Source organism: Polypterus senegalus, chromosome 13 (assembly GCF_016835505.1).
Source record: "Polypterus senegalus isolate Bchr_013 chromosome 13, ASM1683550v1, whole genome shotgun sequence".
NCBI lineage: Eukaryota > Metazoa > Chordata > Cladistia > Polypteriformes > Polypteridae > Polypterus > Polypterus senegalus.
In genome coordinates, this window is record NC_053166.1 from 27169969 (window position 1) to 27242057 (window position 72089).

The following is a 72089-nucleotide window of genomic DNA, read 5'->3' on the forward strand; positions in this document are numbered from 1 at the left end:
GTCTTCTTTCGTTTATGAGCTTGCCAAGGAAGCAGCTTTCTCATAGCTTCTGCACTGTTTTAAAAACGAACGACATATAAGAAAGTGCTTTTTCCTTGCTTCACCAACGAAGCAACCTTTTTATTTAATTCACGGGTTCTCTTCTATTTTATTGTTCATTTGTTACAATCGTTACAGTTATTGTGTAGGTTTTATTTAATCCACGGGTTCTCTTCTGTGTGTCACTGCGGTGTCTTCTTTCGTTTACGACCTTCGCCAAGGAAGCAGAAACTTACAACCACCGAAACTTTGTAACGGCACAAGACTTCAGGTCACATCTCTATAAAACAACCTAATTGAAGCAACTATATTTACTGGCAGTGCCTCAGTGACACAGTTTTTATTTCTCCCATCCCCGTTATACCATCTAATCTCCCATTTTAATTCAAACGTGTTCAATTTCCAGTAAGGCTCTGCTTCGCAATGACAATTAATAAGTCTCAGGGACAAACACTACAAAAGGTTGGCATTTATTTGAGGCGGATTGCTTTTCACATGGCCAACTGTATGTTGCATGCTCAAGAGTGAGCTCAGCACACAGCTTAGTCATATTACAACCAGAGGGCCGAACTGACAACGTGGTATACAGAGAGATCCTTAACAATTAATTTTTGACATATTTTCGTTCACTCTAAAAATGTTTACTTTTTTATTAATAATAATATTCAGACAGTATTTCACCGCTGCGAAGCGCGGGTATTTTGCTATATTAAATATTGTTGTTGGCTGTTCATTAATTGACCACCACTCATGAGGGAAAAATTTAACAAGACTACAACACACTTAGTTAAAGTCTGGATAGTTTAGTAGAGCAAAGATTAGATAGATAGATAGATAGATAGATAGATAGATAGATAGATAGATCCTGGAGAGGTAATTCATTATTCCACAACTAATTCATAAATGACACATAAAAAGTCATCTTTAAATATTAAACAGACCATGAAGCGTCTTCTGGGTACTGAAGTCCAGCTGTGTTGAAAGCAGAAGTAGAAGCTGTGATGGTCGCTGTTTGCAGTAGTTGTGTATGCTGGTGATATTTAAGCTCCATGTTTATGGCATAAATTGTCATCTAGAAGGAAAGTCAAGAATGAAAAAAGGGTCACTTTGCATATTTTTACAAATAAACACACCTTAGCCCTTTTTAAAATTATTAAATTTCTTTTTATAGGGCGGCATGGTGGAGCAGTGGGTAGCGCTGCTGCCCCACAGTTAGGAGACCCAGGTTCGCTTCCCGGGTCCTCCCTGCATGGAGTTTGCATGTTCTCCCCGTGTCTGCATGGGTTTCCTCCAGGTACTCCGGTTTTCTCCCACAGTCCAAAGACATGCAGGTCAGGTGCATTGACGATTCTTAATTGTCCCTGGTGTGTGTGCCCTGCGGTGGGCTGGCACCCTGCCTGGGGTTTGTTTTCTGCCTTGCACTCTTTGTTGGCTGGGATTGGCTCCAGCAGAAGACCCTGTGACCCTGTAGTTGGGATGTAGCGAGTCGGATGATGGATGCTTTATTAGTCAACATAAACTACTTTTGTTGCACAACATTTATTGATGAATATCAGACCTCACCCTTCTTCTTCATTTGCGTCTGCATTTGGCTTACTTGGGACTATTTGACAATTCCTGAAATTTATCTTCTTTAATGTTACACTTATCCTTGGTTTAACAAAGACTGCCATGGTGCCATCTAGAGATGGTTGGCTTTCTGCAAATGTCTCAAATACACCGACTGGACATTTGTAGATTTCTTAAATTGGGATGGTTTGTTGGATTATCTGCAGGTCTAAACCCTCAGCTCATTTTACATTTCAAACTTGTAGACCATTTGGGGTATACATACTGCACAGACTTATTTCTGCTTTCACTGCCTTTGAAAAGAATTCAATTGGGGAGAATTTTTGGAGTGACTCAGTTCTGAAAAGATGGACTGATAAAACGATAGTGGTGTCCTGTGTCTATTTTCTTGGATGTGCCTGTCTTTGCAAAATATATTTGTAGCCTTACTTTTAAGACTGGGTGTCGGACACTTTTAAGAACATAGTTAAACTTGTGATGTTTCTGGTTTGCTTCATCTGTACAAGTACAAAGCTTTTGTTTTTGTATGATGATTGACTGGTCATCAGGCTTTCGGGACAGTTTTGAACCTGTAGCTGTGGTGGTCTTTGAGAAATTGACGAGAGTATAATTCAAAGAAATGAGGGCCACACATCAGGTTCAAAATCAGGTTCACACATTCACGTTAAAAGTTAACATTATACAAAGTTATTGTCTGTTTTACCTGCATTTTTATCACTCTTTAATTTATTAATTTTTTTAATTGTTTTTTTATCAGTATGCTGCTGCTGGAGTATGTGAATTTCCCCTTGGGATTAATAAAGTATCTATCTATCTATCTATCTATCTATCTATCTATCTATGTGGATGTTTAGGGTTGTGCAAAACTCAATGGACAAGTGTAAAAGGTGATTTGTGCTATACAGTTGCTAGGCTAGATTTTTAGATTTATGAAAGCGTTCTGACTAATACATTAATCTGGGATTTAATACACTGTTTACTATTATTATCTATTTTATGTAGTTTAATGTCCAACACTAGGACTTGCGGGAAATTACTAGTTGGTCTAAACTACTGTTCTTGTAGTCAGAAGTCATGCTGCTTTTTAAGAAAACAATCACAAAGAAATCAGTGAAAAGAACAACTATATCTTAAGATACCACGTGTCTCAGAAAAGTAATGTCATTTTCTAACCCGTTGAATCCAGAGCTGGGGGCAGGTGCCTAACCCAGCATACATCGGGCACAAGGCAGAAAAAATACTCTGGACAGGGCACCAGCCCATCTCAGGGTGAACACACTCACACCACACCACAGCACGCTCCACCTAATCTGCATGCCTGTGGGAGGAAACCAGAGCACCTGGAGAAAACCCATGCAGATATGGGGAAAACATGCAAACCCTACACAGGGAGTACACCCAGGATGCGAACCCTGATCTCCTTACTGCAAGGAGAACTTCAATACTTGATTTTATCAATTTTCATATTTTTAAATAGTTGCTTACAACTGTATGTTCGACCAAATAATGATGCCATGTGTACATCAAATTTGTAATGTCTCAGAAACAAATCCTGAGTCGTGTACAGTCTGTACTGAAGACACCAAGCAAAAATATCATCTACATGTCTTCTGGAGCATTGTCTGAATTAAAAGGTAATTTCCTTTAAGAAATATTGAAATTCACGACAAAGGATGGCAAACCTGATCTGCATATTTGGTGAAGTCCACAATTCTGTCTGAACCCTGTACCTTAAAATTGGGAAAATAGAGACACCTGTTACTTATTAGGAGCAAAATGACACAAATGAAGTACAATCAAGTGAAAATTCAAAAACAACAGAATCTGGGACTGAACCAGCTGAAATAACAGAGAACACAGAGGAACCAGCAGTGATTAAAAAGTCTGGTAGAATAAATTAGGGACTCATGGAGCAAATGTAAAAGCTTGTAAGATTTTGTAATCATATTCAAATTAACAATAGAAGCAATTAAAGAAAGAGTTAAAGAAAGATATTACTTTTAGAAATTTATAGTTATGAGGTTGTGGGATGTGTAAAGAATTTCTTGTGAAAACAGTTTTTCCTGACAAGAGGGATGTGTCATATGGGCTGTGCATGATTTGCATATGACGTAGTGCGTGTTTATATACAGTATGTAGATATAATGGAGAGTTGCATCAGCAGATGGAAGTTTATGTCGTGTGTTCTCAATATTGTAGAGAATAGAACTTGTTGAATAAAGAGTTAAATAGATATTGAGGCCTTGTAGAAAATAATAACACCACAGGTAGGTTTTGCTTTACTCAGATTATTGTAAAGTTTGAAGAAAACCATAAATTTACAGCAATGTACCAAATTTGAAATGATTGTCTCCCTTTTCTGACTTGATCATAAAGGTTTCTAAAAAAACACACAAGGGCACCTTCGGGATCCCACTGCTGGGGCCTTATTTAAAAAACACTGGAAAGTGCAAACATTAAAAAAAAAAACAAAACATATTTATAAAAACTGGTTTCTGCGCCATTTACTGCTTATACATAACAATCGTCCTGAAAATATGTGTACGTGAGTGAGCCTCAATCACTGCCCTGAAACTTCCATATATGGAGCATGCTAATCAGCCTCATACATATGCAATCATGATGTTGTGAACTTCATTGGCTGGTACAGCAGCCCCTCCCTCATGACTACAACGAATTTCGACAAAGCATTATTTGCAGCAAATTTGCTGAGCTCGTGTTAATAATGTTGATAATTCTGCCGGTTTAGAAAAACTTTTTTTTCCCATCACCCCATAATGGGTCAGGATATATAATGCTGATTATTTGCATTGCAGACTTTGTTGGACTTTTGAGCTACCTTGATAGTAAAAGTGCAGTGGGCCACTAGTGGAATGTTAGAGGCCAAAACGGCGGTCCATTAGCAGCTGCTGCCATTGGTCTGCTAAAATTGTGCACATTGGCTTTTCGGCGGCCCACTAGCGACTAGTGGCAGCAGCTGGTGGCTGACAGTCGGTTCTCGGGCAGAAGGACAGCATTTGCCAACAGAAACCCATCCTTTAGTCACTATATGCCTTTTCAGTTTATCTTAATATTAAATATTGTTATTGGCAGACCATTGATTGACCACCACTCATGAGGGAAAAATTTAGTTAAAGTCTCAATATTTTTAGTAGAGCAAAGATTATGCAACAATACTAATAACAACAACAATGATAATAATGACAATACTGCTAATAATATTGTAGCGACCCGGCAGTCAGCGCTGCCGGAGTGATGCATTGTGGGAAGGGTGTACGTTCACTGATTGTTTTAATGTTTTCCCTGTTGTATTTATTATTTATTAACTTGTAAATAATTGTTGTGTTTGTGTTCAATTAGTTGGGTGGGTTTGGGTCATCGCCGTCCGGGGTTATTTATTTTGTAAAAAGTACCGGTTATGTGAAATGTGTCTTCGTGTATGACCTTGACCATGGCATTGCAATAATGGAGCTTTGTTTACTGGCTATCTGTGAATAAAGAGATACAACAGGACAGAGCTGTTATTCATTGCTAAGATTTCATCTAAGCAATTAATGCCGAGACACTCGGAGTCGTGCGGTGTATGGGACACGAGTGCTCGTTACTTAAGAAGCTGGGTACAGCTGCGTGCTGCCGAGACGCTCGTAGTCGTGCGGTGTATGGGACACGAGCACTCGTACTTAAAGAGCTGGGTACAGCTGCGTGCCTAATGCTGGCAATCCGCTAGCCGACAGCTTGGGAGAGGTGCATGGCAGAGATCGGCTTCAAAAACTTCAAGACTCGACCCCAGGTCGCTACATTGGTGTCAGAAGTGGGAGACCAGGCTGTTTAGAAGACGCCGTCATGGAACAGAGTCTTGAAGAATTGGAGCGTGCCATCGTAGAGAACAGCGTTACGATGGAGCGCCTGATCAGCGGAGCTGGGCGGAGAAAAGCGGCAGACCGGCCTGATGGTACCAGTATTCCCCGGACAGTGTTGCGATCTTCTGAGCACGGCCGTCGGCGGCCGCAGCGATACCCCAGGTTACCAGTCGGACGGTCCGCTTCTCACGGTCACCTGCTAAGCTGCCGCGATACAGCGGATTGACTCCTTTAGAACCATACCTCGCACAAGTGGATCTGGCCGCGATACACAATGAGTGGAACCGCGAGGAAGCTGCGACACACTTGGCCCTTGCCTTGGAGGGTCCCGCACTTCAGGTACTCATTGATCTGTCATCGAAAGAATGTCGTGATCTTCAGGCTCTCACCGCTGCTCTCACCCGTCGCTTTGGACAAAGAACTTCAGCAGAATGCAGCAGAGACAAGCTGAATAGCCGACGTCGGCATTAAGATGAGAGTATAGGAGCCTTTGCCGCCGACGTCAGGGTATATACACGAAAAGGTTACCCTACTTTCTCGACAGCAGTGAGGGAAGAACTCGGACTTCATGCTTTCCTGCGGGGCCTCACACCAGCACGTCTTCGCCAGCATATCTGTCTATCGTCACCCCGAGATTTGAGCGAGGCACTAAAAGAGGCTGAGCGGGTTGAAGACGTACTACAGGCTGAGTCACCGACAAGACGAACGCCACGCCCGAGTCGACTAACAAAAGCCGTTGAACGAAGGGCGGAAGGGGACCTGTCTGAGGTAGTGGAGGTCAGCCGCGCCCAATCAACATCCACCCCCCGACAGAGACAACGAGTGGACTGCTGTTTTCTATGCGGAGAGCCAGGGCACTTTGCCAGGGATTGCCCTGCCCCAAGTCCGTTGCCTCGTACAGCATCACCGCAGGGAAACGACATCAGGGTGAGGCCGTGAGGGGCCCTCGCTCCGTTTTCAGCACCCTCAACAAAGACTGCTTCAAAGTTGGGCGCTGGATTTTCCACTGGACTATACCTGGACTGCACTATTGATGGACAGCCATGCAGTGCCTTAGTGGACACGGGGTCCACTATTTGTTTGCTGAGAAAAGGAGTGTTGCCAGAAACAGCTAGTCTTCTTCCGAGGGCTGGACCCCCACAAATAGCGAACTACGCGGTTACGGGTGAGCGGACAGTAATGCCGGAAAGAAACTGTTATCTGTGTTGGTAGGGACGAGCCAGACCAACCACGAATTCTGGCTTGCGGACATTAAAGACCAGTGCATTATTGGGTTGGACTTGTTGGCCCACTGGGGAGCATGTGTTGATGTGTCTAGGGCCGTCCTCTGCCTAGGTAATGAGACTGTGCGCCCAATCGGGCTGGAACCGTCCTGGAAGGGCTGCTGGCTTGGATTTGCCTGGATACCACGGTTCACCGGCTCCCGACCGTTGTTCGGAAGATGCAGAGACTCAAGGGGATCCTCAGGAGAATGTTGCAGCTCAGACCAGTGCTTCCCAACGGTTTTCCTCACGCGACCACCCATCAGCTGAGACAGTTGCCGCTGTAGAGGAATTGGGCCGTCGAAGTGGGGAACATCTGAACGCGCCACAGCAGGAGCAACTTCAACAACTATTGAGAGACTTGTGGACATTTTTGCGGCTCGAGGGGAGGACTGTACTAGAACGAATTTAGTGAAAAACCACATAGACACTGGCCATGCCGCTCCCATTCGTTTGCGCCCCCACCGATTGCCTCTTGCGAAGCGTCAAGCTGCCGAGGAAATGATTTGTGAGATGGCAGCCAACGAAGTTATTGAGCCTTCGGACAGCCCCTGGGCTGCACCAATGGTCATGGTACGGAAGAAAACGGGGGGTTGGCGCCCTGTGTGGACTTTCGGAGGTTAAACGAAGTCACTCGAAAAGACTCATACCCACTGCCACGCATCGATGATGCATTGGATTATGTGGCTGGATCCTGTTGGTTCAGCACCTTGGACTTGCGCAGTGGGTATTGGCAAGTGGAACTGGCACCAGAGGACCGACACAAAACCGCATTCACCATAGGGCAAGGGCTGTGGCAATTCAAGGTGATGCCGTTTGGACTGTGTAACGCACCGGCCACCTTTGAAAGACTGATGGAGCGGGTCCTAAAAGACATTCCCCGAACCCGATGTGTGGTCTATCTGGACGATTTGTTAATCCATGCCAGAGACTTTGATCAGGCTGTCCACAATTTAAGGGAAGTTTTGACAGCCATTCGTAGCGCCGGGTTGCGGTTGAACCCGCAAATGTAACCTCCTCTCCCGACAGACTCAGTTTCTGGGACATGTGGTTAGCGAGAGTGGAGTGGCTACCGACCCAGAAGGTGACTGCCGTGAGCAACTGGCCCCCACCAGCCAACATCACCGAGCTGCGGAGCTTTCTGGGCTTAGCCTCATACTACCGGAGATTCGTGAGAAACTTTGCAACTATTGCTAGCCCCTTGCACCAGCTGACTAGTAAAGGCCAACAGTTCGGGTGGACGGAGGACTACGCCGCTGCCTTTCAACAACTAAAAGCTGCTCTTACCAGTGCACCTATCCTGGCTTACCCTGACCCCAACCAACCCTTTATTTTGGACACTGACGCTAGTAATGTGGGGATTGGCGCAGTACTCTCTCAGAGGGGGAAGAACGGAGAGAGAGTGGTGGCCTACTATAGCTGCAGCCTCAGTCGACCGGAGAAAAATTACTGCGTTACCCGGCGGGAGCTATTGGCAGTGGTTCTGGCAGTACGACACTTCAAGCCTTACCTTTTGGGCACTAAGTTTACGATCCGAACTGACCATGCTAGCCTTACGTGGCTGTTAAATTTCCGGCAACCTGAGGGCCAGGTAGCAAGGTGGATAGAGATACTTCAAGAGTATGATTTCGAGGTGCAACACCGACCAGGACGGCAGCATGCAAATGCTGATGCCCTCTCCAGGCGAACATGCGTTCTCGACGACTGTCGATATTGCAGCCGGCAAGAAGAAAGGGGTATGGGACCATCATCAGCAGCAGCCGGTCTAGAGGACACTGATGGAGCAGGGGGACCATTCACCATCGACCAGATACGACAACTACAAACAGACGACCAAGTGCTGGAGAAGGTAAGGGGTTGGCTGGAGACCCAGGAATGCCCCGATTGGCAAACCGTATCTTCCCAGGGGCTGGAACTCAAGTTGTTACATTCGCAGTGGGGCAGCCTGGAGTTGCATGATGGTGTGATCTACAGAAGATGGCAGGCACCAAGGGGAGGTACTGACCGTTTGCAACTTCTGGTTCCCCAGGCTTTACGTACAACGGTCCTCCATTGGGTCCATGGAGCAGCTGGATCTGGGCACTTTGGAAATGCAAAGACAGTGCGTCGGCTGCGGCAGCGATTCTATTGGCCCGGATGTCGACAAGATGCGGAGATGCACGTCCACTGCTGTGACGTTTGACGGCGCAGAAAGGGCCTGGCCAACGCTCACGCGCCACTAAAACAGTATCTTGTCGGGGCTCCCATGGAGAGGATTGGGGTAGATGTGCTGGGTCCTTTCCCTACCACAGAGGCCGGAAATCGTTTTGTTTTAGTGGCGATGGACTACTTTACTAAATGGCCGGAGGCATATGCCATTCCAGATCAAAGTGCCTCCACAGCCGCTCAAAAATTGCTGGACGAAATGTTCACTCGATTCGGGGTGCCGAATGAACTGCACAGCGATCAAGGGCAGAACTTCGAAAGCCGGTTGTTTAAAGAGGTGTGTCAGCGGCTGGGGGTGAAGAAGACCCGAACCACTCCCCTTCACCCTCAAAGCGATGGACTGGTCGAACGGTTTAACCGCACCCTGGCCGCCCAACTTGCCATCCTCACTAGTCAACACCAGAGAGACTGGGACCAACATTTGCCTCTGGTCTTGTGGGCGTATAGGACGGCCGTTCAGGAATCGAGTCAATGCACACCGGCGGGGCTGATGTTCGAAAGAGAGATGCGCACGCCGGTGGACTTGGTGTTTGGCTCGCCCCCTGAGCCTGAGCTTGTTGGCGGTCACGAAACGGACTATCTCCGACGTTTAAAAGAGCGGCTGAACACCGTGCATCAACTGGCCAGGGAGGCCCTAGCGGGAGCTGGAGCCCGTCAGAAACGGGCATATGACATTCGGGCTCATGGTCCGACTTTCAAGCAAGGGGACAAAGTGTGGGTCTTTTGCCCACAAAGGAAACGGGGGTTGTCCCCAAAACTGACACACCATTGGCAGGGACCGGGAGAAATTCTGGACACAATTTCGGAAGTTGTTTTTCGAGTCCGAATGCCTGGACGGGGCAGACAGGTGGTGCTACATAAAGATTGTTTAGCACCATACCACCCATTGGCCCCAGCCCCAGAAGGAATTGGAACTCAAAGTGGCTCTCCAACCTCCACACTCGGTGTCGAGACAGACATTGAAAGTCTCCGGACTGAACCTGACACGAGTAGTGGAGAGTCAAGCAGGCCAAAGCGTGTTCGTCGCCGGCCGGGATATTTAATTGACTTTGAGTGTAATGACTAGGGTTGTGAGGACACTAAACCCTCTTGGGAGGGGGCTATGTAGCGACCCGGCAGTCAGCGCTGCCGGAGTGATGCATTGTGGGAAGGGTGTACGTTCACTGATTGTTTTAATGTTTTTCCTGTTGTATTTATTAATTTATTAACTTGTAAATAATTGTTGTGTTTGTGTTCAATTAGTTGGGTGGGTTTGGGTCATCGCCGTCCGGGGTTATTTATTTTGTAAAAGTACCGGTTATGTGAAATGTGTCTTCGTGTATGACCTTGACCATGGCATTGCAATAATGGAGCTTTGTTTACTGGCTATCTGTGAATAAAGAGATACAACAGGACAGAGCTGTTATTCATTGCTAAGATTTCATCTAAGCAATTAATGCCGAGACACTCGGAGTCGTGCGGTGTATGGGACACAAGTGCTCGTTACTTAAGAAGCTGGGTACAGCTGCATGCTGCCGAGACGCTCGTAGTCGTGCGGTGTATGGGACACGAGCGCTCGTACTTAAAGAGCTGGGTACAGCTGCGTGCCTAATGCTGGCAATCCGCTAGCCAAAAGCTTGGGAGAGGTGCATGGCAGAGATCGGCTTCAAAAACTTCAAGACTCGACCCCAGGTCGCTACAATATATTGTACACTTTTATCTACATTTTATTTCTACAAGCTTCTCCTTTCACATGCAACAGCACCTGTACAAAGAAAGCAAAAGGAAAAAAAAAAAAGATTATTAAAGTGGCATAGTAAAAGACCAAGGACCAAATAAAGCAGCGTTTATTGTAACCCGACATTTGCGTGATAGACATATGAATTTACTAGTTTAAAGCATATATAATAATGTTTATTTTAGAAGTCAATATTATGAGACGCGGCATGCCAACAGCACGGCACGCAGATAGTCCTTAAGATCACCCCAGCATATGTGGGAAGAATTGCAGCAAGGGCGTCCCACTCTCTTGGCCTCCTTGCATTTGTCGAAAACCAGTTAGTGGGTTTGTCGGCACTCATTTGTCCCTCGCGGTTTTGTCAGGGCACATATGTCTATCGCGCTTTTGTCGGTGAACCGTGTTTATTATAAATACAATTAAAGCTTACATTGCAAATGTTTTTCTACATTCATTCTTTGCAATTTTCAACCCCCCATTTCTGTCAGAGGCTCCTTTCAGAAACCGAGTCACCTCTCTCTTCCCTTTCCACTCTAAATTAGCTTCCTTTGTGGTGGGATTTTTCCTGATTGCCCCCTGCCATCACACAGACATTTGCTATCTACCTCAGTGTATTAAGGAGCACCATTAAAATAATAAATAATACATTGACTCTGGCATCCAGAAGGATTGATGCTTGTTTGTGGCTGTAAAAACCTCCATGCTGTGGACAATGCTTTCCAGGTTGAGGTCCTTGAAAGAGATTTTCTCTGCCACAACTGTCCAGTTACACAACTGGGCAACGGAATTCGTCATTAGGCAGGGAATCATTTGCCTCACTGATTCTTTGACTGTCCTGCCTTCTTTAAATGACAGATATTGCGTCTGTTGGAAAACAGCATATATTAGCATAATATTAACATGGATATCTTAGAACAGCTGTTGAAATACCCAAAATTGTACGGTACAATCTATGATAAATGTATTGCGAAATTACCAGTTTCTTTCAAAGCTCTTGGTCCTAATTCTGAAGTGTTTTTCTATGTGAAATGATAAGATAACCCTTGCAGTAAAGGTGAAATGCCGAAGACAAAGCCTATGACTTCCTAAAGAAAAATACCCCACTTACTTTGAAACGGACAGAGAGAGTGGACCTTTGTCACCCTGGTCAAAAGTAACTGGCTTTACAATGCAAGTACCTTCAATTTAACAAGAGTCCATAAATAAGGCAGTTTAATTTTATTTTAAAACAGGAAGGAAATCTAAAAAATAAAAATAAAAAAAATGTTCTTACAAAGAATTTCAGAGTTGGTGTTCAAAACTGTGAATAAAAAAATGTGCAGAAATAATATATGACAAAAAATCTGCAGGAACCTAAAGCCACATTCAGCAATAAAAATGTAAAAATGTACTGTAGTTAAAAAAAAATGTTAGACAATTTTCACCAGAGGGAAGACATCTACTGAAGCTTGGGGGGTGGGAATGGTGTTATTAATAATAGTAAATGTACAGAATAAAGTGCCGTTCATGTGCAACCTGCTTGCGACACATTGCCGCTCTCTGGTGTCATGAGAAAAGACAAACAGATTCATTAACCGATAAACATATTCAAAGCATTTCAAATATTTTTGAATAAAAAGTGCAGGATAAAATTCTAAGAGCAGCGATAAAAAAAACACAACTGTTAATAAAAAGTAATGAGTGGATTCACCTCAAGTGAGCAGCAACAACAGCATTTATTTATACAGCACGTTTTCATACAAATGATGTCGCTCAAAGTGCTTTACAGGATGAAGAAAGAGAAAAAAAGACAAAATATAAAATATAAAAGTAGTCAATACTAATTAACATAGAATAAAATTAAGGTCTGATGGCCAGTGAGGACAGAAAAAAAACTCCAGATGGCTGAATAAAATCTGCAGGGTTTCACAGGCCACCAGACCACCCAGCCCCCTCTAGGAATTCTACCTAACATCAATGAGCTCAATCAGTCCTCATGGTATTCAGGGTTCACATGGAAGAACTTGATAATGATGGTCATGTGGACTTTTGGCCTTTAATCCATCAATGTAGGGACATCACGGTGCTTTGATAGGGTGGTGGAGGCGCAGATCACCACCACAATAAACCGGAGAAAGTAGGGGTTAGTACGGATTTCGGAGCCACCATGAATCAGTTATTTCTCAACCGGCTATATCCTAACACAGGGTCATGGGGGTCTGCTGGAGCCAATCCCAGCCAGAACAGGGCGCAAGACAGGAACAAATCCCAGGCAGGGCACCAGCCCACCGCAGGACACACACACACACCAAGCACACACTAGGGACAATTTACGATCGCCAATGCACCTAACCTGCATGTCTTTGGACTGTGAAACCGGAGCACCCAGAGGAAACCAATGCAGACACGGGGAGAACATGCAAACTCCACGCAGGGAGGACCCAGGAAGCGAACCCAGGTCTCCTTACTTCGGGAACAATGTGATTGCTAAACGTGACCGAGCATGGAAAACAGACATGACAACAATGATGCGACAAGTCAGATGTGCAATTCTCATTTCATTCAATATCTTTTGAGTTAAAAACAAGTTTTTATTCTCACCTTACGTATTAATGTGAATAGTATTTGTCAAGAAAAGCTGCAAATTCCTCCCTTAACATCATTTGTCACCGTAAAAATCTTCTCAGATGTGCAGCATGATTAGGAGCAAAATGCTGCGCTGCACACTCAATAAATCTGTAAGAGGGCAGACTGGTATCCTGCCCTACATGACTCCAAAACAACCACAAAATCAGGAAAATCATTTTGACATGCATGTTGAACTCCATGTTCAGATCTTCTTTTGGTTTTACACAGAGACGCATGGTCATGACAAAAGCGTGCCCAGGCCCATAACGTTAACTGTAGTGTGAGTGCAGGTCAGCACAGGAGTAGGGAGGGGGACAATCGCGCTTGGGTATGCTACGGAAACAAATGTGCCTAGTGTGAGTACACCCACAGAGAGAGAACCCCAGGGCAAACAGAGGCAGACGTATGTGACATACACCATCTGTTGGCATTCCAGTGAGTTAGAAAGCACTGGAGAAAGCAATGATGAGGCTGACTAGATAGCAGTAGAAGATACACCTGCCAGAGGATGTCACAATGGGAGTGTTGGCATGAGTCAGGAAGTGCCACAGCATACAGGATGATTCCAGCCGGTGACAGAATGTAGATCTTATACTCATGGCTGACCAAGATGGGCAGGCACTCCGCAAAGACAACAAGATGCACAGAAGAAAGGAAGATTAGAAATGCTACAGTATGCAGACAATTCCTAAACTCTGGACTGGGCGATCACTGAGATCCAGCCCTTTAAAACCAGGACTTGCTCTTTTATATTTTACAGAGCATTTCTTAATAATCCTTTCAACACTTCAATGTCATGCCATGACATGTGAATGACTTCCTGATACTCGGAGCTGGCTGTTCAGCGTCTTTAGAAAGTCTTCAGGCCCTTTCCCCTTTTACACATTTTGTTTTGTTGCAGCCTTGTGCTAAAATCATATAAATTCATTCAATACTGCAGAATGAAAAAGAAAAAACAGGACTTTGAAATATTTGTAAATTTATTAAAAATAAAAAAATGAAATATCGCCTTGAGACAAGTATACTGACTCTTTACTACGACACTTAAACTTTGGCTCGTGTATCCCTTTCTATTCATCATCGTTGAGATGTTTCTACGCCTTGTTTAGAGTCCACATGTCATCATTTCAGTTACTTGGACCTGATTAGGAAAGGCGCACACCTGTCTATAGAACAGTCCTACAATTGAGCAAAAAACAAGACGTGAGGTCAAAGGAACTGCCTGTAGAGCTTAGATGGAGGGTTAAGTCAAGATACAGATCTGGGGAAGCTACCAAAAGATCTCTACAGCATTGAAGATTCCTCTAAAATTCTTAAATGCAAAGCTTGGCACATCAGACCCAAGAAGACTCCAGACTGCAATCGCTTCCAAAACTACTTCAACTAAGCGCTGAGTAAAGAGTCTGTCTGTGACAATGGGATATTTTAATTTTTTTTTAAATAAATTTGCAAAAATTTCGAAAATCCTGTTTTCACTTGTCTTTCTGGGGTACTGATCAATAAAACTAACATAAGGCTAGAACCAAAGCAAAATTTCAAAAGGTGAAGAGGTCCGAATCCACTTTATTTTCTCACCCATTACCTGTTCCTTTGCTGAAGGTTCCATTCGGGCAATCTTAACATTTGGCACAACAGGTCCCATTTTTAATCTTTTTTTCCATGTGGGACAACTGATATTGCAGTTTGATGGTGACAACTAAAGCATCAAAGAATACAGTATATCATATTGTTAGTGTGTGGAAAAATATTCAAAGGCATTTGTAATCAATATGCACTCGGAGTTACACTTACACTTGCCTGTAATATCTGTGTAAGAGTGTGTGTACCGGATCAAAGCTAGGTGTATTCTTGGGGTCCCCGAAATAAAATAAATAAATCTCCATCTTAGAACAGTGTGAATCTTAATATCCTTGTGACTGCTGCAAAGTAACAAGTTTTCTTCATTTGTGTAATTCTTGTGTGTGATTGAGGAGGTTGTTTTTGTTATTTGTTATAATCTTCTTATATAATACGCTACCGTGGCTGTTCGTTTGTCTGTCCAGGATTTTAAATCACCTGTAGCTCGCAAACCATTTCACCTATTGACCTGACATTTGGTGCACATATACTGTGTGACATCTACTATCCGCTTTCATGGTGATGATTTTTATTACTCTTTTCATTTTTATTTTATTGTAGAATCAACTCTCGGCAGCGCACAGCAGGGCAGCCGTGCAGCACATGCGTATGTGCATCGTTCTCATTCCCTACCACCTTCGCGGTCACTTCCCCTACCTCTTCATATGTTTGATCATTCTTGAGGCCAGACTGAAGACTTAAGTGCCAGCTTAAATGAAAAATTAAGAAAAATATACTAAGTAATTGCAACACAAAAACTAACTTAATCAGTTTTTACTCGAAAAAATGCCATCGAAAGAAAAGAAGCAGCAGGCCGCTAGGGTGGGGTAAAGAAGAGCTGCACAGGAAGCAGTAAGCGCATCAACCTCTGAGCAAACGAATGCTAAACAGAGACAGAGAAAGAGTATTAAAATTATGAATGCTCAAGTCAAGTGTATTCACTGCACATCATCGTGCAGTACGCCGTTACTGGTATTTCTATATTTCCTCAGCATCTGTAAAAGATAAACTTCTTCTTGGAACAAAGTGAAATCTGTCTATTTGAATTATTTCCCACTATTTATTATTCTTTTTTTGTTTGTTTTGAAGGATTAATGGTATCATATGTTAGTAACACAGTCACAGGTACTCAAGCATCAATTTTTGACCAGTAGCATGAATTATTTGCAGTGAGCAATGGTCTTATCTTTATAACTAATAATGGAAAGAATTTTGAGGTTTTCCAAAAATATTCAAATATAATAAAGAATTTCAGGCTTATAAGATGCATTAATAAGTAACTAAATCCGCTAAGCCTCTGACTACATTTTGCTAAACATTTCAAGTTTCTCCAACGTCTAAGTTTCCCACATTACATTGCCCAAATACCCAAAAATTCCATAAACACCACGTTACATGCTGGTTTTGCTCCTGTACAGACAACGGAAGAACTAAATACTAAATGAAAAAGAAACAAGAATATCTGTATATTGGCAATAAATAGGATATTTCAGAAGAAAGTACTATCAATGAAAGAATATTTTTCAAACTCAGCAGCATAATGATGTTGATATCATAGACTGATGCTACTGGGAAAAGCAGGCAGCCAGCATTTAATGATGCACTAAATTCTTGTGCAGCGAAAAAGCTACATTAGTATAAAACTAAAAAAACGTAATTTTAGCAATTAAATGTACAAATATAAAAATGTAGCTTAGTTAAAGTAAAAGTCAAACCATGACGTGTGAACAGTAGACTAGAATCCCATTATTGCCCAGTTCTGAAAAAGTCACTACAGACGTTGTCATGTGCTCTTCAGTTTTTACACAGAACCTTTCTCCTTACTCTGTCTTTTTGACTTTTAATAAATATTAAAATGAGATTCAAAATAAGAAGTAATTATTTATTTTAAAAAAGTCAATTTGCAAATCTTGTCATGCAAAGTCAAGTTCCTTCTTCCGTAGATAACCAACATGTTTTTCATATGACATTAAGTTGCCAAAGTCTGCTAGTACTTCACACATTTTCGTCTTCTGTTAAGTCAATGCTATCGTTTAACACAGGGGTCCTCAATCACGGTCCTGGAGAGCCGCAGTGGCTGCAGGTTTTTGCTCCAACCCAGTTGCTTAATAAAAAGCACTTATTGCTAAAGTAACACTTCTGCTTCACTTTAGTAATTTTCCATTTAGCTTATTTACACTTACACCTGTGTGTATTTATCTGCACTATTGGGTTTAATTAAATACTTGGAAGAAAAATGAAGAGAAAAAAGTGAAGGACTGAGAATTACTCGTCCATTTTAGCCTTCAAATCATTTGCATGATAGAAAGGGAAAGAAAATCTAGGATATGAGAATGACCTGACATTGCAGTGTTAATTTAATGTCATAGCTTGTTAGTGCTTTATTGGCAAGAATTGCTTTCTAATTAAGCAACCAGGTCAGAACAAAAACCTGCAGCCACTGCGGCTCTCCAGGACTGGGATTGAGGACCCCTGGTTTAACACATCATGAAACTTGAGACAGGCCCTAAACTCACAGTGCACAAAGGTAACTGCCATGATCCTCTACCTTGGTGGCCTTAATGGCTTCTTCAAATAAGAGATTATCTCACTTGCTGCTTAATAATCACATAAAGTGCTGCATATTGTGATCCTGCCTTTCAAAACTACAAAAAACCCAACGCTAGACGTATATTCTTTACAGGTCTAAACGTATAGAATAGGCCTCACTCCACGCAGCCTATCCCTCACATTGAAATGTATGAAAACAGGCCAAAGGTTTTTAAAGATCAAAAGTGCAAAATGTTCACAAAAATTAGGAGAGGGAAGCCATAAGACCTCTAATTTAAGCAAAAAGCAGAGTCCTTTTGATATTTAAAGAATTAATTAAGCAGAATACAAAAAGATGACCTGCTGTATAATAAAACAGTGACAAAAGCACAAACAAAAATAGGTCTGCCAAAAGCAAGTAAACCCAAAATCACCAAGTGAATAACTGCATCTTGAAATAAGAGCAAGTGAATCTAGCAGAGACACAACCACAAATCTAAAAGCAGATATCACAAACTGAAGCAATGCCAAATTTAATCTGCGGCTTCATTTTAAATACCAATGAATGTGGATCCTCACGTCGTTCCCACATACAGAATACAAATAAGACAGCTTAAAGAGGTAGTCACCGCAGCATACCTGAGACAGTACCACACTAGCAGCTGATCCACACCAGACTACAAAGTACGGTACTAAGAAGGATGATCCTCAGGTCTAAGCGCCGTCTCAGTGGCCAGCTGAACAAGATCAATGCCAAGCTTAACTAATTCACAGCTAGTCTTGTTTTGGTTTCATGTTTCTCCTCGGTTTGCTCAGCTGGTCATTTGATTGCCAATTAACGGCAGTGTGACAGCAATTAACATCTCTCCCTCTCACAATTAACAGCATTCTGTTGCACATTCCTCTCAGTTTAAATAGACAGAGCACAAGGAATAAGCACGTCCTCATGTAAATTTATCACAAAATAATTGCAATTGTTAAGATACTGTGGACATTGCCCCGGACACAGACAGGCAGACACACTCATGTCACCCAGCACACGTTTATTCTCCATTATTCTTTTCACAAATCAATGTTCACAAGCCCCAATACCCCTCAGTCCAGGCCAACACAATGCCTTCTCTCTCTTTGCTTCTTCAGGCCACCTCCTGCCTCCTCCAGTGACCTTGTCCACTCTTCCACCCAACTCTTGTGTCCATCTGAAGAGAGGTGGCCCCTTTAAATAAGCACCTGGATGTGCTCCAGTTGTGTTCCTAGCAATCTCCCACCGACACGCCCCAGTGTGGCAGAAGTGCCGGCTGTCTCCCCGGAAGCACTCCGGGTGTCCCTGTTCCTCTTCCTCTAGTGCTGACGTCTAGGGTCTTCCTGGTATTGGGGTCCCCCTGGCGGTAACCCCGGGTCCCTACAGGGTCGAACTTCCCAGCTCTTTACCCGCGGCCTCCAGGGCGGTCGCCCCCTCGAGGTCTGGAGGAGGCACAAGCCACCCTCCTGTCTTCTCTGGCGTCCCGGCTGGGTACCACCTCCATCCGGGTACCACACTACGTCATATTGGCTGGTGTTATTGTAAACATTATTTACTTTAGGCTTATGAAAAGGCCCATAAATCCCTATAAAGAAAGTAATGACAACAAGATGTAAACGTTAATAGAATCATATCTGAAACATGATTGTCTCTCTGTAACTCATGGGTGGATATACCATCTGGATAACCTTGTTGGCACCCAGGTTGTCAACTCCAACGGAAGAAACTGGCACTTTAAGAACCAGTGGCTGGACAATTTTTTAAGTATGGACACTGACTGCGTCTTTTTACATAAGAGTAATGGTTAAATGTATATTGATCTGTATTTTTCTATTTCTTATACAATGCAATATAAATATTTGCATACATAGCTTGTCTTTTTCTGTGGCATTGAGTTAAATATATTTGATTCAGTATTATGCTACACTTCAGTCCAAATATAAATATAAAATATGGCTTCCATATTTTTTAAATGCATATTTCTGCTTTTTTTATATGTGTAACAGTCTGTCTGATGCATTTGGAATTCACTTTGCAAAATTACCCACCATATTATGTGCATTAAACCTGCACAAAATGTGGTCTAAGTTGGTACACACCTTAGTTCCCCACCTCAGACTCCAGGAAGCCAACTGCAATGGCACTTAGTCTTAGTCTTGGTCTGCAGCTCTGAGGCACAATGCAGCAGTGCCAAACTCAAACGTTAGTCTTATTATTGTAACTAAACACTAAAATCAGATCAGCACGGGGTCATCCTCAGCTGACAGCGCATTGAATAAACCCAAAATAATCATTTATTAAACATTAGTCATATAATGCATCAAAATAGAAATAAAGACAAAATAAGTGACATTTACATAAAAGTTAAAAAAAGCAAAAAACACACTTAAGTCAGGGGTAAATCTACATCTGAGCCATGAAACTTCAGACCTCATAAACCATAAGCTTGACCAGCAGTTCACCAAGATGTTGTTCCACAGAATAGGCCTCACCTTCAAAAGCAGCCTAACTTACGACTTCCATTGGTAGGCTTTCTGCCCACCCAGGACCAAAAACCACTGGTAAATTAGAATTTAAATGATGTAAGTGCCATGAAGGACAGACAATATGTCACTTGAACTGGAAAATGATTTCTTGTTTGGCTAGAAATATATTAACGGTGGGCCAGTGAAAGCCAGAAGCAGTTCCATCCCCCATATATGTCCTAGTTTGGACACCTGCAGGGGTGCATGGGAATTGGAGCCCAGAAGTGCAACCCTGTCGTGTTCCCTGGGTGCTGTTAGAGGGTGCTGTTGGAGGAGGATCTCAGTGGTTTCCACAAGGGTCCAGCTTAAAAGGAGCGTGCCACCTGCCAACTCTGACTCATCTAGATAACACTCAACAGGATGAGCAGAAAGAGAGAAAAACAGAAAATGTACTTGTTTATATTTATGGTTTGGTTGCGTTTGCTCGTTTGGTGTATTTATTTGTAATAAAATCCTTTACTTGAACCTGGGACTGTGTTGGGCTATAATGTATCTGATGTTTGGGGCTCAGTGGTGCTCTGTTGTGATCACAATGTATATAGGATGAATAAAAAATTTAGACAGGGATTACATTACATGAAGGCTAACTCCAAGAGTTCATCACCCTATTCCAGTTCTTTCCCATCCATAATTTCACCTTTTAAGTATAAAGAAGGTCTGTTGATCAGATGAATGGCTACACGCAAACCTTGCCGCACCCTGAGCTACTCCACTGATCCAGAAAGCCTTTATTATCCAATGTGTTTCTGTAAATGCCTTAGAGGGAATAATGGTGGTTGTAGGACACTGTTTGTATTGTTTGGTATGTAAAACGTTGCAGTAACAGGATTACTCCTGTTGTGTGCTATAAAAAGACCTTTGGTGAATCGAACTTTTTAAGTCGGCCTTCAATCATTTAAGTTATAGAAAAGTATTAAGAGGTTTGATCCCTGCTTAGTTTTCTTGCCACGGCTTTTTTGGCTCTAGGTAGGCTATGGGAAAAAAAATTATTTAAAGTTTCATAGTCCAGGTAATTAAGTTACTTTGTATCAAAAAGTTTTCGAGCAGGGTAGTTATTGTGGGCCACAACTTGAAGTTATTTAATTATCCATTGGACCAGTTTCTTTTTTTAAAATCTTGTATAATCAGGTCTGTGAACAGCAGCTTATTATGCTAGTTGCACTTTATTACATTTTTAAATTCCTCTTCTAGTTACCCTTTTATTCACTGCTGTATTTACTTTATCTATTTCTAAACTTTTTTCAGGACAAAGCTCATAGCTCCATTATTCTGGGTTTACATCCCACACCAGGGGTCAGATTTATAAAACTTGTATATGCACAAAGACATGCTCAAATTGTACATAAAAGGCATTTGCATACACATCAGGATTTATAAAGGAAAACTTTATGGGAGAACACGCACATAATTACTTCATCTCTGACCAATCTCTACACAGCATTTCTGAGAATATGAGAAATGACGACACCCTTGATAAACTAGGGAAACACAGCCCAACATGATAAATGATGACTGGTGTGTATAATAATTCATATCATCGAGCTGTTATTATAATGTGTGTTGAAGTGATAAACATATTACATCTCATGATGTGCAGACTGTATTTTACCCTTTCACGAGGGCCAATGCTGCATATTTGCACTGAAGAACATTTTTGGGTTTTCATCAGTTTATATCAGGTACCTCTTGTCACTTCTCAGTGAACTGACCATCAGTTCAGGAATATCTCAGCCAAGTTTCACTCCATCATTCATGCTGTGCTGGAAGTCATTAACTCACCAGAAAGGTAGTACATTCAGCTTTTGTATACATTAAACAACATGTTTTGACCAACATAAGAAAGCAATTTACAGCAGTGCCTGGTTCTCCTCACATAATCAGAGCAATTAACTACATTTACAGTATATCGCATTAAGGGTACCTAGTGAGAATGAAGCTGTTTTTGTTAACTGTAAGCAGTTATATTCCATTGATGCTCAAATCATCTGTGATAGCAAGATGAGACTGGCAGACGTTGTGTCTCAGTGGCCTGGGTCAACCCATGATTCAATTATTTTGAGGCAAAGAAGTTCTGGCAAATGTGATGGTAAATGGCTTGTTGGTAAGTTTTGTGGCCAAACCCTCACTTTTTCATACAGCCTGTGCCATTCCTTATAACAGCAATAATGTCATTACACGTGCCAGGTAATAGCAGCAACCCCCTCAGACACTAGCACCTTACACCTTTCCCCAGCTCCCAGAACACCCCCCAGCTGCTGTAATGCCATGTATGATCTTACATGCTCAGCTAGAAACTCGAATTCAGGTAATGGGGTCTCAAAATGTTAGGAGGGATGCTGATCTTACAGCCAATGAAGTTCTGCAGCACTGTGATTGCATATATATGAGGTTGATTAGCATGCTCCATATAAGAATGCACAGGTTTCAAAGCACATTAATGTTCACACATTTAAAAGATGATTGTGTTTTATAAAGGTAAATTGCAAATAAATGTGTGTAAGCCAGGTTTTATAACATAGATTTTGTTTTTTGGTGTTTGCAATTTCATGTTTTTTTCCGTATGTATATTTTTTCACTTGAATCCTTGCAACGTTTTATAAATAATACCGCTGGTCACTGCTTGTGTCAGATTTCTTCTTCCCATGTATAAGTGTTTTTCCAACATTCCAACGATATGAACATTAGCTCAGTTGGCAACTGTAACTGCTTATGTGAGTTGATTTGTAGGCTTTAGGGTTTGAGTATGGCCTAAGCTGGAATGATGCCTTGTGCTGTGCTGGTTCCTGCCTTGTACCAAATGTACTTGAGAAAAGAGTTGACTTTCAGTGACCCTGAGCTAGGTAAATAGGTTAGAAGGTTGTGAGCATTATTATGTTAGTTAAAATAAAGCTAAACCATGTAATGAAGTCATTTAGCCTAACATGATTATTAAAAGTGATACACCACTTTACACATGTGCTTTCCATTAGTACTACCTGCATATACAGTAGCTGTCCAGTCCTTTAACCATTTTACTCATCATGCTTTTCACTACAAAATGCTTAAGTTAAACAGACTCTGACCCACAATATTCACTTTTAAAGAATAACTACAACAATATAGTATATGTACTATAACAGAAGATGGTCCGTCAGAAAGCTTCAAGGATATATTGTAATTGCAAAGCATAAGAAAAATAATTTGTATAGATGGAGTCACTTCAAAGTACACATCTTAGACATCCCTCTCTATATGTTTGCTGAAAACATCAACTTGCAAAAAAAAATATGGTGCTTAACAATTTTATATTCCCTTACTAAGGCCCCAAAGCACTGGTGGCTTCATGATTTGTAAAAAGACAACAAACAGACATGAAAGGATAAGTCTGGGATTTTTTAAGCCAAAAGAGTGTTGAGACAGCATGGGCAACATTATTAGCAAGTCTTTAATTCCTTTTCCAATTGGAAAGAAGAAGCAACCAGCAGCAAGTGATGACATCATCTGTGGTGGAAAAAAAAATGGTAATATGATAAATATTCGGTAGATTATTTTTATTTGTAAGAATGTTCTTATACTTCTGTTTTAATAATGTTCAAGGTAGTCCATTTATTAAATAAGACTTCTGCACGCAAGTGTCCCATAGCTGAAATTCAAAACAGGAACTCACTGACCAGCTAGACTTGGGGAATACAGGTAACTGAGCAGCTTAACTGGGGAATTGAAGGCTTTGTACCAATCAATGTACAACCAGTTTGACAAGGGATGCTTTGCTGTGATGCTGTGTGGACATGTCAGTGGCATTTTTTTGTTTGTATAAGCTCTGGTATCAAAAATAGAAACACTTCTGATCTTTCTTATCCCCAGAAAAAAAGCCTGAAGAGGAAGGGATAGGATGAGTTTATTTGCCCATGTAAGAGAAGTAGAATTTTAGAAATATAAGCACTAGCAGAGCACTGGAATCGAGGCCAAATTGTATTGAAACAGGACTGGAATGAACAGGAGGACATCCCATTGGTCCGGGTGGGTACATCAAGGAAGCAGGACTAACATAAATATTACCTGACAAAACAGTCTCTGTCTCTGCAGTACATATTTGCCTATTATGAATACTCTTGCTCGACAAAACAAAAAAAGGGTCAGTCCTTCAAAAAAGTCGGAGAGCTCACAAAACAGGTGTCACCCGAATGCTGATGGGGTGGTTATAGGTTCCACTAGGCCTTAAAATGGAGATCTGGCTTTTAAATTCAAAATGGAATAGCACAGAGTCTCAAATGTTTAAAGTATGTGTCTCCAGAGGAGAACTGTAAAAACTCTGGCTCTGGCTAGAGTTAAAATTAAAGGTACTGTATATTAACAAAAAGTTGAAAAATAACAAAATGTTGAAAAGTCATAAAAAGAAGAAAAAATTAATTGCCTAAAGGGCAATCCTCAGCAAACAAATCCCAACACATAAACTAGAAAACAAAATCCTTTAAAAAGAGCAAAAAATGTGAAAAACAGTAAATCCAAATGGTAACAAGAATCAAAAGAAAACTCATCAACATCACAAAACACAATCAATAAAAGACAAGGGACTGAATTTCCCTTAAGACTTTATTGGGCTGGGAGTAGGCCCCTAATTGTGATGGACAGGTGGCCCCGCCTCCTATTGCACCTCCCACAACAGACATGAAACATCAAAGACACACATTTAAACTGCATAATAACGAAATAGAATAAAATAATAGATATTACATAATTAAACAAATAATGAATGAACAGAACAATATTATAAAAAATGGAAAATAATGAAGAATAATTAAACGAAAACAAAGAAGTCAAAAAGAAGTTCTCTAAATATGATCCAGTGGAGGAACCCTAGCTTGACCATAGCACTGTCCAGACGTCATGCTGAAGAAGAGATGATGCTGGACAAAAGACCAATCAACAAACTTAGACAGGGAGCCACCTGGTAATCTAAGCATACTGGATGCTTAACATGTATTGGTATTTTGTCGCACTCATTGCACTCTGCTATTATCTTTTAGGTGCTCATATAAGATTAAGGTTGCATTAGCCACATGCATAAAATCACTTACCTTGTTCTTAGAATATTACATGAGGTATAAAATGTTTTATATAGCAAGAAACTTGCTGGAATAATCCATTTATAAAGTTAAAGAATAATAAAGAAAAAAGGAACGATATAGAATTCTTTCGCTTAAAGTTAGTTTTGAAAGTAATAAGACAAAAATAGAGCATATCACAGGCTGTTTGTGTATCACAAGGGTTTAAAGGATAGGATTGGTTTATTTTTTTAATGATGGTGTTCATTATTTTGCCAGAGGAAATTGTGTTTTAAACTAAAGCATTTTTTTAGTAAACTTAAAATGTACAGTGTCTGTGTTTGCATTTGAAAATTGTCTCCGAAGAGCATGAGCCCAGATATAGAACAAAACCCCAAAAAACGTACAGAATACAGTAATCCCTCGCTATATCGCGCTTCGACTTTCGCGGCTTCACTCTATCGCGGATTTTAAATGTAAGCACATCTAAATATATATCACGGATTTTTCGCTGGTTCGTGGATTTCTGCGGACAATGGGTCTTTTAAATTTATGCTACACGCTTCCTCAGTTTGTTTGCCCTGTTGATTTCATACAAGGGACGCTATTGGCGGATGGCTTAGAAGCTACCCAATCAGAGCATGTATTACATATTAACTAAAACTCCTCAATGCTATAAGATATGCTTCCCATGCGGTGCTCGATTGTTTGCTTGTCTCTGCCTCTATCTCACCCTCTCTGACATTCTCTGCGCCTGACGGAGGGGCTGTGAGCAGAGGTGCTATTTGCACAGAACCTGTTTGCCTAGTGGATACGGACGCACCTCTAAGAAATGCCGCTTTATCGCGGTGCTTCCAAAAGCACATTTATTGATTTTTTAATGGTTTGCTTTAATCTTGGTCTCTCTCTGACGTTCTCTGCGCCTGACGGAGGAGATGTGAGCAGAGGGGCTGTTTGCACAGAGGCTGTTTGCTTAGAAGATACTGACGCTCCTCTAAAAAATGCTGCGGCAAACTTAAAAGCACACGTATTGATTTTTTGATTGTTTGCTTTTCTTTGCGAGCGCTCTCTCTCTCTCTCTGAAATTCTCTGCTCCTGAAGAGAAGAAGATCTATTTGCATTCTTTTAATAGTGAGAAAGAACTGTCATCTCTGTCTTGTCATGGAGCACAGTTTAAACTTTTGATTAAAGGGTGTTATTTCATGTCCAGAGGGCTCTAATAATGTTAACAGTGTGGGAGAGTTTATAAGGGCTTAAAATATATAAAAATAAATACACAAACATATGCTTTCTACTTCGCGGATTTTCGTCTATCGCAGGGGGGTTCTGGAACGCAACCCCCGCGATCGAGGAGGGATTACTGTATGTTCATTTTTCATGCCAGGAATGTTCTTGGATATTGAGCAGCCACCTTGAGATTTCACAAATGCTATTAAACAGTGTATTCATGTTGGTTTGGGGGAAAAAGGTTAGATTTCAATGCACTGCAATTCTTTATTGTCATGCGTACAAATACAAGTACCATGTACAATGAAATACTTGCTCGCATGTTCCCCCGCAGACAGTGAACACAGAGAAAAAAAAAACAATAAATAAATGAATATAAATAAGTAAAGAATCCTAGGAATAAATAGAGACAGTGGCAGAAGTATATGTGCAGGTAGCAGTGGAAATCACACAAGGTTACTGATTGTTCATGAGTCTGATTGCAGTTGGGTAGAAACTATTCTTGAACCTGGAGGTGCGTATCCAAATGGACTTTAGTCGCTTCCCAGATGGGAGGAGGGTGAAAAGTGACAGTGCAGGATGGCTGGGGTCCCGCCTGATACGGTTCACTTTCCTGAGACAGTGTGTAGTGTGGATGTCCTGGATCGCAGGGAGCTGTGTGCCCGTGATCTGCTGTGCTGTATTCACCACAGTCCTGAACTAAGCAGTTTCTGTACCAGGATGTGATGCATCCTGTCAGGATGAATTGCACAGTACACCTGTAGAATCTGCACAGGGTTGTGGCGGACATCCGGGCCTTACTCAGGTCTCCTGAGGAAATAGAGGCGTTGTTGGGCTTTCTTGACTACTGTTGCAGTGAGGGTGACTCCGAGGAACCTAAAGCTGCTGACCTGCTCCGATGTAGATGAGGCTGTGCTCTGTTGCCTGTTTGCAGAAATCCACAATCATCTCCTTAGTTTTGCTAATGTTAAGGATGAGGTTGTTGTCCTGACACCATTCTGCCAGGAGTCTGACCTCCTAACTGTAGGCTGTCTCATCTTCTTCGCAGATCACACCTATTACAGTGGTATCATCAGCAAACTTGAGGATGGTGTTAGAGCTGTACTTAGCTATGCAGTCATGTGTGTATAGAGAGTAAAGCAGAGGGCTCAGCACGCTGCCCAGCAGGGTGCCAGTGTTGATGCTGATGATGGAGGAGGTTTTTCCACCAATACGCACTTGCTGAGGTCTGCCGGTGAGGAAGTCCAGTACCCAGTTGCACAGTGAAGAACCATGCTTCAGATCCAGGAGTTTAGCAATGAGCTGGAAATGGAATGACGGTGTTAAATTGCAGAGCTGTAGTCCACAAACATCAGCCTGGCATAACAATTCTTGTTCTCCAGATAAGACAGGGTGGTGTAAAGTATTACGGAGATGGCATCCTTAGTGAACCTGTTGCAATGGTAGGCAAACTGGAGGGAGTCCAGACTGTCAGGGATGGTGTCCTTGATGTGTTCTTGCACCAGCCTCTCAAAGCACTTCATGGCTATGGGAGTAAGTGCTAGTGGGTGGTAATCATTAGGGCAAGTCTACTTTATTTTTCTTTGGACAGTGATGACGACTGTGTGCTTGAAGCAGGTGGGGACAGATGAAACTCTCAGAGATGTGTTAAACATATCCGTAAAGACAGCAGCTAGCTGTTCGCAACATGTTTTTGATTTAACAGGAAGTCTAACAGTGCTCTTCAGTGTTCCCTGTCTCACAGTTATGTTGGGGGTTTCCAGCAGATAAAGCAACATTTTTATGCAAGTTATATATTATTATGCACAGATATAAAATTAATTTCTTACTTGCAGGTCTCCTCACAATAATGACAGTAATGTTGCCAAAAAAATATGTGCATTCAACATCCATAGAGAGTAAACATGATGTAATGAGCCAGACGACAGAAGAGATAACCATGAACACACACAGATATGCACAGCTCTAGTTTCATTTTATTTAAATGTTATTTTCAAAACTTACTTCAACTAGTGACACAATTCCCTAACTGCTCTTTCTTCTTGTTATTTCATTCTATAACGTTTTTGGCTGTATGAAAGACTTTATGCCTGACCTTCAGCTTTATCTTGTCTCTCGATGTTAACATTTGAAATTCAGTTCATAGAGCACTTACTATTCTACTTAAAAGGTAAATGCATTTAAATTTGTAGCTAAATACAGCCTTAACCTTATATGTAAATATGTTGTAAGAACAAATGAAGACTGAGATTGTTAACGAGCTGGGGACGCATAGGTTAACTTTGTTTAACTGGTTAAACAGAGGTGCTGTTCTGTCAAAATTATGCAGACAGAATAGACAGTGCTATTACTGGTTGTCTTATCCATCTTTTCTCCTCGAAAGCTGTGTGTCCAAATAAGCATTGTAATCTCGTAAAGCACTATCTTTTTAATACAGTAGGAATTGATGGCAGTTGCACAGAGGTAATATCATCACTTGTTCTATCACAAAAAGGGAATGGCAGTCTTGCTAATAACAGCAGACAAAACTGCTTTTTTCACCATGACAGCATGCTTCGCATTGTCAGTCAAAGAATTTTTGACCAAAAAATAAAGTGGCTGTTGCTTGACACCTGTTTTTGCCAGATCTCACTCCCTGTGACTATTTTTTGCTCCAGAACTTAAAATTGAGCCTGAAGGAAAGACGATTTGCTAGCATGTTAAAAATCTAGGAAGAAAATGCAGGAGGTTCTAAATGCTGTAACAAAAAATAAGTGCTGGAAATATTTCCAGTAATGAAAAAAGTTCTGGAACAAGTATATAGCATCTCAAGGGGACCAATTTCATAGTAACTTAAAGAGAATTGCAGTGAGATGTATAATCCTTTTTTAAACAATATTCTTGAAGCTTTTGGGTACCCCCTCGTATTTACAATAATCTCTAAGTAGCCGTGCCCCGCGGCTCTGCCTGCATATTAGTGAAAAAGGACAGTGAAGAGGTCCCCGCACAGTTTCCTACTCCTGACGTGACACTTCCCCCTCCCCTCGCCCCACAGCCTCTGTCTTGGATTTGCGTGAATATATCAATCCTGCAAGCGAACTATGATTCTTAGTTGTAAAATCAACCGGAACATTCAAGCAAAGTCTAGAAGAAAAACTGATCTAAATCCATTATGTAGTTCTCTTGTTGTCTTGCTAAGCGGATGTAAGATACGCCACGAGACTTTCACGTGAGAGATGAGGTCCCTGGCCCTGGCCCCACTTCCCTCAGCCTGCTGCGTCTCTCTCAGATTTGTGTAAATAAATCGGTACCGCAAGCGAACTATGATACTTAGTGTGATGAAAGAAGCATCACGGGAATGTTCAAGCAAATTATAGAAAAAAACCTGATCTAAATCCATTAAGTAGTTTTCTCGTGAACAGACATACAGACAGACAGATGTTGGATTTTATATATATAGAGATTGTAGCCAGGTATTACAAGATAAAAATTATACTCCTTCTAAGAATACTAATGCATTTTATGTAAAGGTTTCTATGGAAATGTACTCTCTCCGTTTAAAAAAAAAGTATTGCATTATTTCACAATAAGAATGTTGCCTGCTGCTGCATGTATCATTGTGCACACATGTGCTCCGGTTGTCTACTGACAGCTACTGAGGGAGATGTTAAACATGTGCATAGCATATAATCAAGTGACAAGAAGTGCACAAAAATTATAGGTATACATTTAGTTTTAATCTGGTTACCGTTCTTTCCTTGCTCCTTTTATAGAGTAGTTTCAGCTGCTGGCTCTTCTCTCATTCTCTTGAGTAAGGGTTGAATTCTGCTTTGATTTGTTAAATTTGACTTGACTGTATGGAAAGTTATCTGTTTCTAATTAAAATCAATAAAAATATATAAAAAAAAGTCTAGTTAAAGTTTAGTAAATTTAGCACAGATGTTTTAACATATAAATCGAGTGACATATTTAGTCTTGCTGATCAGACATAAAACCGCATTGAAAAGGCACAAGGTGAGGCGGGCAGTACCGTGCAGCACTAAAGGGGGCGCATGTGAGCCCAACAGGTGCTTGTTGCTGCTGCTCTTCTACGCAGAGTCTCTAAGCGCCAATAAGTTAGCGATATCAGAAAGTCAAGGGCACTTTATTTCTTGTTCTGACTGACTGCCAATGTTGAACAGCCTGTATAAAAATTATTAAAGCATCACAATTAAAAGCTTTTAAAAACAACTAAATATTTCAATTAAGGTCAAAATTGAAATCTGTTTTTTTGTACACCATTCTATATGTTCATTTGTATTGAACGAGTATGAATTGTGGAATTGCAACAGCAAAGTTAGAACACATGGAGGGAGCAGAACAAATGCGCTCTCTCAGCTCTCACTCGTTGTTATAAATGTAACGTTCTTTCTTAGCCAAATATGTACCTTATCTATGTGTGTGCATAAAGAATGCCGATGAGATATGAAACATAACCAGTAGCCAATGTGAATGCTGCCAAATAGTGAATAAGCTACTCTTTTGGGTTCATCTACAGTATTTGTAAATCTGACTCTGAGGGAGTCAGTGCCTCACCAGCCATGAACCTCCCCGCACATCACTGGTTATTAGCTGTGCATATTGCATCTTTGTTTGTTATTCATGTTTACTAAAACATACATTAAGTACTAGAAGAATTATGAACATGTTTCATTTCTCGGTGTGTGGCACTTGGTGCCACTGCTCTACTGCCAAGCTGTTCTCCTGGCCATGGAAAGATATCTCAAATAATGGGAGCCTTGGAATCTTTGAATGAAAGATTTTGTCATCAGATTAGGTTGTCCAGCGCAGACTTCACTATAGAATGTCCAGGAGGAGGTGGGCGGCAGGTTGGCTAGGGTCTCAAGAACTGTGTCTGACTTTGTCTTTGACTTTTGACTCTTACCTTAGTGGTTTATTTTATCCAGTTGCTGACTGGAGTTTTTGTTTCTCTATCCTCTGTTGTCAACTGGACACAGTTGAACACTTTAATTAATGAACAGATGTTAATGATTTCTATTTATGTTAGTTTCAAACTATTTTGGTTGCCTGTGTGTTTAAACTAGTTTGTGTCTTTATGTGTACTAATTCTGCATTTATTAATTTGATTTGTAAAATTTATACTTTCATTTTACCTGAGAACATGTCATGTCACTATCTTGCTCCACTGACAGACTGAGGAGATCGTTCCTCTCCCACACTACGCAACTCTTCAATTCCAGTAAATGCTAACATTATTCAAAGTTATTGTCTGCTTTTACATTTTGCTTTTATTGCTCTTTAATTTAATATTGTTTTTTGTATCAGTATACTGCTGCTGGATTATGTGAATTTCCCCTTGGGAATAATAAAGTATCTATCTATCTATCTATCTATCTATCTATCTATCTATCTATCTATCTATCGAATTGATGGTTTGGGCTTTCAGTAGTGGAGAGCCTAAATAAAATAATGTTTTTTGTTTTTGACAGATATCTAATGAGATTAAAATACTGTTGTGCTGTTTCTGATGCCATCTTAGTTTTCATGGGAACTGTCATTTTGGAACTTTTATGGTAACATTACCAAGGTAACAAACTGGATTTACACAGCATGTAATGTCTTGGGTGCAATGGGATAAAAAATCAGCACTGATATCTTGTCATTATGAGATTACGGCTACACCTTAAAAATCCCTTGGGTTCAAAGTTTTTGTTAAAGTTTTTCTGGTATGGAACTTTAGGCAGATGCCAAATACTGACACACACACATACTAATATGTAGAAATGACATACTGTGACAGCGACAACCACTGCAAAATCATCTGGCAAGACAAAGTAAAAACATATATGGATTTTGTGATTTTTAAACAAACACTGTTCAGAAAATAAAGATGCAGAAAAGAAAACACCTTAAATATGTGCATAATTAACTACATTTTACATAATATGGCCCTCAAGAGTAGGAGAAGCTCCGTAAGACAAAGTGCTGCTGGGAATTTCAATTACTTTGACAAAATGCTTAGCACAAAAGTACTTTTATAGGAAATCTGTGCCTGTTCTAACCAACCTGTCACCTCATTTCAGAATTGACTGCAAAGTGAACTATCAGATTGGGTTGATGTCCTGGATCCAAAAATGACCACTTTTTATTGTTACTTCCTCTGTCCTATACAAAATGTTACAATAACAAAGATGAACCCTCGTGAATGTGGCCTTTGAACAAAGTCGCATGTCATATGAAAAACAGCTTGTCCTCACTTCACAACAATACTCTGATCCTTATTTCATCAAGTATGCAAAGTAATGATTTTTTTAAACCATCACTTCCTCTTTTAAGAAGTATAAATTTGTTCACACTTTGTAGTTTATTGTTGGGTGGTTTTGTAGGTTTGTTTAGTGAATTTTAGACATAGGAGACTAATAACGTACCATACTACTGTTACTGAGAAAAATAAGGGTCGTCTGCGTTGCCAAGTCAGCAAGCAGTTCATGAAGATTGATTGATTGTTCATTTTAATTTTTAATTATTTGATTGTGTTCACTCTAGCATTTCAGTTTTAAAGAGTTTTTTTTGATTGTGTATTGAAGTCAAGCTTGAATTAGTCTTTACTTTTTCTAATCTCTAACATTGATGTCCTAAGTGGGCATTCATCTAGAAGGGATTTAAGCTGGCAAGTGCTCTTGCTGCAATTTCACTCTCACTGAATCAAATTCTGCACACTGACCTGAGCAGGTAAGGTGAAATTAAATCTTTTGTTTATAAGTTAGATTATTTTGTTCTTGATTACGGAACATTTAATATTTTTTTCTATATTTTATTTTTCCTATCAAAAGTATTCATATTTTCAAAAGTCTTTATTATCATTTCTTTCTGGGAGTAAAGGATGACATCCAGAATATACTGGCTTGTGTTTACTATGAGTAAAAGATTTTGTGGAAGTTCAAAAAGTGCTGTTCCTCTCTAGTGTACCACCATATTTCTCAAAACTACCAAATCCAATTCACGGGTGTAAGGGTGCTGGCCAAAAACTGCACGGCATGAAAAAGCCCTGGATGGGGTACCAGTCCATCATGAGAGCCACATATACGTGCACAGGGCCAATTAAGACTTGCTAACTCACAAATCTTGGGGATGTTGGAATAAAACTCACACAAACTCTGGGCAAAATTTCAATCATTAGGACCAAGTGTGGGATTCAACTCCAGGACACGGTGCTGCTCCACATTAATGTAGTGTGTTTGAATTTGTTGACAGCAGCCAGCTGATCAGTTTCGAGGTAACTAGGTGTCAGAGTCAATCAATCAATCAACATTTATTTATATAGCACATATTCATACAAAAAAATGTAGCTCAAAGTGCTTTACTAAATGAATAGAGAAATAGAAGACACAATAAAAGATAAACATAAGTCAACATTAATTAACATAGAATAAGAGTAAGGTCCGATGGCCAGGGTGGACAGAAAAAACAAAAAAAAACTCCAAAGGCTGGAGAAAAAAGTAGAATCTGTAGATGTCAGGTGTCAGACCACGGCAGCTAAAGAAGGCTAATGCACAGTACAAAGTGAGACGGCACCAACAGCAAATCTTTAGCAAGGTACAATTTGTTTCATGTAAAACAGTTGCAGTAGTTCAGATCATTTCTCTGCAATTTGGTAAAGCTCACCGGGCTAAACTCCTTACATGACTGTCAACAGATACTGCAACAACATAACCGCGGACATAAAAAGACTGTTAGAAAATGATGGTAATTGTATGCAAGAAAAAGCACAAATGGTGTTTATTGCTAGAGAAATTATCAAATAAGCAACTCACCTTGACTAATGGAGGTCAAAAACATAAATACATAGCCTAGATTATAATAGACATCACATCTCTAAGATTATGGGAGTCTCCTAGAAATCAATGTCTCTTCTCTGATGCCTGCAGGGGACCCATATTCTCATAAAATGATGTCTGCTGTTGGACTAAAAAATGACACCCTGTCCAGAGATTGCTTCAGCCTTGCGCCCGATGCTTGCCGAGATTGGCTTCGGCTTTCATGTGACCCTGCTCTGGATGAGCGGGTTTAGAAGGTGGATAGATTGATTTCCTTCCTTTAATGTGGAAATCATCTAAAACAAGAACGTTGTTAGGAAATGTCTAGGAGCTACACAAGATGCATCACAGCTTTCTATCAGGGAGTGCCCTGCAGCATTCTCCATAATTTTGTGAAGGCACTGTTGTAATCAGTCCCTTTTTTTCCCAGATACCATCTAATCATTCTGCCATAATGACTAATCTGCAATTTTGACCCTTTGATGCAGTTAAAAATTTAATCACATACAACTTTTTTTTTTGTGGCATTAATGTTTATGTCTAGAAACTAGACTTTATTTCCTTGTACATTTCATACGTACTTCATAAAATATAATTTCCTTAAATTCATATTTTGAAAGTCATCATTATTTCAAACTTATATTTTCCTTGCATCTCATCAGATCCGTGTTTTAAATTGCTACTTAAACCAAAATTTTAGATGAGCATGTGTCTAAGGCCAGGTTTATACTTCTCATGACGTGTGCTTCAGCAGATACTGCTGCTGCGCAACCGTTGTACTGTTTATACTTGCGCGTGTATTTTACATAAATCTGGAAGATTCCACCAGAAAGCAGTGTAGAGTAACGGTGAGAAAACGATCGGCTTCGCTGTGTTTTGTATTACTCAAAACATCCATTAAATATCGAGGACACCTTGCCACAATATCGCTGAAAAGGATGTTTAATGATTCCATCCATCAATCCGGGGATGTGCCCATTCCAGTAAGCTTTGGGAGCGAGACAGAAACAAAATCCTAGGATGGGGTATCAGCTCATCATAAGCTGAACACAAGCACACACACACACACACACACACACACACACACACACACACACACTACTGGCATTTCAGCATCACCAAATCCCCAAACCTTCATGTCTTTGGAAGGAAACCGGAGCACACTGTGGAAACCCACCAGGAAAACATGCAAACTCCAGGCAGAGAACACAAGAACCATGCCGCCCCCATATGTGTAATTATTAACAGTATTTATTATTTAAATGAAGTTAACAATTTATCTGTAAAATGTAACATACATACTTGAATGCATTTTATCATGAAGTTGATATCAAGTATAAATCTTAGGATTCTAAAGGTGCAGAGAGCTGGAATATCATAAATGTAATGTGTTCTGTGTGCGGTGATTGCTGCTGTAAGTTCAGGAGGAAGCCCCAGAAGCACATAGTGATTAACAACTGGGCCGGCTTTAAGATAACGTTTATGACAGTCTACTATGATAAAGTCTACATTTCGAGATTAAAGCCAAAATTTCCACTTTAGTCACAAAATAGTCCTTTTCATTGTGTCCTTAATTTTTTTCTCTGTGGCTCAAATACTCTGCCATGCATTTTGATGCTGTTATGAAGGTGCAAAAAAAAAAAAGACGGCGCACAAGATGGTATGTGAGACTTTTAAAATGTACGCGTCACATTAATTTCTAAGGATGTGCTCAGAGGACGCTTCAAATGAACGCTGGGAACGTGTGGCAGCCATGATGCGTGCATGTACACATTCTGAGCATGAAGTATAAACGAGCTCTTAAAGAGAAGGACTCTTGGCACAGTATGTGGTTTTATTTCACTGGCAAGAGATTCTTGCTTCTCCAGAGCCTTTAACAACAGGCGAAGGAGTGTGGTGGATGGCTGTGGCCCTTACCCAGCCAGAACATCTGAGTGGTGGAAGGACTCTGGGAGAGAACATGCGCAGGGCATTATCTCCCCCGGAGGAATAGGTAGCAGTCTACTTGGGTTGCAGCAGAACCACAGTTGCCCACAGGGCTTCATGTGAATTGGAGTTCTGTAACTCAGCCCTTTTGGGTGCCATGGGCGCCACCAGGGGGTGCTGTGGAGGCTGGGGAGCACTATTTACTAGGGCTGCAGCCTTACCCAGAAGTGCCACCGGGACAAGCCTTCGGGACACCGGAAGTACTTCCAGGGATCACTTAAAAGGAGCTGCCTGCCTTCATTCCAGGAGTCAGTCAGGAGTTAGATGGCAAAGCTTGCTGGAGGAGGAGTAGAGGCGGGAGGGGACTGGGAGAGAAAGAAGAAAAATGTGCTTATTGTGCATGTAGTACTGTGTTTGGTGCTGCACTAGTGGGAATCAATCTGAGAAGAGTCTCCCACTGAAATAAAGTTTTGTATGTTGTGCTGAACTTGTGTCCACATCTGTTTGGGGAGCTGATTTGCTCCCTGGTGGCCAGAAGAGGTTGGCAGGAAACAAGTGAGAAGTGCACGAGTGAGATTCTTACTATTTGCTATCGGGAAAACTGCTCCAAAGTCTTGATCAGTGGACAGGAAAAAAGGTGAAAAGTAAAAGACAAAAATATCTAGCAACTAAGTTCAAAACAAAACCCAAAAATCAGTGGTCAAAAGAGAAGAACCAAAGTTGAAATCCGAAACAGAAATAAAGAAGTCTTTAACAAAAGATTATTTAGAAAAGCGACCGTGAGTCGGTTTGTAAAACACCAAAGCAAGGATAATGTGAATACCATGCCACCATCTTAAAAAATGTCTCTGATTTAATATTATGCACTGCAAGGCTGTTGATACAAAAAAATGTAGCTCAAAGTGCTTTACAAAATGAATAGAGAAATAGAAGACACAATAAAAAATAAACATAAGTCAATATTAATTAACATAGAATAGGAGTAAGGTCTGATGGCCAGGGTGGACAGAAAAAACAAAAAAAAACTCCAAAGGCTGGAGAAAAAAATAAAATCTGTAGGGGTTCCAGACCAAGAGTCCGCCCAGTCCCCTCTTAATACTGTAGGAGACATCGGCAGCAGCAAAGTACTATAATTACTGTAATATGAAATATTCCTTTGACTCATGCTGGCACTAAATTCAATCTTTTTGACCTTCTCTTTTCTTAAGCTTTTGTTTTTCAGAGAATTTTTTGAAAATGCTACATATACTGATCATGAGTTTCTTTATCATGGGATATTCTGGGAGAAGTTTGGGTATAGTGATCCCAGAATGTGAGCTGCAGAAAAATGGAGATATGTATATCATAGCAACATTGAACATTTGTTCCACGTATTCTAAAACACTTAAAGTTATAAAGTAAGTATGCGGGTGCTTAACTACTGGTAAATGTTTCAAATAAATTAGATAACAGAACCAGATAACAATTATCCTGGAGTGCTTAAGGTGGTTAATGAGTTCAGATATACATTTTTGAAACAAAATCTGCACACTGAGGAAATTTGTAAGGAGTGGAAGTTAGCAAATGTTATCCCATTATATAGTAGATAACTATAGGCAAGGTATAGTCCATATCACAGGTAAAGTAATGGAAGCATTATTTAGAACATAAGAATAAAATAAATTTGAAAAATGAGGAGACCAGCCTTGGATTCAGTAGGAACAAGGCTAATTTCATCACACGCGCACCCTGTCAAGGATGATGAAGTATTTCTGGAAGTATGCCCAACCAGTCTATATGTGTTTATTGGACTTTGAAAAGGCATACGACCGCGTCCCTCGGGGGTGATGCTTCAGGAGTACGGGCTACTGAGCCAGCTGTTATGAGCTATTCAGTCCCTGTACAGCCAGAGCAAAAGCTTGGTTTGCATTGCTGACAGTAACTCAGACTGATTACCAGTGGGTGTGGAACTCTGCCAGAGCTGCCCTTAGTCACTGATTCTATTCAAATTTTTATGGACAGAATTTCTAAGCATAGCCAAAGAATGGAGGGTGTCCAGTTCAGAGCCCTCAGGATTACATTTCTACTTTTTGCTGATCAGATAGATAGATACTTTATTAATCCCAAGGGGAAATTCACATCATGTGATCATGTGGTTCTGTTGGCTTCATTGGGCTGTGACCTTAGGCAAGCACTTGGGCCGTTTGCAGCTGAGTGTGAAGTGCCTGGGATAATTTTGTATTTATAATTGATATTCTTTTTGCCCATATGTAGTGCCACATTGTACTTTTCTACAATAAATTAAGTGTTCGTCCAGTTCTGAAGCACTTCCAAATCTTTCTGAATTGTTTTTTGCTGCTTCCTGGGTGCGAACTATTGCTCAAATTTGAGTATCCTCTGCAAATTTCACAAGTTTACTAACTACAATACCAAGATAAATGTTATTATTATACATCGGAAAAATAACGGTTCTAGGACAGACCCCCTAATGGACTTCACTGATGACCTCACTCCAGGTGTAGCATTCTCCTCTTATCAGTTGAGCAGCACATGGCTAGAACAGGTGAATTAGTGAGCAGTCACTCTGGATTTACACATGGGAGAGTGTGCCTCAGTAATACAGTATGCAGGAATTCTATGAGGAAACAACTAAAGCATACAATCAGAGAGGTGCACGTGATATTATTTATCATGATTTCAAGAAAGCATTTGATAAGGTCTGACTTGAGAGGCAAGTGGGAATTCATAATGCGGTGTGTGAGTGGGTACAAAATTGGTTTAAACACAGGGAACAAAGGTTAATAGTTGATTGTCTTTTCAGAATTAGGTGATATTTTTGTCCATCAATAAACACTCAATAACCCATAATGGCAAAATAAAAGCATGTTTTCAAAAAGGTTTGCAAAATTATTAAAAATCAAGAAATTAAATCTCTAATACATAGAATTATTCAAACCTTTTACTGTGCACCTCTGAATTGTGCTTGATTGCATCCTATTTGCTTTAATTTTTCTTGTGATTTGCCTAGAACTCGATTGGAGTTCATCTGTGGCAAATTGAATTGAGTTGACATGCAATAGCTTATAAAGTCCCATAATTCACACTATCAGGCCAAAATCCAAGCCATTAAATCCAAGGAACTCTCTGTAGACTTCCAAAATCAAGCTGTGGTGAGTCACAGATCAGAAAAAAGGGTAAATAACCATGTCTAAAGCTTTTAGCATTCCCAGGAGGACAGTGGCCTGAATAATTTTAAAATAGAAGATGTTTGGAACCACCAGCCAAGCTGAGTAACTGGGCAAGAAGTGTGTTGGACAAGGAGGTGATCAAGAACCCATTCGTCTCTCTCTTAGAGTGCCTGAGAAGTTTTCTGTTGAGATGGGCAAACCTTTTTGGAAGAGCGACCATCTCAGCAGCACTCTGCCAATCAAATGTTTATGGTAGAGTGGCTAGACAGAAGCCACTCTTGAGTGGAATTTACTGAATGGCATTTAAAGGACTCTGAGAGCATAAGATCTGATGAGACAACAATTTAATTATTTCAGCAGAACTCCAAGCTGTACGTCTGGCTAGGATTAAACAGTGCTCATCAATTGCCTAATACCACTCCTATGGTGAAGCCTGCTGGTGGTAGTATCATGTCAAGGTTTTGCTTCCCAGCATCAGGGGCAGTGAATCTGCTCAGAAATGAGAACTAAATGAATGCATCCAAATACAAAGAGGTCCTTGGAGAAAACCTGGTCCAGAATACATCCACTGTCAGATTCAGGGGACAGTTCACCTATATCAGCACAACAATGACCCAAATCATAAAACCAAGGTAACGCTGGAGTGGCTTTGTGATAAGTCTCTGACTGTCCTTGAATGGCTCAACGGAAGCCCAGACTTAAACACCATGGAACAACTGTAGAGAGACCTGAAGATTGCAGTTTACAGATGCTCACCCTCTAATCTAATGGAGCTTGAGAGGACTGGCAGGAAGAATGCAATAAACTGCCCATATCCAGGTGTTCAAAGTTAGTGGAGATTTATTCAAGAAGACTCAAAGCTGGAATTGCTGCCAAAGGGGCATCTAGTAAGTACTGTATTAAGGGTCTCTATGCTTATATGAACAAAAGCTTTCAGTCTTTGATTTTTAACGCACTTGAAAACCTTTCTGAAAACATGTTTTCACTTTGTCATTATGAGTTATTGAGTGCAAATTGATATGGGAAAATGGCAACTGTATCCAATTTGAATTAAATCTACAACACAATAAAATGTGCAGAAAGTGAAGGGGTCTGAAAACTTTCTGAATCCACTGTAAATTCATGATATGCTAAAATGGGTTTAAACTTAGAGCAGTTTTTTGGACCACTGAATTTTCTTCTACAATTTCTTATGAATGCATTGATTTGTGTGTCACACTAGCAATTCTACAAAAGTGAAACTTAAACAAGGTTAATAATAATAATCCAGTTTTCCAGTTACTGTAAATGCTTCTTGGGGTTCTGGAAAGTGAAACCTATGCTGGCAACGTTTAGGAAAATGGTGGTATAAATTGTGGATGGAAAGGCAATATAATAATAGTAATAATAATCCCATTATTAATATCCTATTTATTTTGAACAGCATGGGAAAGAACACAGCATTACAAGCACTCAGGGTTGCAATGGAGACACTCCAGACAAGGTATGACAATTTTGAGATAGGATACAAGTTCTACAGTAGATGTGGATACTGCAACAGCAGTGATATTAAGAACACGTCAAATGTGCTTCTTCACATATCAGATGATTATTTTGGCTTCTCTAGATTTAATCTTCAAGCACCCATCCAGGTAATTAAACTGAAGTTTAAATGATCTCATTATTGTGTTATTTCCTTGTGTGACTATCATCTCAACTGTCACCTGTTTCACTATCATATAGCCCTTCTGCTTTATGCTACAGTTTCTGTGAAGTTTACATACCGATGCTCATAACACATTTCTTGAATGTTTAAGCATCTACTGGTCCAGATAACATGACTCTTGCATTTTTTTGTATTCCCTTTTATCAGCAGAAAATTAAGGGCGGAAAACTGGTACTGAAAAAGGAGGTGGACTTTGTCTACGCTGTGGTCCTCTTTGAATACTTGTGACTAGCATAAAAGACAGAGAGAGAGTTGTGGCCTGGGCAGAAGTGCATACATTATCATTTATTTTGACTTTCTGAAAGCATTTAATATGGTACCACATGAGAAGTTGGAATTCAAACTAGAAGAACTGGGAGTTCACGATGTAGTGCGTAGATGGGTGCAAAATTGGCTCAGACACAGGAAGCAGAGGGTTACGGTACAAGGAACTTGATCAGGATTGGGTGATGTTTAGAGTGATGTTCCACAGGGGGTCAGTGCTGGGGCTGCTTCTATTTTTAATAAATATACATGATTTGGATAGGAATATAAATAACAAGCTGGTTAAGTTTACTGATGATAGCAAGATAGGTGGATTGGAAGATAATCTCAAATCCATTGAATTGCAACAGAGAGATTTGGACAGAATACAAGCTTAGGCAGATTAGTTACAGATAAAATTTAATTTAAGTAAATGTAAAGTATTACACGCAAGAAGTAAAAATGTTTGATTATACAATTGAAAGTCTGAAAATCTAAAGTTTACGTTATGAGAAGGATTTAGGAGTTGCAGTGGACTCATGACTATCAAATTCCAGTCAATGTTCAGAAGCCATTAAGAAGGCTAACAGAATGTTAGGTTATATAGCACCCTGATGTGCGGAGTACAATTCCAAGGAGGTTATACTCAAGCTTAATAACGCACTAGTGAGGCCTCAACTGGTGTAGTTTGTGCTGTTTTGTTCTCCAGTCTACAAAAAGGCATAGCAGCACTAGAAAAGGTCCAGAGAAGAGCAACAAGGCTGATTCCATGGCTACAGGGGATGAGTTATGAGGAGAGGTTAAAAGAGCTGAGCCTTTACAGTTTAAGCAAAAGCAGACTATGGGGAGACATGACTGAAGTATTTAAAATTATGAAGGGGATTATTACAGTGGATCTAGACGGTGACTTTAAAATGAGTTCAACAAGAACACATGGACACAGTTGGAAAATTGTTAAGGACAAAATTTATATAAACATTATAATGTTTTTCTTCACACAGAGTACCATAAATATATGTAATAAGTGATCAAGTAGTGGGGTAGACAGTAGGCCTTTAGGGACTTTCAAAAATTGACTTGATGTTATTGTGGAAGAATTAAGTGGATAGGACTATGGAGCTTGGATGGGTCTGAATGGCCTGTTCTCATCCAGATTTTTCTAATGTTCTAATGTTCAGTATTCATCCAGGACAGCAGAGAAAACTGACAATCCAGTATATGCCACTGTGGCAGGTGGACCCTTACGTATAAAACCCTGCTTTGATTTCATACTAAAAGTTTGCTTGCGCTAGAAAGACAAAAATGGTATACACACACAATAAAAAAAAAGATTTAGAAAACTGTACATATGCCATGTCTAATTCCAAGTTCCTTTATAAATCTTAAATCAACTTAAAACTATGAACTTGTGCACATACCTTTAGCAACTCCCCTTTACCGCCTTCCATTAACCGTGCATGGCTTAAAAAAAAACTTTTTTAATTTTCATATTCTAGTCATCAAATTACTTTGGCCATGTTTCCAAATGATTTTCTCACAACAAGCTATGAAAGAACAGAGCAAACAGACCTCCAGTAAACATGAACTTGAGCTATTAATGAATTAAATGGAGGCTGCAAAAGCATTCCTTTTTATTGATCTCTCTGTCAGAATCACAAATAAAAGTTTCCAAATAAAAGAAGAAAAAAAAAAACAGAAGTGGGAGCTAGTAACAACTGCTAACTGGAGAGAACAAAAAAATTAATTCTTTCGCCCTTTTGCAATACGTACTGTAACTTTTTGAGTTACCATTGTGGTAATGTCCTGAGGTAGGGTCTGGGTCACCCAGGAGCTCATCTTTGCTTGTCTCAGGTAGCAGAGGTGTTCCACGTTTCTGTGCAAAGTTGTGCTGTACTGCACAAACCATCACAAGTCATCAGATCTTAGTGGGGCTGCACAATTGTGCAATGAATTGAAACCTACATTACAGAGACCATCACAGAGCTGTCACACCATCCTTGCTCTATTATAGATTTTAGCACTTGTAAAATATTTGGTGACAGGTGCTTTTTCATGCGAACTGGTTGACCGGTCAGGAATCTCACAGTCACTGCGGAGTCATGTAGGCCCAAAAGGACAGCAGGAATTTATTCACCTGCAGTCTATTTCATTCCTTATGTTCTTCTATTTGGCACAACCCCCTTCTTTATTTTTGTGGTCAAATACTTTACTTAACTTCAGCCTCTTTGGTATTTTCTGGATGTGAATGGCGTTGCCATCAGATCTCTTTTACATCATAACAGACAGACTGAGATCAAGTCTCTTTTGTTTCACCAGGCTATATTCCGTGGAAATGAATTATATCCATTACAAAAACTGACTGAACCAACAGTGAATAAAGAATTTGACGAGTTTTTTAAAGCACTGCAGTGGAATATTGTGGATATAATTTCTGAATCATCCAGTGAAGACATAGAGTTTATAAATGAAAACAACCCGAATTATTGTTCTGAAAAACCACTGGTATTTGCTGACCTTAGTGCCAGAAATGTGACCGAAATTTTTGAAAAAACACTTCAATCTTATTCAAATGCTATTTTGTACTTTGGTAGTTTTAATCATTTTTACCAGCTAAATGATTTAAATAAGAAATTAAACAAAACTTTAATGTACTATTCTCTTAAATATCTAAGTGAGTTGCAAGATGGTTATAGTCACCTAAATGGAACAATTTTGATCTTCGATGATGTACAAAGTGCTGATTTTGAGGAATATGCTGGGGTAAGTCAACCAAATTCAACTAAACTATCACACATGTAGACTCTGAATGTTTCTATGTTACCAGTCAGACTTTTGCACTTCATTGCAGGCTTTTCATTTTGGTAATTATGACCTGATTGAGACTTTCATCTGTTAATGTGAAGAGGATAAGAATAATTACAAAGTATTTTTAATCTTATAAACATCCCAAAACTTGATGAAGTCTCTTGTTTTCACGTCCCATTATTAACTGTATTTACGGTATTGTTCATGCTCAGTATCTTCACTCACTGTTAGTCACTGTTCACTTTTCTCTTATCACTCATCACTGACCATTCACTATTTCCAGGTCATCACTTGTCCAAACACAATCAAGCAGTGTTGAGATGGCAGAATCGTGTAGGTCTGCATGGTAAAAGAATTGAAAAGGCAAACCGCTAGGTTTGTTAATATATTCAGTAAATATGGCTGCTTACTAATCTTCCCAGCTCTACTCAACAGCAAATGTATCTCTCTATTATATAAAAAAATACTGGGACGAGAGAAGACTTTTTTCAAGAGATTTTTTCAAGTTCTGCGAGACAAGACTCTGGCCATGAGATTTTTTCAAGTCATACCAACGCCCTCTTCTCAACCATATTCAACCACACACATGGTACTCTCATCTGTCATTCGTGTGAATGCTTTTGAAAGACACAGATCTTGCTCTGTCAGCTCTTATAGATTTTAACGTTTTCCTCACTTTAAGTTCCCAATTAAAGAGACTTATTATGTCCAAATCTTATTGAAAAATTTCATCATGAAGGGTTATCAACTGAAAAAATGAGTACATGGGCAATCCTAGCACCGTGAAATGATGAAGTCAAATGAATTAACAACAAAAATGTTGATTGGTTACACAGCCAATTGGTTAAATGCTGTGGGAAGCAGCCCGGACACAGACAGGCAGACACCGATGGTTTCAAACCAAACGCAAGTTTATTATACGTTATATTATTTACAAGTGTGCACACAACCCAGTGCCCCTGCACCAAGTACCCTTAAGTCCAGGCCTTCCAGCAATGCCTCTGTCTCTCTGACCGCCTCCACTCCACTCCTCTCCTCCGAACTCTGTCCTCTCCCACCCAACTCCAGCTGACGAATGGAGGGAGGCGGTCCCTTTGATGTACTCCTGGATGTGCTCCAAGTGCCTCCCGATGAACTTCTGTGGCGGAAGTGCTGGCTGAGCATCCGGAAGCACTACGACTCCTCCAGACCACAAGAGGACAGCTGCCCTGGTTGGTATGGGGACTACGGGAACACAGCATGGAAGGTCCACCCTATAGGGGCCTGTAGTCACCGCCAGGGGGCACCCAGATGCCTGAAAAGCTCTGGACATCAGCACACCCGAAGTTCATTGGGAGGCACCTGGAGCACGTCCAGGTGTACATAAAAGGGACCGCCTCCCTCCATTCATCAGCTGGAGTTGGATGGAAGAGGACAGAGCTCGGAGGAGAGGAGTGGAGGCGGTCAGAGAGAGAGAGAGGGGCATTGTTGGAGGGCCTGGACTTAAGGGTGCTTGGTGCAGGGGCACTGGGTTGTATACGCACTTGTAAATAATAGAATGTATAATAAACGAAACGTGTGTGTGGTTTGAAACCATCGGTGTCTGCCTGTTTGTGTCCGGGCTGCTTCCCACAATGGCATCCCAAATGGGCCTCTCTGCCTGGTTCAAGGCAGGGGCCCATCTACAAAAATTACTTTGTGGATGGCCCGGCACAGCAGGAGAATCCACACATGTATCGCAGTAGCGGTATGCGCACAACCCACGAGAGTAACTCACCCAAGAGACCGCCGATGGTTTGTGGAAGCGCCATCTCCACCTGATGCGGGAAGACAAGACCCAGCGTAGCAGGAGTGCAGCGGACTCCCACGAGCGCACCACCACTGAGGACTAGCAATGAAAAAAATAAAAGGCTATTTCAAGATCACTGACTCTCCTGTACTAGAAGTCTAGTTCTCCATGGACCTCTATCAGAGAATGCCAAATGTCAGATTTCGATTACAATCTTTAAACATTTAAATTGAAGCACACATTTTAATATTTCAAATATATCACACAATTATTTTTGTTTAATATGTACTTCTGCCTCAAGAAGTAAATCATTACATTTCTTATTAACACCCTGAATTAGGGCAACATACTATAAAGCAGACTTTTTAAATATATGTAAAAGCCTTTTGGCAAACGTCTGTCCAGATGACAAAAATGCTTTTCTTTCGAGCCTTCATCAAGTCAAGCTAAAGGGCAGCATGAGCAGCAAAATTAGGTATAAATTGGCTATAAAAACTTGCAGGTTTTAACAAAGAACAAATCTGCTTCTATGTTTCTGGGCAAGGATACACAAGTACTGAATTTTTTTCATTTGTGGGTTGATCAAACCTTTTCCCTTTGAATAACCCACAAAATCAATTCCTGGGATAGCCAGTTTAATCTTTTTTTTTTTTGGTTGACATTTAAAACAGCAGTCTTCAAACTGTTTAACACTGCCTGAAGGCACGTCAAATGGGAATCTCAGTAACTGCTAAAAATTACATGATCAAAGTTATGAACAGGAATATTCAGAGTGAGACTCAAAACAGGACAAGAATGAGCACATGAAGTAAGAAGTTATGAGTGACACATACAGTAACAAATGAAAAGTGAGTAACTAGTGAAGGGTGAAAAGTGATGAGTGAAGAGGCCTAAGCAACAAGTACAAAGTGATCAGTGAACAGTAACGAGTGAAGAGGGACAAGCAATGACTGACAAGCGAGAAATGGCAAGAGACAAGTCTTGAGTAAGAAGTGAAAAAGGCCAAAGGGTGACCAACAAATGAGAAGTAATGATCAGGAATGACTGATGAGAATGAATAGCGAAAAAGAGGAGTTAGAAGTGATGAGTGATGCATTATGAGTGGAAAGTGATACATAACGAGTAATGAGCAAGAAGTTACAACTTAATATCTTATGGGATGATTGTTAAGATGTGATTAAACAGTGCCCTAAATTGGACACCATGCTTCGTTGGATAAAAACTTTATAATTTCAGTGCTTTCTTTCCTTAGAGATTCGTGGAACTTCTGAAATTTCCACACAAGTACTCAGATGTCAACATCACTATGAAGTGTCAAAACAATAGATGGAACTCAGAAAACAGGTTATCTTCTTATAAAAGGGAAATTGGCCAAAATATCTTCAATTTCATTCAACGCCTTTACAAGGTTGTTAACAACATATGTTCAAAAAATCTGCCTGATTGCCTGTCAAGGAACATGCCAGCCAATTCAGCTGAGGTAGGTTTCTGTGAACACATTTCAAACACAAATGTCAAACTTTAGTTTTTTACATTTTCAGCATTTTTTTAAACAAGCAATGAATTGCTGATAACATTAGATGTACTCTCTACAAGTTCTACTGCTGATTTTATGAAATATTCACATTTTTGTTTATTATTTTTGGTACTCTTCTAATAGAATTCCTTAAGCTTGATGTCTTATTTGTGCCCTTTGTGCTTAATTCCATATTTGGACTTTGTCATTTAGTTGTGCCATTATTTTGTTGAACTGTCATGTTGCTATTTCGTTTCATGGTTGCCACCATTTTGAGTGTTTTTACAGTAAAAGTTTCCTAAGATGCTTTTGCCATTGGCCATTTAGCTATATGTGTATTACTATATGATAGCTTTTTGAAGGTATCAGAAAGGTAAAAATGAGCATGACAACAGCAATATTCAATGTATAATATCCAGCTACTATACATATTATACGCATGGGTTTTACAACCAGAGCTTGGTTTGCTGGCCTCCATGTTTTTCATCCACAAAATGTGTGCTATTTGTGCTACATCTTTTGTTACTAAAGTAGCCACAGCCATACCTCACTGCAGTTGCTGCACAATGAACACAATGAATTTTGGGAAATGTGTAGTAACATCAGAATAAGACCTCATGAAACTGCTCGCACTGCAAAACAACCTACTGAAATTTCTGATATGACAGAAATTCTGCCAAGTGTATGCCAGCTCACTCATAAGATGCAATGTGGCATAGCAGCCCCTCTCATGCTGCATGTGAAACAGAAAATCAGCCAGCGACTCTAAATTGGGATTAAAATCATATGAAAAGTGCACAGTGCATGCCCACCTGAAGATTGTTCTATTTAAGCTCCTGGTAAAAAAAAAAAAACAGTCTAATCACTGGGCCGTTGACGTTTCCACCTTGTGTTTGTCTCCTCATCTCTGACTTGCGTTTTTACTGTTTTTTTAATTATTTATTATAAGTAGCATTTAACTATTTGGAATTTCTCCTTTTTTCATAATAGGCTTAGCCTGTTCTGTGATTCAGAGTTTCTGTTAATGTTGAAAATTCCTTTCCTTATTAAAAAAAGTTAAGATTTTTACCATTTCAGTCAATTACTTTTCAGTATTTTTAAGTTTTTCATTGCTTTTTTGGAGTCTTAACCCGTTTACTAAACCTTTGCCTTGATTTGTATTTTAAATGGAATATCCTGTTTAGTTTATCAGTCATCCTAGTAAATATTGTTAACTTAATGATTAAGTTTGTTTTGGTTTTTACTTTACTTTTAATTTAAAAAAATATCTTTGTTCGATTAATTGCTGTTTGTGCTTGGGGTGTCTCTAAAGTGTATTCAGATGGTTTGTTCATTAAATCCCATGTCACGCATGTGCGCCAGAAATTCACCTTCCACATTCACCTGAAGTAAGTAATACAACCCCAGGACAAGAGGGGGCACTGTCGCTAACAGTCTTGTCTCCTTCATCCCTCACTGCATTTGAGAAACTACCCGTTGAGGTCACTGAAGTGAAAGAAGCCACTCCCACTGCGGTCTGCATAACATAAAAGGAGATCGCTCACAGAAGGTGGTGTCTCATTCCGATGTTGACCCTACTTCTGTACTGACCTAAACTAGAAACATACATAGTGACATAGGACAAGCGAGGCTCTTACAAAGGCGCATTGAGCTATGATTTATGTTGCCCATTTGGTACCACAAGCATCTGATTTTTATCTTACATCCTCGTTTGCCCTGCTACACCTAGTTATCTAATTTGCTTTAAGTCACAAGTTTTGGTGTATTTATGTGCTTAACTTTTCTTGCAGGCCGCCAATCATAACACCTACAAACTAATTAATTTTACTCTTGAATGTTCATTGGTGTTCTTTTGATTCAATACACTTGTTACGTTTGCAAAATAAATACAGAGGAGAAGCTAAACAGTTCGAATTCCAAGAAGAAAAAGTCCTATTTATGAGGCTATTGATAATCTATTTTAATGCAAACAAAAGAACTCTGGGCATAATGATTATTATTCTTCCTTGTATTGGAGAGCCTGTCCTTCTACCTCTTGAGTATCAGTCTTTTTTGCCAGTTACCCAGAGCATCCTTTTTGGATTTACCAGCAGATAGAATCATGTTGGAATTACCATTGTTCTTGCAGTCAGCGAATGTGCATCTGTAGAAGAAACAGACAGAGATGTTATATTTTCTGAGTTCAGTTTCTTTTATTTCAGTCCTCATGAGGGTGGAATAGAATAGAACCACTATATGTGTATAGGCAGATGTTAAGTGTTCTCAACTGAACCAGCTTTATTACAACCTAGTGATGAGCCAAACCTGTTGAATTTGCATCAATGCATGTTCATCAAAACTGCGGAAAGGTTCGGGAATTTCACTGATGACATTGTGTTGTGGAGCACCAGAAAAGAGGAAGTTGGGAGAATGGAAAATAACTCTGGGAGATAGATGATTGAAGATAAATAGGAAGAAGACAGAATATATGAGGTTTAATGATAATCAAAATTCTTTTGAAAAGAGTGGAGAAATTTAAGTGTCTAAGATCAGTGCTGGAAAATTCGATAAAGAGAAAACCAGTAGAGTGCAGTGTGGATGTAACAATGGGAAGAAAATGTCAGGAGTGTTGTGTGATCAAAGAATTAAGGTCAAAGTTGAAGGTAAGATTTTTCATACAGTGGTAATACCAGCAATGAAATATGGAGCTGAGACATGGGTAGTAAAGGGATCACAGTAGAAGAAGCCAGATGTAACAAGAAATGAGAATGTTGAGATGGCAGACCCTGTTCAGAACAGTGGGCTAGAAAATGAGTGACAGACTGACAATCAGAGGTACAACAAAACTGGGAGAGATATCTAAGAAAGTACAGGAAAGTAGATTGAATTTATATGGACATGTGATGAGGACAGACAATAAAAATGTGAGCAAAAGAGTGATGGAAATGAAAGTGGATGGATAAAGTAAAATAAGATCTGAAGGAGAAAGGCTTGACATGAAAAGAGGTTCAGGACTGAGCCGTATGGAGAAGGATGATCAAGCACATCAACCACACATAGAATAGGCAAAAGATAGAGAGGAAGAAGGGCAGCTAATTTACTCCTAAGATAAAAATACTGTGAGCTGTGTATTTGTATGTGCAGACTGTGTCGTAAAGTGTAATGCTGAGTAAAGGGTTTTTTTTTGGATTCTTTAAACCAAATATTTATTAAAAGGAACATAACTGAAATCTGTTTAAATTAAGCTAAATGACAAAATAGCTTCTGGAAAGAAATAATTGCCAGTGGCCCATTTTATTGACTACAATGGGGTATTAAAATTGAACTTTATTTGTGTCTAGGATATTAAATCCCAGTTTGTGGATAGAAATATCTATTTTGATGGACTTCTCTCAAGAGCTTATTTTGTGGAAGCAGAAGGGTCACAAATAACTCTGACGTGCATCAGTGATGTAAAACAGTCAGTAAGTACACTCCACAGGGTATGTTACAATGATATTGGAATTTCTGTTAGTGGTTAAGGTATAAAACAGGACAAATCTCACTCCAGAACTGTGCTTTGTATGATTTGTTACAATGTTATCCTGTATTGCTTCTAGAATTTTTTTTCTTGATAACTAAGCAAAGTTTTTAACACATGAGTGTGTGTTAAAGTGTGCATGTTGATACTTTATATTTACAGCAGATTCAGCAAGTATGCGGACACCTTCACTTTCTGTTCACTTTATTGTGGTGTAGACTTAATTTCAGTCAGATAAATTTGCCTTTTTTAGTCATCTATCTACACCCATAATGACAAAATAAAACCATCTCTACAAAAAAGGCTTACAAATTTATTAAAAATCAAAAACTGAAATCTCTCATTCACATAAGTATTCAGACCCTGTTCTTACACTCCGAATTGTGGTCAGCAAGTAGTGGTTTGCTTTAATTATCCCAGAAGTGTGCGTAGAATTTTAACTCAAACCTGTGACCGATTGAATTGACTGGACATCATTTAGAAAGGCACACATGTGCATATAAAGTCCCACAATTCGCACTTCATGTCAGGACAAAATCCAAGCCCTGAAGTCCAAAGAACTCTCTGTAGACATCTTTGATCAAAAGTGGCCATCATAATTGTAAATCAGGAGAACTTTGGAATCACCAGAACACCAAACTGATTAACCAGTGAAGAAATGCCTTGGTCAGGGAGAAACAACAAAGAGCTTCAGAAGTCCTCTGCCAAGATGGGTGAACCATATGGAAGGACGACAATCTCCGAAGCACTCCATCAATTAGCCATTTATGGTAAAGAGGCTAAATGGAAGGTACTCTTGGGTAAAATGAATTTAAAGGTCTCTGACATCATAAGGGAATAGATTTTCTGGTCTGATTAGACAAACAAAATGTAACTGGGCAGAAACCCAGGCACTATGTCTGGTAAAGACCAGGCAATGGTCATCACTTGCCTAATGCCATCCCTACAGTAAAACATGGTGGTGGTAGCATCAGCCTATGTGGGTGTTTTTCAGCAGCAGGAAGATTGGACAGGACTGTGGGAGGGATAAATGTAGCCAAATACAGTGACTTCCTTGAAGAAAGCTTGCTCCATAGAGTGGGGTGATGGTTCACCTTTCAGCACAGCAGAAAAAAAAAGGGAAAAAAGCGAATGTAATCATTTGAAATGAAATCGACAACACAATAAAGTGTGCAGAAAGGGAAGGGGTCTGAACACTTTCTGCATTCATTGTATGAACATTTGGATGCTTATAGCTGCCGGCAGCTGTTTTTAGTGCAGACTGAATTCCACTACCATTGGGAAAATGTCTGAAACACCAAGTGCATTCCACATTTATTTTTCTCTTTTAGCTTCCATCTTCTTGGTGCCCAAGATCCTGCTCTGAATGGGAGAGGACTGTACAGAAAAGCGACTGTTGTGTAGAATGTTCAAACTGCTCAGAGGGGACTTTCAGCAATGGAACAGGCAAGTATTCTGGCTAAAGTTAAGAACGTACATACAACCTCTGATCACACAGCTCACTTTTAAGTAAGATGTCTGCCAAAACCATGTGACCACACACCTGTGACATCACATGTGCACGCACATATAGGACACGCCCCCAAGCAATGTGTGGAATTATAGCAATCAAAAATCTAAAATGGTGTAGTAATGACCTCATTATCACATGACACTTAAATTGATATAAAATAATAAATGAATGGCTAAAAAAAAATTAAGCATAAGGGTCCATGTGGCTCTTCTGTCCTGTGTCATTTTAACTCACATCTTTCTGTAGCATCATTAACCCAGTAATCTTCTTCAATATTTGTGGCATTTCTTTGGCATCATTTTTATCTCTTCCGTTCTCTCTGAAGAATGAATCCTGATGATTTTTCAGTACTGCCTTTACTAATTCTTGTGCACTTAGAATTATTTGGTTCCTCAATGTGAAATTCATACATGGTCCAACCTGAAATGTTTAGGCTATGTCCACACTACTACATTCTTATTTTAAAAAATTGCAGTTTTTAAATGAAAAAAAAATCTCTGTCCTCATTATTATTTTCATATTGTTTACTAAAGTACCTTCTCTCACACTAAAACGAATGAAAATGCAAAGTGCCTGAGAACATTGAATGATCAGTTATGGAGCCTAGGAAAACACCTGGATTATGGTATATCTTAAGGGAAATGGGCAAGAACTAAGCCACCTTAGGGGTAAATGCTAAAAGAAACCGTCAGTACTGAACATCAAAACCAAAATCATCAAGGAAAATGTTTCAGTATAACCGTAGCATTTCAGCTCGGTTCCCAGATTTTCTGATTCCTGTGTGTAGTTTGCATTTTGCAGTTTGTAATGTACAAATCGTTTTTGGGAACCACTGTTTCATCCCTCTGCTGAGTTGGCTGACATATCTAAATAAGTGTGTGTGTGACTGTGTACAGTCTGTGTGTGTGTACAGATGTATACAGATGTGGACAAATTTGTTGGTGCCCCTCTACAAAAAAAGAAAGACCTACAATTGTCTCTGAAATAACTTGAAACTGACCAAAGGAATGGTCTCCCATCATTGTTTATGTCGTATTTAACAAAATCAGACACTGCTTTAGAGTTTTGATTCAACAGAATATTTCATATAACAACACAAATAATGACAAAAATGATGGGACCCTTAACCTAATATTTTGAGGTAGTCACTTTAGGGGCAATCATTGCAAACAAGTGACTCCTGGAGCTCTCTGTGAGACTTCTGCACCTGTCCACACATCGTTTGGCCCACTCTTCCTGAGCAAACTGCTCAATCTGTGTCAGGTTTGAAGGAGATCTTCTCCAGACTGCATGTTTAGTTCATTCCATAGATGTTTGATAGGACTCCAATCAGAGCTCATGGAAGGCCACCAATGTTTTGTTCTTAGCCATTCTTGGGTGCTTTTAGCTGTGTGTTTTGGGTCATTACCTTGTTGGCAGACCCATGACCTGTGACTGAAACAGAGCTTGCTGACACTGGCAGTAGGTTTTGCTCCAGAATGTCTCGATAATCTTGAGAGTTCATCCTGTAATTCTCTGCACAGACTCAAGGCACCCCATGCCAGAATGAGCAAAGCAGGCTTAAAACATAACCGAGCCTCCTCCATGTATGACAGTAGATATGCTGTTCTTTTCTTTGAAAGCTTCATTTTTTCATCTGTGGACATATAGCTGATATGAGTTGCCAAGACACTCCAGTTTTGTCTCACCAGTCCAAAACACATTCTCCCAGAATCACTGTGGCTCGCGAATATGCATTTTATTGAATTCCAGTCTGGATTTTTTTAGGCTTTTTTCAACAGTGGAATCGTTCTGGATCTTCTACAATTGAGCCCACTCTCACTCATAAAGCGACAGACACTGAATGACCTTGACTTTGGAATTCAGCTGGTATCTCTTGGCCTTTTACCTGCCATTCTCACTGTCCTTCTGCCCATTCTAGGGTTGATTTTCCTCTCGCAGGCATGTCCAGGGATGTTATCAACACTCCCCTGGAGCTTAAACATTTTAGTAATACTTGAAACTGTTTTTATAGGAACATCAATGTGCTTGAAGAAGGTCTTCTAGCCTTTGCCATTAACATCATTTTCTTATTATTTTCTTTTTAATCTCCTCAGCAAAGTCTCTCCTTTGCTTTCTCTGGTCCATGTTCAGTGTGGTCACACGATGATACCAAACAGCAGAGCAATGACTTTTCTCCACTTAAATCGTCTGAATTCCTGATTGCTCAAATAGAGACTGTGTGATACTAATTCACAGCAAACAGTTAGTTTGAAAAATCACTCAAATCCAATTATTTTTTATCTTTCCCAGAGGTACCAACAAATGTGTCAAGGCCCTTTTAAAATATCTTTGTAGAATAAGCAATGCTTGATCTCTTGTCACACTTGCTTTGCTTTACTCATTGACATATCAAAGACATACAGGTATACTTTATACAATTGTTCTTCATTTAATAACGTTTCCGGAAGCATACATCACTTTTTCAATGAGTTGTAAGGATGCCAAAAAAATTTGTTCACATCTGTATGTATGTACACTGTCGTAGACTGTCACACTCTCAGTTGATTTCCTCTTCACACTTATAATTTAAAAAAATGGATTTAATTTAGTAAACCTTCATTGATTTACTGCAGCCTGATGATTGACTCTTACTTTTGTCCATTCTCTTTGATACAGCCTGTCTCCATCTCACCATTGCCTATGAGGTTTCCATCTATATCCTGTCCCCACCAGGTATCCTGCTATGTTTTGTGTCACTTTGTGTCTTCCTAAAACATGCAGATACCCCCATTGTAAAAACCTCTGGTGGTTACATTTTCTACTGCTACCTTTCTGGGCTCCTCATTGCTTTCTCCAGCACCTTCTTGTTCACCGGGAAGCCAACAGATAACAAGTGTCTCACTGGCCTGCCTCTGTCTGCTCTGGGGTTTGCTCTATGCTTCTCCAGTACGATTGCTAAGTCCTGCCAGACTTCAAAAATTTTGCAAAAGCTGAGTAAGTTCCAGGTACATTTGAACATTGGCTTTATTGTGGCGGGCACTCTAGGGCAGGTAGCCATTTGTTTGGCATGGATGCTGAGTGATCCCCTCAAATTCGTTTACCTCCCAAAAGGACAGGTCATCACAAACATGGCCTGTGACTGCACCAACCAATATTGGTACTACATTTGTTTCTGCTACCTTGCTAATCTGTGTTTGATTTCTTGGAGCCTGACCATCAAAAGTGCTGTTCCTCCAAGGTTTACTGACACCAGTGCTATCTCCTTTAGCATACTAATCTTTCTCTCCATCTGGGGATGCACAATGTTCGTGATCATCAGTGAAAATGATGGCCTTCAAGCTGTGATACTTGGAGTATCCATTGTTTTGTCCTGCTGGGGTATCCTGGGTTGCCTAATTCTGCCCAAAGTATTTGTCATTCTTTTCAGGCCAGAAAGAAACAACGAGCAGTGGATGAGCTATGTCACATACGAGTACTGTCGCCATATTGCTTTTAAGGCTGACTTGAACTTTGAAATTCAGCGCTTACATTTCTCTTCTCCACAAGCGAAACAGTAATGCAGAAATTGGAACACAGCAGTCTGCTTTATCTTCTGATGCGCCTCAGCAAACAGTTTATAGAGTAAAGAGCAGTGAAAAGGAAGCAGTCACAGCATCCATGCTTTTGATAGCCTAGAAAGAGGCCTGCAATGTTTGAGCTGATACAGCATTTCCTACATCCCTTTATTGTAACCTTGAGTCAACACTATTGAATTGTCTTCTTAATTTTGTTTTAATGTGATTTTAGATTGTGGTGCACTGTAGGCTAATAGTTCTAAACTGCTTTGGCATGATTTATCAATATTAACTTAATTGTTCTTAGCATTTCTATTGTTTTATCATGCTAATTTTATGTTAGGATATTTTAACTGTTTTAGTGTATGTTTAACTATTAAACACTTACAATGAATACCCTCCAAATTAAAGGAGATCTTTTAAACCAGAAGTCATGCATACAAGCAATAATGAGACTCCTTTCAGAATTTCAATATGTCATTGCAGGGCTAAATGGAGATAGAAAGCAGATATAAAGGCAACAATTAAAAAAGAATTTAGAAACACAACAGAATCTATCCATCCATCCATTTTCCAACCCGCTGAATCCGAACCCAGGGTCACAGGGGTCTGCAGGAGCCAATCCCAGCAAACACAGGGCACAAGGCAGAATACACACAGACCCACACACCAAGCACACATTAGGTAAAATTTAGAATTGCCAATGCACCTCACCTGCATGTCTTTGGACTGTGAGAAGAAACCAGAGCACCTGGAGGAAACCCACGCAGACACGGGGAGAACATGCAAACTCCACGCAGGGAGGACCCAGGAAGCAAACCCAGGTCTCCTAACTGCAAGGCAGCAGTGCTACCCACTGTGCCACTGTGCTGCCCCACAGCAAAACCCCATTATAAAATAGAGAGTAACAACTTAAGTTACAATCCCTCCTCGATCGCGGGGGTTGCGTTCCAGAACCAACCGCAATAGATGCAAATCCGCGAAGTAGAAACCATATGTTTGTATGGTTATTTTTATATATTTTAAGCCCTTATAAACTCTCCCACACTGTTAACATTATTAGAGCCCTCTAGACATGAAATAACACCCTTTATTCAAAAGTTTAAACTGTGCTCCATGACAAGACAGAGATGACAGTTCTTTCTCACAATTAAAAGAATGCAAACATATCTTCCTCTTCAAAGAATGCGTGTCAGGGGCAGAGAATGTCAGAGAGAGAGCGCGAGAGAAAAGCAAACAATCAAAAAATCAATACGTGCTTTTGGGCTTTTAAGTATACCAATGCACAGCGATAAGGCAGTATTTTTTAGAGGAGCGTCCGTATCTTCTAAGCAAACAGCCTCTGTGCAAACAGCCTCTCTGCTCACACCCCCTGCGTCAGGCACAGAAAATGTCAGAGAGTGAGAGAGAGAAAAGCAAACAATCAAGCTCCGCGCGGGAAGCATATCGTATATCATTGAGGAGTTTTAGTTAATATGTAATACATGCTCTGATTGGGTAGCTTCTAAGCCATCCGCCAATAGTGTCCCTTGTATGAAATCAACTGGGCAAACAAACTGAGGAAGCATGTACCATAAATTAAAAGACCCATTGTCCGCAGAAATCCGCGAACCAGGGAAAAATCCGTGATATATATTTAGATATGCTTACATTTAAAATCTGCGATAGAGTGAAGCCGCGAAAGTCGAAGCGTGATGTAGCGAGGGATTACTGTACTTAATTTCACCCTGACTCAAATGCCCAATTTTAAAAGAGCCTTCTACTGTGTCCATAGAGAATTAAAGGAGAAGCATGGCTATGGGGCATGAGGCATCACCAGAAAATAAAAGTTTTAAAATGTACTCAGTACGGATCCACGACTTCTGATTACACACACTTTGTAAAATACTTTTATCTGCCCATTTTTGAGCAAACACACACCAATATTAAGAGATTCATCCATTTAAAATGAAAACCTATGTGTACACCGTCTCAGCATTTGTCTTCTTCCACAATAACTATTCACCCTCTCACCCCAGGAGCCCGGTTTCCTCTCGAACAACCAAATGATAATAAACATTTCATGCCTGATGTTTTCATTAACTTCTGTATTCATATGAGAACTCACACAAGCAAATATAAAATGTATCTTTATCGCGTGAAAAACAGTAACAGGAATACGCAATATTGATGATTATTTCCAGATCCCTTTTGTTGTCACGTTGGAAGACATGCTTTCTTATACTGAAAATTTTCTCGCTCTAAAGGTACGTTTTTGGGCTTTTATTTTCAGTGGTGCTCCATTAGCCTCCATTGTAAAGAGACAGTGTGGGCAAAATATTTTTTGAACTTATAGAAAAATTTAACGATTACACATGACAAATGCATATATAGCATGTTTGAAAAGAAATAACTTTGATTTGAAAAATACCGAAGTTATCTTTTAAGACATCATTTGAAGTTAACTTTGTAACAAACTTTAACTTAATAGTTGTAATTTTTATATTTCCTGTTTAATTGATTTATTGCAAATGTTGCTGTCTGTGTTGTATATGAAAATAAAATGTACACATACTTTATGTGTCTTGTGAACACAATGTTTTAATTCTTTACTGTAGTTTTTTAATTCTTTCATTTAATAGTGTCTTCAAAGGGTGGTACTGGTAATTTTCTTTTAAATAAAAACTGCAGCTCACCTCTGCAATGGTTCCAATGGACATCCTTTATTCAACAGCCTGAGTTCATTATGATAAATGCTGGAAAATATGATAAACCTAAGAATGATGAATACTGAGATGACTTGCATACCATAACTGTATAATCATTTTCCAGTTTAAAAGTCTGTGGGAAAACATCTTATCATTAAATAGTCAGTACTAAAATAGATACGACAGTTAATTGATAAATTAAATATCATATGATTTTATCAACTCTGGATATGGTTGGCAAAAAAAGAAAACTTGTAGTTAAAGGTATCACATAGAACATTTTTCTTACAGGCAGCAATGAAGTGCAAAACATTATCACTATCTTGAGAGAAATCTACAAAAGCCTGTTCTCGGCACTCAAAAAAAATTTCACTGCATTATTTTGTAAAAGTATTGCATTATTTTATAAAACTGTTGTGTTATTTCACAATGGTTTTGCCCATGCTATGGTCTTCTAAAGATAGCTAGCAAGGGAGAGATTAAGCACGTGCATATCAGCCAGTCTAGTGACAAGAACTGAACAGACATTACATGTTTACATTCTGCATGTCCTGAGGGGCACATTTAAGCAGCTCTTTTTAAGGAAGAAGCAAACATGGTGGACCCTTCGCCAGTCCTTTTTAGAGTTCAGTCACACAGCCAATTTGTGATGTGTGCAATCCAGTAAATAAAGTATTTGTTTAGTTTAATTCAGTCATCTGCTATAGATATTTGTAAACAGGTGGGGAAATGCCTAGTACACATACTGCAAATCTTTGGGGGCTCAGATTAGGGTTGGAAAGAGGAAATTAATGTTTCCGGATGTTTTACTTCACAGTACATGAAGAACTAAATGCATTTTCTTAATCAAAAAGCATTACTGACACTTTTCTAGTATTCAGTCTTAAAATAGGTAGTCATCCACAGATAAGCACATTCACTGATAGCAACCAGTCCCCAAATATATGGGGAGAACATGCAAACACCATGGAGACCACCGAGCTGTGAGGTAGGAATGACAGCTCTGCACTACCAATCTGCACATATGTTAAAACATCTATGCTAAATTTATTCAACTTTAACCTGATTAAAATTGAATATACGCCTCTAATTTTTGTACACTTCTTGTCACTTGATTACATGCTATGTACAAGCTTAACATTTCCCTCAACAGCTGTCACTAGACCACTTGCATGCACAAGGACACCAGCAGGCAATATTTTTGCAAAATTACACCAATACTTTTGTAACAAAAAATAATAACTAATTGAAATTAATTAATCAAAGCACCATTTGTTTAAATGGTGGGAATAAGTTTCTGTACCTTTAAAGAAACCTTTAGATAAAATGTATTAGTAGCTTACTAAGTTTAAAATCTTTTAACTTCTAATGCCCAGTTTCAGTTCAGTCAAGATAATTGTAAAGATGAGGGGAGCATAAAAATGAGGAGGGAACCCAAACGTTTCCAGTATTGTTATAAAAAATGTTATTATACAACTCTCAGTAGTTCTTTTTGTCACTGCCAAAATAGTCCTATTAAGATGCAATGCACTTGTCCCAGTGTTTTTTCCATTACTGGGAACATTTGCCGTACTCATCTTTCATTACAGTGTCTAGCTCCTCTTGTGATTATTTCCTGGATTTTTAACATTTCTATTCTTTTCAGTCTCAATTTTAATTTTGGAAACAAAAAAACAGTCACAGGGAGCACATTTTGGCAAATACAGGAGGTGTGAAGCACAGCCACGAAAACCCTTTGACTAACAATGCGATGTGTGCAGGTGTGTTGTCATGTTGAAAAATAGAAGTTTTGTCTGTGCCATTTCTTCAGGCAATATTTTTTCATGATATTTCCCACAGATTCCCGAGCAATTTGATGTACCATTACTGATTAACAGACTACTCTGTTCCCAGGGAAACTCTTTATTAACAAGTGTATTAATGTTCAAAAACGTGATCATCATTGCCTTAATGTTCAATATGACCCAATATGTTTTTTTTCAGTTTGTGTGATTGTAGAATAAATATCATAAATACAAATCCCGATTAACTCAGAACAAAGCCACTTGGCAGACTAATTAACAAGACTTTAAGCATGTGATGCCTAGAGGCATTATTGATGACTTTACTAATCCTAAATCTAACTAAAATATAGAAGAGGTTAATACTACATCATACAATGGCAAGGCTAAGCACAGTCCTAAAAGAAGAAAGAAGAACTCTAGATAGGAGGCATTGTGCTTGGGCACACAGGACACTTCTTAGTGCTCTTCAGTACAGTGACCAGATTTTTCTGGGGGCAACCTGGGACACCAGGCGTGGGTCGGGGGGGCAGAGCCCCACAGAAGCCAGATAGACTTTAATAATGGAAATGCCTATTTTCGTGTTTCCTGCTTCTTATTCTGTATGAGTTTCTTCCATTTGAAACATTCATATTATTAAACACAAACATATACCCATTTTCAAAGTAGGGTTATATACCATTGAATGCTATTTTTTGTGAAATTACAGGCTAGATCTTGCCAAAAACAGTTCGTGAAAATTGACTGAAAGACATGCTTTCCTGAAGAGCAAATAAACTCATTGGTGTACATTATTAGGTCAGTTACACTTGTAGGATAAACTTGCTTCGTTCACAATATTGCATCCCACGTACATGTGCTACTGCTAGTGCATGTCCTGACTTCAAAAGAAGAAACAGTAAACCAAATTCCAAAGAGGCAAGGGAAGAAGCAATGTCACACTGCACTCTAAACTAAAGGAAAACAAAGTAAAATACAGCTGTAAGTGTAAGGAACAGGCAAGCATCCGCAAATGTTGTTGTGACTTGTGTCAAATATTCATTCATTATTAATGTATAAATTAATATTATCAGATTCACAACTACGACGAAATTTACAGAGTACAGTCTGCAGTCGTATCACAAGGCACGGCCGATACCATCCGACTATGCGTCCACTTCCGCCTTCTTGCACTCCGTGCGTTTCCATACTGCAAACAATGGCCACCAGCAGGTGTCAGACTCACAAGAAGGTCGACTAACCGTCTGACGTCATGATGGGTAGAAAGTATGATATGGAATCAGAAAGACTGAATGGGGTCTAGGCCTCTAGGGAAAAGTACGCATTTTGTCGGAAAACACAACAGGCCGGGACATTTCCTTATCTTTCGGGGACGCCAGGACGGGTGATCCAAAAACCGGGACGTCTGGTCACTGTATCTTCAGGATCTGGTACTCACCAGTGTATTACTTTTAAGTTATTTTTTGAATGTTCTTAATTAATAGAGACTGTCCTACATATTTTATCAACTGTTATTGATTTCTTTTTATTTATTTTTCATTTTAATTATGAAGGGCTCAACTTCAGTTACAGTAGCACCATTTTAAAATAAAAGAACAGATTATGTAATTTTATAAAATAAATAACAAATGCTTCACTTCAGAAAAAACTTCGCGTGCCAAATGAAAAAAATAAAAAGATTGTGAAGAAATAACTTTGTCTTGAAAAGTCCTGAACTTCCCCATTAACCATCAAATCCTTAGGGGTGTGGGGTAAAAAAACAAGAGTGCCTGGAGAAGATCCTCATGTAGAAATGGGAAGAATGCACAAACAATGGCCGTGCACAGGACATGGAGGCGTATCAGCAGCAATGCTCACCAGTGTGCTATCATGTTGTAGATCAGTGTGGATTATGATCTGGTTATGTAGATGATAAATGTAATTTTCACTGCACTGTCACACATGTGAGTCTGGTGAGTGTTTTGTGGGGTTTGTGTTGAAGGTTGAAATGAGTGGTGAGAGAGTAAGGGCAACATGATTAGCACAATCTAAATTCCCTTTTTATTTATGTATTTTATTGTATTTAATAAAGTATCTATTTTATTTCAAAAAAATAACATTGCATACAATCAAATCAAACTTACACAAGTAAGTTGCTAAGCAAGAATTTCCCTTTTTATGAAAGACGAAGTGATGCTATCATCAGAATGCAAGTAAAATGGAAGAATCTCTCAAAATATTACTTTTTTTTTTCCCTCCATTGTTATTTTATCAAATTTGTGCAATCTCTGCTCAACTCATCAAGAACATTCTTGGCTTGAAAAATGTGCATATTTAAGAAGATTTATAGTTTTTGTCCTACAGCTGGAATCATGCCACACTGGAGTCCATTATTAACTGAAAACACAGTGTATACACAGTGTGACAGTGTATGTTTTAGGTTTACAAAAATGCTTCAGTTTAGAACACAATTTCCTCTGGTAAATGAATAAACATCATAAATAACAAAATATATTTTTACAGGAGACTCACTTAATCAGCAAGGATCAGTCTCGGCTGCAAAGAGACTGGATTGGCCAAACATTCCACTCCAGCCATACAAATAAAACTATAGGCGTGGGAATCTTAATTCATAGAAAAATTTAATTTGTCATATGTAGTATCTAATCCTGTAGGGCGATATGTGATGGTGATGAGTAATTTATTTAATTATAAAGTGATTTTGATAAATATCTACGCACCCAATGTGGATTATAGAGGCAGTACACATGTACTTTGTGAGCATGCCTGTGTTGATCAAACAGAGGAAGCTCTGCAGGCTAGTTGTGACTTTACGCTTTAGGAAGATAAGTAAATAAATCAAGGTAAATAACATTCGATCTGGCTTTTATATAAGTAACATATAAATGTTTTTATATAAAGACCATCACAAAACATAATCACAAACTGGGCTTTGCACGATACCTTGTTGAGATCTGTAAGCCGTGCTGTTTCGTTGAAGGACAGGTATGGGGCAGACTGATTGGATGAAGAAAGAGGTCTGGCGTCATACTGCCAAACAGTGCCATCTTTTGCCTTTACGCCTATTGCAGCTGCGTTTTTCTAATATGTGAATGGACATTTCTTGTGGGGATGTCTTCTGTTCTTTCTCCGATGTAGAACCCTCATACTCATCTGAGTTCACCTCTGTGATAGCATTTCTTTATTTGAAAACAGCAGTGTCAGATTGAGGGGAGCGTGAACATAACTGAGAGAATAAAACTGAATAAAAAAAACAAAAACACTAACCTTTATAAGTACCATAGCTGTTACAGGCTCAAATCAAATGTATGTTTTTATTGTATAATAGTAACAATAAGAGCAACTCACTACTCAAAACGTTTATTTTGGGAGACAGTAAGGCTCAAACCTACGACCCCCTGACTATGAGTCAGTAATTCTTACCGCAGTACTATGAAAGAAGTCGTGACAATGAAGTACACTAACCCGATTTCTTTTTCTTTGGTTACAGTCTTGAATAAAGGCGTACTTGTTTTGTTATACTTGTACCTTTTGTGAAAGTGCTTATTCGATATTTGCACTTCAGTCTTCACACATTGTACACTTCATGTTAAAATTTTGTCATTAGCACTAAAACATGAAAAAAGTTTGTCTTTTAGGTATGTGTTCAACATTTCTTGCATTTCCTGTCATCCTACATTTACATAGATCTTTGTAGACACTGAACAAACATGAAATGCATGTGCTCCGAATAAAAATATATTGATGGAATGATTGAGTGTGTTTAGAGCTCTTGGGATGAAACTGTTTTTGAACTGCGAGGTCCCTACAGGAAAGGTTCTGAAGCATTGTCCATATGTATGGGGGAAGTTGAAATATACTGTGCACATGGCTGAGGCAGCATGTGCTAGAAGTTGTATCCTGATAATCATTTTTATAATCAGCTGCTGTAGAGCTGATTCCACACTTAGATACAGTGGGTGAAAATACTCTGAGTGGTGCACTGACAGTAGCTATGGTATTTGGAATAGTTTGGCCATTCTGTGGACCATTATATAGCTACAGGTTAATTACAATCAGATGCCTTAAACTATTAAACGATATGCGGTTAATTTCAGTGTATTTCATAAGGCCGAGTCAGGGATGTGAATCTAAAAAAATAAAGGGAAACTATACAGGAACTGTAGCACTGCTTTGATACTGGGTGCTGCCAGTTTGCAAAACCAAGCCAAAAATTTGCATATGCAGTGGATTGAGCTGGCAAGAGAATGAGCATGGCTTTATGCCAAGTTTAGTTTTTATACATCTCAATGTTAGCGTGGAAATGGTTGTACGCAACCATGCCCCAACTCCTCCCAGAATTACGCCTCTTTAAATATGCAAATCAGTATAAACAGCCCTTAAGCTCAGCATTCTGTGTAAAAGCAATGGCAAAAGCATGGGTAAAAATAGAAGAATTTCAGCGAATACCAAGTGGAAGCAAGGAAAAACGTACTATTTGTTGGTTTAAACAGTGGTATAAACAACAAAAGGAAGTTGATGGAGTGACATAGAGTGTCGGGAGAAACTCGAAAGCTCAAGTTCACAAAGTCTCACAGTGGCCAAAATAAAAAAGAAGTTGTCAGATATCAAAGTCGCCATGAAAAGGCGAGTCATAGCCCACTGTCTTGAGTGTCATATGAAAACTTATTATGGTACAGAGATAAGAAAAAAAATAGGGACACAGTAAGAAAAAAGCTTGAAATGTCAACTTTAATCTCGAAATTTCCACTTTAATCACATAGTTTATTTTCCCATTAAAGAACTTCATAAACTTCATCTTTAAATCATTTAATTTACTAGTTTCTCAATTCCCATCGTAGCTAAAGTACTACATTAAATGCTTTGTTTTGTATATGTTGTTCTATGTGCTCTATGTATGTGAATCACCTAGTGCTTCTTAAATGGGTTTTCCCTTCCTCCGATAGGACACAGAATCCATTACATTCAAGATATTACAGCTCTCTGAATAATTTAAATACTGAGATGTATACTTGATATTATTTTCATGATGATAAGAATTAAAGCATGTTATTAAACATGGGAACACAGTGGCGCAGTGATAGTGACAAACTGGCTCCATGTCCTTTCACCTTCGATGAAATAATTTATTGCAGCAGTATGGTCTCTTTCAAACGTACTAACCCCCAATTCTTGTCCTTCCCTTTCTTTCTCCAAGTACCCAATCGCCACACAATCAGCTCTGTATTAGATGTTAAGCCATCTGTTAGCTGAGAATGGCGATTCTTCAAAACTTTTAAAGAACATTGAAATATCTTTGTAGTACAGTACATGTTTAATTATTCTATCCTTCCAGTGTCACGCCAGCCCCAGCAAGAATACAGCGTGAGGCAGGAACAATCTCTGAACTAGCTAGCGCTGCGACACCGTGTCCTCACATGTTTAATTATTAACAATATAGATTATTTAAATGATGTTAACATTTTATCTGTATAATGTAATAAACATATTTTGCTGCATTTCATCTTAAAGATGATATTGTCATCATATGCAAATACACAGGTTGTGCAATATTATAACTGTATATAGCAGGTTCACAGTGAGTGAAGTAATTGTACTTATAAGTACAAACAGTTCTACAAGGACCACTTGATGGACTGATGGAGTGCGTTTAGAGCTCTTGGGATGAAACTGTTTCTAAACCACGAGGTCCTTACAGGAAAGGCTCTGAAGTCTGAATAGACTGTGTGCATGGCTGAGGCAGCATGTGCTTGATGCTGTATATCGATAATTCTCTTTCTGATCAGCTGCTGTAAAGCTGTGATTCCACAATTCAATACAGTGGGATAAATACTCTGAGTGGTGCATTGAGAGGAACAGCACTAAAGCAGCTATTGTATTTGGAATAGTTTGGCCATTCCATGGACTATTATATTGTTATAGGTTAATTACAATCAGATCACTTAAACTAGTAAACGATATGCCGTTAATTTCAGTGTATTTGATAAAGCTGCGTCAGCGATGTGGATCTAAAAAAGAAAGGGATACTACACAGGAACAGTAGCACTGCTTTGACGCTGGGTGCTGCCAGTTTGCAAAACCGAGTGGAGAACTTGCATACGCCAGGGTTTGAGCTATCTTGAACATGTGCGTGGCTTTATGCCAAGTTTAGGTTTTATACATCACAAATTGAGCATGGAAACGGGGGTATGCAACATTATGGTGCATACACACTGTTTATACATGAGGCCCAAGGTCTTCGTAGCTACCCTGCTGAATTTTATAAAAAAAACTAGCAAAATACCCATGCTTCGCAGCAGAAAAATAGTGTGTTAAAGAAGTTATGAAAAAGAAAAGGAAACATTTAAAAAAAAACGTAACATGATTGTCAATGTAATTGTTTTGTCACTGTTATGAGTGTTGCTGTCATATATATATATACTAGCAACTTGGCGCGCGCTACGCTGCGCGTTGAATGACCACAGTTGAAGGACTCAATCGTAAGGACCTCTCGTCGGGTGTCCAAGTTTCCATCCAGTTTTTTTTCATTTGACGTTTTGTTATCGACAAACAGAATATACGTAAAAAAATGTGCGAAATTTGGTGTCTCCAGCCTGTTTCCATACAAACTGGCTTTTTATCGGTAAAATGGTGTGCGTGATGACGTCATCCCCTCCAAAACGAACTGTCGCATAAGTTTTGTTGTATTGCGAAAAAAAAATCTGCCCTTGAGCCGTTTCCATACATAATTTTGTGTATGTCGCAAATTATTTACCTTTTGTTTTCCACGTTACACCCCCTCCACTAAAGAAAGAAACAAAGAAATGGAGAGATTTTTCAGACAGTTTTTTGAAATTTGCCAGCTTACTGTTATTTCAGTTTCACAAATAATTGGAATTGTACATAATATCCGAAGACGACAGCAGAATGAAGCAGTTGCTTGTCTGATAGCCCTAGAGCTCGAAGAAAGTACCCCAGTGTGACGAAACCCACGGGTATGGGAGAGACGACGGAATAAGACCTTCTGGGAGGAGGTGGTGGGAAGACACTTCACAGAAAATCTCTGGCTGCAACATTTTAGAATGACATGGCCGATGTGTGAGATGTTGTGTGGATTCATCCTGATGTTGCGCCCATCACAGGTTGTCACCGACCACCGGTTCCAACCCCAAAGCGGATTGCCATCGCCTTTACAAGCTGGCAACCTGCGCCGAGTATAGAGTAGTTGGAGAAACTTTCGGGGTTAGTAAAACTACCGTCCTTCGATGTGTATATGCTGTGTGCACCGCTATTAAAGAAAAATTAATGCGGCGTTATATCAGACTTCCGACTGTAGCGGAGGCCAATGAAATTGCATACCGCAATTCCTTGGTGCATCTTGTGCCACAGATTTACGGTGCGCTGGATGGCACGCATGTGCCTATTCTTCCCCCGATGGAAGGCTACCGCGATTACATTAATCGCAAAGGGTGGCCATCTATTGTTCTCCAGGCCCTTGTTGATGACAGGTGCATGAAACGAGACATTTGCGTTGGCACTCCTGGAAGTGCCCATGATGCAGCTGTGTTTGCAGCATCGGATCTGTACAGGTGAGCCTACCTTTCAACATCCCTTCTCAGTGCGATAACAACTGAATTAGTACTGTAACCTGCTTCCCTTAAGGTTTTTAATTAAAACTGAAATTTAAAATAATACAAAATAACGACGTTTAATCAAAAAAAACTAAAGTTAATATTAATGAGAGAATTTCTCATATATGCTAAAACATCTGCCATTTAATAATAAGAAAAAAAAGTTTAGATAATGAAACACATTATTAAATATTTTGACTGGCACAGTAAATTACCTTTGCGGTTTTTGTATTATTTAGAGACACCCCCAGGCTACAGTTAATGTGGAGGGAGTTCAGGTATCCCTTTTAGTAGCAGGAGACCCAGCCTATCCGCTACTGCATTGGCTCATCACGAGAAATAACGAGTCTCTTCATCAGACCATGCGAGCCGCTCCACTATTCTTGTTTTGATTGCACGTGATGAAAATGTATCATGTGACACATTTATTTGCGTTAAAGCCCTTTTTTTCCGACAAAAAGTGTTTCCAATGTAGTTTTTGCGACAACTGAAGTATTGATATGGAATTTATGCGCTAAAGTTAAATGGAAAAATATTATGTCGACATGTACAACATTTTATCGATAATTAGCATTTCCATCAGCTAAAATTAGAAGCACTAAATATTTTTTCGCAAAAACTCCTTGGATGGAAACCTGGTTGGCACGCTTTTGCCTCTTTCTTTCACAATCACGGTGTAATCTGTCTTGTCTCTCTGTAGGGGTTTCAGTTGCCTTTCGTTGTGCGGCAGAGACGCGTCGTTGAGCTAATCTGTGTGAATGCTGAGTGTCCCTTTCTTGCGAGCGACTGTCACGCCTTTGCCTCTTTGTTTGGTGATCACGCTGTAATGTGTCCTCTCTCGCAGCAGCAGGGATAGTTGCGTTTCGTTTCGGCATTGTTCCGTAAGGTCTCCTCCATACAAGTGCACATTGGTAGGTGAAGACGTAAAGGCATAATTGGCATAGTGAAACACACGAATTTGTGACCGGGGAACCATCCGACTCAGACGCGGGGCTCGAAATACTCAAGTGCACATGTTATTTACAATACAATACAATACAATAGTTTATTTTTGTATAGCCCAAAATCACACAGGAAGTGCCGCAATGGGCTTTAACAGGCCCTGCCTTTTGACAGCCCCCCAGCCTTGACTCTCTGAGAAGACAAGGAAAAACTCCCAAAAAAACCTTGTAGGGAAAAATGGAAGAAACTTCGGGAAAGGCAGTTCAAAGAGAGACCCCTTTCCAGGTAGGTTGGGTGCAGTGGGTGTCAAAAGTAGGGGGTCAATACAATACAATACACAGAACAGAACAATTCCTTAAGACAGCATAATAAAAAAAATTTTAGAAGTATGGTTTAACAGTAGATGATATGACATAATTAGGTTTGGATAATTTTAGAATCCTGGAGACCTCATCCATCTAGCTGCCTCCCCATTTGGCCATGCCACGGCTGAAACGTTGCTCCGATGAAAGGACCCCTCTTTCCCATGATTCCTGTGATCCTCCATCAGGTATGACTTTACCATAGGCAGGCAAACAACTTGGCAGGTGGGCGTGGCACCAATGCCACATTTGGGTACCGAGAAAAGAAACAGAATAGGTGAGGGTTAGTATTCAAATATAATTATCATGTTACTTATGTTATAGTGCTAATGACTAACAACAGAGATGCAGTATGTACAGTTAATCAGCAGCTCTAGTCAGGATATGCTAAACTGAAGTAGTGAGTCTTCAGCCGGGATTTAAAGGCTGAGACTGAAGGGGCATCTCTTATGGAAGCAGGAAGACCATTCCACAGTTTAGGGGCCCTGTAACTAAAAGCTCGACCTCCCACTGTTATTTTATTAATCCTTGGAATCCTAAGCAGACCGGCATCTTGAGATCTTAATGTGCTCAGGTTTGTAAGTCATGATAAGTTCAGACAAGTAAGCGGACCTTGGCCATTTAATGCTTTATATGTTAAAAGGAGGATTTTGAAATCTGCCCTAAACTTAACTGGGAGCCAGTGTAAAGATTTAAGAACTGGGTTATGTGTTCATATTTTCTTGTTCTTGTAATAATTCTTGCAGCGCATTTTGGATTAACTGGAGGCTGTATAGAGAACAGTTTGAACAGCCAGTGAACACCGCATTGCAGTAGTCAATCCTACTAGAGATAAATGCATGAATTAATTTCTCACAATCCTGTTTATTTAGAAAGCGCCTTAATTTCCTAACATTTTTAAGATGGAAAAACATGTTTTGGACGACTTTGTAATATGCGCTTTAAATGACATGCTAGAGTCAAAGATAACTCCTAGATTGCGGGCTGATTCAGTAAAATTAATTGGGATTCCAACTGAGTTAAATGACGACAAAATATTGCTGTGATCAGCGTCATTCCCTCCAACAATTAACATCTCTGTTTTATCTGTATTTAAAGACAAGTAGTTCTCATTCATCCATTCCTTTAATTCACTAACACAACTAATTAAAGACAACATCGGAGAAACTTCATTTGATTTAAATGAAAGGTATAACTGGGTGTCATCTGCATACGAGTGAAAATTAACATTATGTTTCCTAATGAGAGATCCCAGTGGAAGCATGTAAAGTGAAAACAGTAAAGGTCCCAGTACTGAGCCCTGCGGGACACCATATTGAACTTCTGTGTATAATGATGGAGTACTGTCTGCACATTTCTGTACATACTGGAATCGATTTGATAAATAAGAACTGAACCAAGCGAGCACGGGGCCTGTAAGCCCAACATCGTTTTCTAGCCTGTGCAGTAAAATAGAATGGTCAATGGTGTCAAATGCTGCACTTAAGTCCAACAACATAATTACAGTGGAATTTCCTTCATCAGAGGATATCAGAATGTCATTTACAACCCGTGTTAGTGCCGTTTCTGTACTATGACCAGTCGAAAGCCAGACTGGAATTTCTCAAATAAATTGTAATGCGTAAGGTGTGACTGAAGCTGACTGGCGACTACTTTCTCTAGTATTTTAGAGAGAAATGGTAAATTTGAAATAGGCCTATAGTTATTTAGTATGTGTGGGTCTAGGTCTGACTTTTTAAGTAAAGGTTTAATGACTGACACTTTTAGTGCATCAGGTACGGTGCCATGCAGTAATGAACTATTGATAACGGTTAGAATAGGCGCTGCAAGAACATCCATTGCACTTTTTACTAGTTTTGTTGGCACTGGATCTAGGGAACAAGTAGTGGGCTTCATTTTAGTAATTAAAGTTAAGACTTCCTGGTGAGTTACAGGATTAAAATTACTAAAGTGCTGAATGCAATGTGCGACAGGGTCTGCTAAGCTAGTATTTGGTTTGTACTGTGATGCTGAGATCTGGGATCTTATATTTTTAATTTTCTCATTGAAGAAGTTCATAAAGTCTGTACTGCTAATATCTGATGGTATTTTGCACTGTTGATCTGAATTGCCATTTGTTAATTTAGCCACTGCTCTAAAAAGTACCCTAGGATTTTTATTATTGCTATCTATTAATGTAGAATAGTATTCTGAGCGAGCTTTAAAGAGGGCTTTTTTATATTTATTTACACTCTCTGTCCATGCAATTTGAAAGACATGTAGCTTTGTTGTTCTCCATCTGCGCTCCAGTTTTCGACACTCTAATTTAAGATGTAAATTTATAATGGAATTTTTTTTTTTATGAACTTCCCCAAAAGAGTTGATCCCTGTAAATAGTTAATAGTATATGAACAATATAATCTGTTGTAGTACGGGCGTTAATTAGTGTCACACCGCATAACCTGCGTACACCACGTGTTTGGCTGTAATGCCAGAAGTACGGTGGACGCTGTAAGGGTAGGTTGTGGTTTCTGTTTCTTTCATGATTTTTTTATTTTGTTTTATTGATTATTTAATAGGCAGAGGGGAGAAGACGTTAATGTGACGCTCTGTCTATTTCTTTACTTTTGTTTTGAAAAGATTTTCGGGAACAGGAAAAATAAAAGCAAAGGGGAAGAACGTAAGCAGGAATTCTGAGAGGGGACGGACTGGGGCTTTTCTATGGGGCGGCTATACAGCCAAAAGGAATGCGGTCCCGGACACGGACACCGCACTGGGCTTTTATTATATAGATATAGCAAAATACCCGCGCTTCGCAGCGGAGAAGTAGTTTGTTAAAGAAGGAAAGAAAAAGAAAAGGAAACATTTTGAAAATAACGTAACATGGTTGTCAATGTAATTGTTTTGTCACTGTTATGAGTGTTGCTGTCATATATATATATATACTAGCAGAATACCCGCGCTTCGCAGCGGAGAAGTAGTGTGTTAAAGAAGTTATGAAAAAGAAAAGCAAACATTTTAAAAATAACGGAAGATGATTGTTAATGTAAT

General features: G+C 39.7%; 1 protein-coding gene across 2 annotated transcripts; it reads left to right on the top strand.

Annotated features, from left to right (window-relative positions):
- The first annotated feature begins 32569 nt into the window (after positions 1-32569).
- On the top strand, positions 32570-56263 carry LOC120543039. 2 transcript variants are annotated; one of them, XM_039775867.1, is made up of 8 exons: positions 32570-32914; positions 37134-37322; positions 40516-40723; positions 43357-43800; positions 46866-47093; positions 50450-50572; positions 51960-52074; positions 54800-56263. In XM_039775867.1, the coding sequence occupies exons 2-8, from the start codon at positions 37162-37164 to the stop codon at positions 55678-55680; spliced, it is 2160 nt and encodes a 719-aa protein (XP_039631801.1). In that variant the 5' UTR covers positions 32570-32914; positions 37134-37161; the 3' UTR covers positions 55681-56263. The 2 variants fall into 2 exon arrangements, with proteins under 2 accessions (XP_039631801.1, XP_039631802.1); XM_039775868.1 differs by having other exon boundaries at positions 37148-37322.
- Positions 56264-72089: the final 15826 nt, after the last annotated feature.

Excerpts from the sequence above, each read along its gene's own strand:
- LOC120543039 (XM_039775867.1), top strand. The coding sequence starts at position 37,162 with ATGCTACATATACTGATCATGAGTTTCTTTATCATGGGATATTCTGGG. Across the intron at positions 40,724-43,356 it reads ATCTTCAAGCACCCATCCAG|GCTATATTCCGTGGAAATGA; the intron begins GTAATTAAACTG and ends TTGTTTCACCAG. Across the intron at positions 52,075-54,799 it reads GACTTTCAGCAATGGAACAG|CCTGTCTCCATCTCACCATT; the intron begins GCAAGTATTCTG and ends TCTTTGATACAG.